Source organism: Chiloscyllium plagiosum, unplaced genomic scaffold, assembly GCF_037043375.1.
Source record: "Chiloscyllium plagiosum isolate Xiang-an unplaced genomic scaffold, Cpla_swu_hap1 HiC_scaffold_22, whole genome shotgun sequence".
Taxonomy (NCBI): Eukaryota; Metazoa; Chordata; class Chondrichthyes; order Orectolobiformes; family Hemiscylliidae; genus Chiloscyllium; species Chiloscyllium plagiosum.
In genome coordinates, this window is record NW_028270160.1 from 69677924 (window position 1) to 69750012 (window position 72089).

The 72089-nt window shown below is 42.4% G+C and overlaps 1 pseudogene; it reads left to right on the forward strand.

Moving 5' to 3' along the window:
* Nucleotides 1–659: 659 nt before the first annotated feature.
* On the forward strand, nt 660–51210 carry LOC148146038 (uncharacterized; annotated as a pseudogene).
* Nucleotides 51211–72089: the final 20879 nt, after the last annotated feature.

A 72089-nucleotide genomic window follows, 5' to 3' on the forward strand; every position in this document is an offset into this window, starting at 1 on the left:
TTTATCAGGCCAAATTAAATCAGGTTATTGTTGATCCATCGCAGGTGATATCAGGTAAGATGACAATAACTTCTGCAGTCGGGAGATTTTAAGGAGCATTTAAAACAGGAGAAGGAGCTCTTTAATCGGAAGGATTTAGAGATGGAGTCAAGAAATTGAGACCGTTCAGTAACACAGGATTGTTCACAATTTTCAAACTTACTTTTGATTCTGGAATTCTTACCTACCATTTCATTTGACTTAATTCAATGAAATCGATAATTTCGTATAACATTTCACCAGCTGGTAACATTTATATCACAGCAGAACATCTAATACTTTCAGATTGAGTTTACACCACAAGAGTCGCACCATCTGTTTTTTTTTTCGGTTTTCAGCGGCAGCAGCTTCTTGAAGGGCAGGAGCTGACACCAGGGGCCAGCCAGGAGCGGTGAGTCACTGATTGGTGCTTTTAAATTTGAAGTCAGAGAGCAGAGGTTTCTGGGAAAGGAGGGACTTCTTATTTTTATTTCCGTCCTGCTATATAAGTCAGTGTTTTCTCAACCCGAGACCCTAGCTTTGTAGGGCCTCCCACCCAACCACCTCCTCTAACCATAAAGACCAGGAACATATTAGCTAAGCATCTCTTTTTTTACTTTGTGACTAGTGGACTAGCAGGGATGGCAGTGCAGGGAGAGCAATGTTCCTCCTGCATGATGTTTGAGGTCAGGGACGCCATTAGTGTCCCATCCAAGTACATCTGCAGGAAGTGCACCCAACCCTCGCTCCTCCAAGACCATGTTAGGAAACTGGAGCGGGAGATGGATGAACTTCGGATCATTCGGGAGGCAATGATGGATAGGAGTTACAGGGAAGTGGTTACTCCTCGGCAAGAAGAAAGCTGGGTGAATCTTCGAAAGGGGGAAAACGAGTCAGTGGAGGGATCCTGTGTGGCCATTCCCCTGAGAAACATGTATACCGTTTTGGATGCTGTTGAGGGGGACGACTTACCAGGGGCAAGCAGTGGGGCCCAGTTCTCTGGAACAGAGCATGTCCCTGTTGCACATAAGGGAAGGAGGGAAAGGAGAGTGTTAGTCATTGGGGCCTCAATAGTTTGAGGCTCAGATAGAAGGTTTGTTGGGAACGAACGAGATTCACGGTTGGTGTGTTGCCTCCCAGGTACCAGGGCCCGTGATGTCTCGGATCGTATCTTTGGGGTCCTGAAGGGAGAGGGTGACCAGCCTCAAGTCGTTGTCTATGTAAATACCAACAACATAGATAGAAAGAGGGATAGGGATGTAAGGCAGGATTTCAGGGAGCTCGGGTGGAAGCTGAGAGCGAGAACAAACAGAGTTGTTATCTCTGGTTTGTTACCCGTGCCACGTGATAGCAAGGCAAGGAATAGGGAGAGATATCAGCTGAACACGTGGCTGTAAGCTTGGTGCAGAAAGGAGGGTTTCAGGATTTTGGATAATTCGGGCTCTTTCTGGGGAAGATAGGACTTGTACAAACAGGACGGTCTTCACTTGAACCAGAGGGATACTAATATCCTGGGTGGGGAATTTGCTGGTGCTATTTGGGTGGGTTTAAACTCGCTCAGCAGGGGGAATGGGAACCGAAGGTGTAGTTGCAGTGCACAGGAGGATGAGAGTAGGAAGGACAGGGACAGGATTTCAGGGTCACAGGTAGGTGAGATTGCAGCATGGATAGGTACCTGGGACTTCGATGTTGTGGCCAGTTCGGAGACATGGATAGAGGCGGGTGAGAAATGGATGTTGCAGGTTCCAGGGTTCAGATTAGATTACTTACAGTGTGGAAAGAGGCCCTTCGGCCCAACAAGTCCACACCGACCCGCCGAAGCGCAACCCACCCAGACCCATTCCCCTACATTTACCCCTGCACCTAACACTACGGGCAATTTAGCGTGGCCAATACACCTGACCTGCACATTTTTGAAGGAAACCGGAACACCTGGAGGAACCCACGCAGACACGTGCAAACTCCACACAGTCAGTCACCCGAGGCAGGAATTGAATCCGGGTCTCTGGCGCTGTGAGGCAGCAGTGCTAACCACTGTGCCACCGTGCCGCCCACTTCCATTAAAAACAGGCAAGGCGATAAAAGAGGAGGAGGCGTGGCCTTGTTAGTCAAAGATAGTATAACGGTGGCTGAGAGAATTTTTGATGAGGTCTCATCTACTGAGGTAGTGTGGGCTGAGGTTAGAAACAGGAGCGGAGAGGTCACACTGCTTGGAATTTTTTTATAGGCCTCCGCAGAATTCCAGGGAGGTGGAAGAGAGGATTGACAAAATTATTCTGAGTAGGACTGAAAGGAACAGGTGGTCATTATGGGGGACTTTAACTTCCCCAACATTGACTGGAAATGCTATAACTCTAGTAAGTCAGATGGATCAGTTTTTGTCCAATGTGTACAGGAGGGTTTCCTGACATAGTATGTCGAAGGGCCAACAAGAGGGGAGGCCACATTGGATCTGGTGCTTGGTCATGAGCCCGACCAAGTGTTTGATTTAGTTGTAGGTGAGCACTTTGGAGAGAGTGACCATTAATCAGTTAGGTTTAGTTTAGTGATGGAAAGGGATAGGTACATGCCACAGGTCAAGAGTTATCGATGGGGCAAGGGCAATTTTAATGCGATTAGGTAAGAATTAGAATGCATAGAATGGGGTAGAAAAGTGCAGGGGATGCAGACAATGGAAATGTGGAATTGGTTTAAGGAACAGATTATTGCTTGTCCTTGATAGGCATGTCCCTGTCAGGCAGGGAGGAAGTGATAAGGTCAGGGAACCGTGGTTTACTGCAGAAATTGCATCTCTTGTTGAGAAGAAGAAGGAGGCTTTTGTGTTGATGAGACAAGATGGTACAGATGAGGCGATGGAGAGTTACAGATTAGCTAGGCAGGATTTAAAGAGAGAGTTAAGAAGAGCCAAGAGAGGACATGAGCAATCTAGCAAATAGAACAAAGGAGGACTCTAAAGCTTTATGTAGGTTTGTGAGGAATAAAAAGGATGATTAGGGTAGGAATAGGGCCAGTTAAAGACAGACGTGGGAAGTTGAGTGTGGACCCTGTAGAAATCGGAGCGATGTTAAATGAGCATTTCTCATCAGTGTTCACTCAGGAAAAGGAGAATATTGTAGAGGAGAAGAATGAGATACAAGATATTAGACTAGAAAGGATCGAGGTTAGTTATGCACAGGTGTTATCAATTCAAGAAGGCGTGAAAGTAGGCAAGTCCCCTGGGCCAGATGGGATTTATCCGAGGATTCTCTGGGAAGCTAGGAGAAGAGAACAGAGCCTTTAGCTTTGATATTTGAGTCATTATTGTCTACAGGCATGGTACCAGAGCACTGGAGGATTGCCCTTGTTCAAGAAGGGCAGTAGCGATGACCCAGGAAATTATAAATCAGCGAGCCTTACTTCTGTTGGAGGAAAGGTTTGGAAAGGATTATAAGAGATAAGATTTATAATCATCTAACAAGCAACAATTTGATTTCAGATAGTCAACATGGTTTCATCAAGGGCAGGTCGTGTCTCACGAACCTCATTGAGATTTTTGAGAAAGTGACCAAACATGTAGATGAGGGTAGGGCAGTTGACGTGGTATACATTGACTTCAATAAAGCCTTTGATAAGGTTCTACATTGTAGGCTAGTGGAAAAAACGCAGAGGCATGGAATTGAGGATGATTGAGCAGTTTGGATTAGAAACTGGCTTTCTGAAAGAAGGCAACGAGTGTTGGTTGATGGAAAATTTTCAGTCTGGAGTACAGTTATTAGTGGTGCGCCACAAGGATCTGTTTTGGGACCACTGCTGTTTGTCATTTTTATAAATGACTTAGACGCAGGCATAGGTGGATGGATTAGTAAATTTGCAGACGACACTAAAATCGGTGGAGTAGTGGACAGTTTGGAAGAATGTTACAGGTTGCAGGGGGGCTTGGATAAACTGCAGATTTGGGCTGAGAGGTGGCAAATGGAGTTCAATGCAGCTAAATTTGAGATGATGCACTTTGGGAAGAATAACAGGAAGACAGAGTACTGGGCCAATGGAAAGATTCTTGGTAGTGTGGATGTGCAAAGGAATCTTGGAGTCCATGTGCATAGATCTCTGAAAGTTGTCACCGAGGTGGATAGTGCTAGTAAGAAGGCATACGGTGTGTTAGGTTTCATTGGTATGGGGATTGAGTTCAGGAACTGCAATATAATGCTGCAACTATACAAAATGCTAGCATGGCCACACTTGGAATATTGTGTACAGTTCTGGTCGCCCCATTACACAAAGGATGTGGAAGCATTGGAATACGTGCAGAGGAGATGTACCAGGATGTTGCCTGTTCTGGAGGGAAGGTCTTATGAGGAAAGGCTGAGACACTTGGGTCTGTTCTCATTGGAAAGAAGAAGGCTCAGAGGGGATTTGATAGAGTCATACAAGATGATCAGAGGATTAGATAGGGTAGACAGTGAAAGTCTTATTCCTAGGATGATGACATCTGTGTGTTCGAGGGGGTATAACTACAAATTGAGGGGTGATAGATTTAAGACAGATGTCAGAGGAAGGTTCTTTATGCAGAGAGTGGTAAGGGTGTGAAATGCCCTACATGCCAATGTAGTCAGCTCAACCACATTAGGGAGATTTAAACAATCCTTAGATTAGTACATGGATGATGATGGGATAGTGTAGGCGGACGAGCTGAGAATAGTTCACAGGTCGGCGCAACATCGAGGGTCGAAGGGCCTGTTCTGCACTGTATTGTTTTATATTCTATATTCTAATCCAAGCAGACAGATGCGAATTCAAAATCGAGAATTTGGAGGACAATATGCATGTGTCGATTATTACGTTAACTGGATGATGAGGAAATGGAATTTGTTGGGAAGCCAAACAAGGTAAAGGAAGAAATCTGGATAAAGCAAATGTGTGGAGTTCATAATTTGCTCTTAGACTGATATGGCACTGGATATGAGGGTCACGAGCTCACAATAGGATGAATGACTGATTTGCTAATTATGAACTGAGGCAGGGATGGATGTAGGAGCCATTTTACAGATGGAAACAATGACTGTTGGTGATGATGAGGACTTGTTTTTGAATTGATCTAAGGCTCCATGATGAAGCCACAAGCAAACATAGTTCATCTAGGGGCAGTTCTCATTGAGCTCGATGGACTCACTGAGAGTCACAAAACATTTCCATGAAAGCACTGAGGATATTGGTTCATCTGCCATATCCGGCGCCATTCCCGAGCATGGGATCTCATCTGTAACTGAGCTCTCTGGTTGGAGTTTGTATTCTCCACATCAACACAGCAGCTGATTTGTGGAAAGAAATGAATGACAAAGGAAGTGATATCAGCATCAGGCTGGGGGGAAATGAATGGAAACACAAGTATTGCTGAAAATACACTAAAAATCAAAAGACACAGATTTCTTTCACAGTATATTATTTAATCTTCTCGTATACGAGAAGGAAACTTCTTATATTTTTAAATTCTATCCACAAGTGTGCATCAGAGAATTCCGTGAGCAGGAGTTTACAGGAGCCTATCATTGCTGATCCCACATTGGCATGCAGTGAATTATGCTACTTTCCTTCAGATCTTTTTGTTTTGGTATTTGTTCACTGTCTGAGAAGTGATTATTTGGATTGAATTTCTTTTTTCAGGCCTATCTAATTGCCCTTTCAGTTAAGCCTTTCTTGTTCAACTTTCGATGAACTGTTGCTTATTGCTAACAGCACTTTGCTTTGCACCTGCAGTCAAAGAGTCATAGAGATGGACAGCATAGAAGCAGACTCTTCGGTCCAACCGGTCCATGCTGACCAAATATCAGAACCCAATCTAATCCCACCTGCCAGTGCCCAGCCCATATCCCTCCAAACCCTTCCTATTCATATACCCATTCAAATGCCTCTTAAATGTTGAAATTGTACCAGCCTCCACCACATCCTCTGGCAGCTCATTCCATACACGTACCACCCTCTGCGTGAAAAAGTTGCCCCTTAGGTCTCTTTTATATCTTTCCCCTCTCACCCTAGACCTATGCCCTCTAGTTCTGGACTTCCCGACCCCAGGGACAAGACTTTGCCTATTTATCCTATTGATGCCCCTCATAATTTTGTAAACCTCTATAAGGTCACCCCTCAGCCTCCGATGCTCCAGTGAAAACAACCCCAGCCTGTTCAGCCTCTCCCTGTAGCTCAGATCCTCCAACCCTGGCAATATCCTTGTAATTGTTTTCTGAACCCTTTCAAGTTTCATAACATCTTTCCAATAGGAAGGAGACCAGAATTGCGCGCAATATTCCAACAGTAGCCTCACCAATGTTCTCTAAAGCCGCAACATGACCTCCCAACTCCTGTACTCAATACTCTGACCAATAAAGGAAAGCATACCAAATGCTTCTTCACTATCCTATCGACCTGCGACTCCACTTTCAAGGAGCTATGAACCTGCACTCCAAGGTCTCTTTGTTCAGCAACACTCCCTAGGACCTTACCATTAAGAGTATAAGTCCTGCTAAGATTTGCTTTCCCAAAATGCAGCACCTCGCATTTTTCTGCATTAAACTCCATTTGCGACGTGTTAGCCCATTGGCCCATCTGTTGTAATCTGAGGTAACCCTCTTTGCTGTTCACTACACCTCCAATTTTGTGGGCATCTGCAAATCTACTAACTGTACCTCTTATACTCGTATCCAAATCATTTATGTAAATGACAAAACGTAGAGGGCCCAGAACCGATCCTTGTGGCACTCCACTGGTCACAGGCCTCCAGTCTGAAAAGCAACCCTCCACCACCACCCTCTGTCTTCTACCTTTGAGCCAGTTCTGTATCCAAATGGCTCGTTCTCCCTGTATTCCATGAGATCTAACCTTGCAAATCAGTCTCCCATGGGGAATCTTGTTGAACGCCTTACTGAAGTCCATATCGATCACATCTACTGCTTTGCGCTCATCAATCTTCTTTGTTACTTCTTCAAAAAACTCAATCAAGTTTATGAGACATGATTTTCCACGTACAAAGCCATGTTGACTATACCGAATCAGTCCTTGCCTTTCCAAATAAATGTACATCCTGTCCCTCAGGATTCCCTCCAACAATTTGCCCACCACTGTGGTCAGGCTCACTGCTCTATAGTTCCCTGGCTTGTCTTTCCCACCCTTCTTAAACAGTGGCACCACGTTTATCAACCTCCAGTCTTCCGGCACTTCACCTGTGACTATCGATGATCCAAATATCTGTTTTTTTTCCAGGACTGTGTTTGTGTTCCTGTATTGGAACATGTAATTAGTAATAATTACTGTATCAGGTCACTTAACCTTTCCAATAGTTACGTTATTCGAAATTCTGCTTTCATTTGTTCGTGTTTCAGCTGCAGTGCTTAAATACATTCTGTTTTGCTTAAAGCCAAATAATTTGACCTGTTCCATCACACCTGGAAGACCCACTTCACACCTGGAAGACCCACTTCACATCTGCCTTTAAAATTAAAACAAAAGTTAGCCTCTCGGCTACCTTTTAAAAATATTTTGAGGGGGTCTGGCCTGGTCAATAACAGTTACACTCACAGGCAAAATAGTGCTGACCCCTACCATCCTCTGGGTGTTATGTCCCCTCTAAACGTCCTGCCTTTCATATTACAAGTTATGCCCGCTTGCTCTTGTTCCTTTGGCTGAGGGAAATAACTGCATTCTGTTCACCCTGTCCATGCCCCTCATAATCTGATAAATCACGATGTCTTGTCTAAACAAAGTAACTCAAGCTGATCCAACCTCCCTCTTCACAGCTAAATCACTGCAGCGCAAGCAACATTCTACTGAATGACGTTTGCACCCCTTCCAATGCAATCACATCCTATGGTGCAGTGACGAGAACTGCGCACAATACTCCAACTGTGGGCTAAACAATGTTCCGACTGCTTGAGTTTTTGCAGTAGTGAACAAGAACATAGATAAGGGTAATGTGGTAGACGCCTTAGGTAAGCCTTTGACAATATATCACATGGTAGGTGGTTGAGTAAGGTTGAATCTCGTGGAATCCAGGGACAGCTTGCCAATAGGATGCAACATTGGAGTGACAGAAGAAGATAGGGGGCGTTGGTAGCATGTTGTCTTTCAGACTGGAAGCCTGTAATGAGGAGTGTGCCACAGGGATCAGTGCTGAGTTAATTGTTATTCTTTACCTATATAAATGATTTGTATGAGAATTTAGGAAGTACGTTTAGGAAGTTTGCACATGACACCAAGATTTGTGGTAAGGTGAAGAAGATTATCTGAGAATTCTGCAAGATTTTAATGAACCTATTATACATAACTCGACTGGTAAAGGCATGTGTCCTGAACATCTTCTTAAACGTCCTAAGAACCTGTCCTGTTGCTTCAGGGATCTGTTCAAAATCACCTCAAGCTCATTCTCTTCCTCGAAGCATCCTAGTGAATTACCATTCGTTGACCATTACCTTGTCTTGTAACTTCTTTCAAAGTGCATCACCTCACATTTATCAGGGTTACATTTTATCTGATCTGCCCCTCTGATAAACCTGTCAATATCTATCTTAACTTAAAACTATTTTCCTCACTGCCATCCATCCGGTCAATATTTGTGTCATTTGTAAACCTACTTGTCATTCAAAACCAAGCCCTGCACGCTCTCATTCCCCCACCCACAACACATAGACACACACATACACACACACACACACAGATGTGGGCACACGTGTGCACATCCACATGCACATATACACACACCATAAATACCTCACGCATCTGTAAATTATCCTTTGACTTTCTACTCAAGACCTGCCTTTGCATAGGAAAACAACTCACTCTGCACATCCGTATTTACTTCAAACATCCAACTGCGCAAACACACTAACCCATTTTGAACGGGGACGAAATGAATGGTCTCACAATTATTCACAATGGATTGAAGTTAATGCAGTTCACAGCCACCACTTAATCGGTCTGCATTCTTGATTTCTAACCAGGGCAAATTAACATGACACTCAGTAATCAATAACAAAACGTAAATATGTAGCTTGAAATTGAAACAGAAATATCAAGTTGTGGGTTCTGAATCAGAGCTAAAATGTGTTGCTGGAAAAACGCAGCAGGTCAGGCAGCATCCAAGGAGCAGGAGAATCGACATTTTGGGCATGAGCCCTTCTTCAGGAATCATCAGCCCTGAAGAAGGGCTCATGCCCGAAACGTCGATTCTCCTGCTCCTTGGATGCTGCCTGACCTGCTGCGCATTTCCAGCAACACATTTTCAGCTCTGATCTCCAACATCTGCAGTCCTCACTTTCTCCTTGTGGGTTCTGAATCAACCTGGAAGCCAGTCATTGAATTTGGTCACATTCAGATACTTCAGAACTATTACCATGGACCTGGATCAAATCCCATCATGAAAGTTGCCAGAAATTCAATTAAAGAAATATATGGAATTATTACTGTAATGTTGACCATAAAACTATTGTCAATTGCAGCAAATGCCCATCTGGGAGAACACAAAGGCATTTTACACTTATGTGAGGAATAAAAGAATGGTCAAAGAAAGAGTAGGGCTGATCAGGGATAGCATAGGGAACTTGTGTGTGGAATCTGAGTCGGTAAGGGAAGCCCTAAGTGAGTTTTGTGCTTCTGTCTTTACAAAAGAAACGAACTTTGTAGTGAATTAAAGCTTTGAAGAGCAGGTGTGCATGCTGGAATGGATAGAGATAGAGGAAGCTGATGTGCTGAAAATTTTGTCAAATATTAAGATTGACAAGTCGCCAGGGCCAGACCAGATTGGTCCTCGGCTGCTTTGGGAAGCGAGAAATGCGATTGCTTCGCCACTTTCGAAGCTCTTTGCATCCTCGCTCTCCACTGGAGTCGTACCTGAGGACTGGAGAGAGGCAAATGTAATTCCTCTCTTCAAGAAAGGAAATAGGGAAATCCCCGGCAATTACAGACCAGTAAGTCTCACATCTGTCGTCTGCAAGGTGTTAGAAAGGATTCTGAGGGATAGGATTTATGAACATCTGGAAGAGCATGGCTTGATTAACTGCAGTCAACACGGCTTTGTGAGGGGCAGGTCATGCCTCACAAACCTTATAGAGTTATTTAAGGATGTGACTAGAAAGGTTGATGAGGGTCGAGCTGTGGATGTGGTGTACATGGACTTCAGCAAGGCATTTGATAAAGTTCCCCATGGTAGGCTCATTCAGAAGGTCAGGCGGAATGGGATACAGGGGACCTCAGCTGTCTGGATACAGAATTGGCTGGCCAACAGAAGACAGCGAGTGGCAGTAGAAGGAAAATATTCTGCCTGGTAGTCAGTGGTGAGTGGTGTTCCACAGGGCTCTGTACTTGGGCCTCTACTGTTTGTAATTTTTATTAATGACTTGGATGAGGGGATTGAAGGATGGGTTAGCAAGTTTGCAGACAACACAAAGGTTTGAGGTGTCGTTGACAGTATAGAGGGCTGTTATAGGCTGCAGTGGGATATTGACATGATGCAGAGATGGGCTGAGAGGTGGCAGATGGAGTTCAACCTGGATAAATGCGAGGAGATGCATTTTGAAAGGTCGAATTTGAAAGCTGAGTACAGAATTAAGGATAGGATTCTTGGCAGTGTGGAGGAACAGAGGGATCTTGGTGTGCAGGTCCATAGATCCCTTAAAATGGCCACCCAAGTGGACTGGGTCGTTAAGAAAACATATAGTGTTTTGGCTTTCGTTAACGGGGGATTGAGTTGAAGAGTCGTGAGATCTTGTTGCAGCTCTATAAAATTTTGGTGAGACCGCACTTGGAATACTGCATCCAGTTCTGGTCGCCCTATTATACGAAAGATGTGGATGCTTTGGAGCGGGATCAGAGGAGGTTTACCAGGATGCTGCCTAGACCGAAGGGCTTATCTTATGAAGAGAGGTTGACTGAGCTCAGACGTTTTTCATTGGAGAAACGTAGGAGGAGAGGGGACCTAATTGAGGTATACAAGATGATGAGAGGCATAGACAGAATCGATAGCCAGAGACTTTTTCCCAGGGCTGAAATGCCTAACACGCGGTCATAGTTTTAAGCTGGTTGGAGGAAAGTATGGAGGGGATGTCAGAGGCGGGAACTTTACACAGAGAGTTGTGAGAGCATGGAATGTGTTGCCAGTAGCAGTTGTGGAAGCAAGGTCATTGGGGACATTTAAGAGACTGCTGGAATGCATATGGTCACAGAAATTTGAGGGTGCATACATGAGGATCAATGGTCGGCACAACATCGTGGGCTGAAGGGCCTGTTCTGTGCTGTACTGTTCTATGTTCTTTTCTAATGGCCTTTCGAGAGAGAAAATCTCTGTCCTTACCTAGTCTGAACTACATGTCACTTCAGACCCACAGAAATTGGTGTGGTTAGTAGATGTGAGCCATCTAAGCTCCAGGACTTCACGGCAGGAGTTCTACAATATTGTGCCCTCGGCATAACTATCCTCAGTGACTGTATAACTGACATTCCACCATCATTGAGTCATAATTCAGAGTGTTCACTAATAATTGTACAATGTACAATTAAAGCACACAGTGTCTATCTGCAGCAAGATCCCAGCAACGTCCAGGCCTGGGATGACAAATGGGAATTAACATTTGCTCCACACAAATGCAAAGCAATTAGTGCCTCCAATAAGAGATTGCCTACATGATGCCTCTTGACAGTCAAAGGCTTCGCCATTGCTGAATCCCCTACGATCAACAACCTGAGCTGAAATTGAACTGGATTCACAATTTAAGTTTTGTGGATACAAGAGCAAGCCAGAAGTCAAGAATACATCACAGATTCTGAAAGTGTCTCCCCTATTTGCATGGCACACATCAGACCAGCGATGGAACACAACCTCAAGAAAATGGACAGCACCCTGAAACAGGCGGAATATAAGTGGACATTTGAAAGCAGAAATTGCTGGAGAAATTCAGCAAGCCTGCCAGCACCTGGGGAGAGAAATCCCTTTTGTGTCCAGTATAACTCTTCTTTAAAACAGTTTCAAGGAGGAAAGTCAACTTTCTATTTAGAGACAAAGTAGGCTGTTTGATTGGAACCATACCTGCAAACATGTAGGCCATCCACCACTGCTGTTCAGTAGCAGTATTATGTATCACTGACAGTACACACTGCAGAAATTCACCAATGCTTACACAGCATCTCCCAAATCCAAGACCACCACCATCCTAAAGACAAAAGCATTAAATGCTGAGGAACACCACCACTTCCAAGTTCCCTTGCAAGCCACTCACCATCCCTGAATTGCATTATAACATTGTGCCATGGTCCCAGTGGGCTACAGAGCTACTCTCTCATTCACGAGACGGCTGATCGTGAGTTTAACCTGAGGGTCAACATACCTCAGAGGAGGGGCAAGGTTGAGAAGGTGGGACTTTCTTAGTAACCCCAGGCAGAATGGGAACTGAATCTACGCTACTGGTGTCATTTGACAAGACAAATCAGCCATCCAGCCACCACTGCTGCAGGGAGTCAGTAACACAATTGGCTGGATGTTTGGTGTGAGATGTGGAGAGGTGAGGTGATCCTTAGGTTAAACTTACCACCGTTGTCTCTCGATATGAGAGAACAACTCTCTGGAACAAGGGTGATTCTTTTGGTGTTCTTCTGTCAAAATCCTGGAAAATCCCTCTGCAACACCCCTCCCCTTCATACAACTAACTAATTCTTCTCACATTATCAGGACAACAGAAACACAAGAATGTAGCTACCACATCATTTCTCAAAGGAAATAAATTCTGGCCCATCCACCAAAGTTCAAGTCCCTTTAATTAATTGATGAATCACATCTGAATAAAATATTTTCACAACCAAGACTAAGAATGCCAGAAATTTCAGAAAAGAATATAAATAAAATTATTGGGTGTGCACACCTTTGTTGGATATCTCCAATGGATGCAGTGTGTGTTTGGACGGGAAGGGGTGTGATCATTGCCACTAAGGAATTAGGAAAATCTCCCAATGCTCAGTTGAATCACAATTTCACAATGATAAGCAGGGAGCAATGCTGGCTGAATTTTCTTTGAGGATTTTCGGAACAGTGAAGCATTTTCAGATAGCACGACTGGTTAGTCCATGTGGCAGATCATAAAATCTCTGCTACTAAAAGCAGGAATAACTTCTCATAGTTCTGAATAATAATCTGTTAGTTGGTCATTCCTTGTGTATCCGACATGCATATACATCTCATGATCCAAGACTGGTCAGTGTTTGTGTTGAAGAGGAATAAAACAAAGTACCCGTGCCAACAGTGCTGCAAATTGGTTACTATCGTTGCAACGAGAATGTATTTATTTGTTAAATAAATGGAAATTATGGACCTATTCTGTTCATCAAATTGACTCCCTCGAGGCTTAATTTTGGAATTAGAATTAGATTTTATTGTCACGTGTACTCAAGTATAGGATTACATCAGGAAAGTGAAAAGTGTACAGAGTTGCCATTCTGTGCCGCCATCTTGATATTGATTCAAAGTGTCTGCAAAGTATCTGCCATCCACCTGTCAGAACCTTTCAGCTCCTAAAGAAATTGCCCACTTGGATGGGGAATTGGAAACCAGTATCCAGCGAGAGACAGAGCTTTCGTATTCGATTCTTGAAACTGTTGCTCTTCCTGGTGATTCACGGTTCAGCCCAGTGTATTCGAAGATAGCAGGTGGAAGTTTCACATTAAAAAGAGAGACAGAAAGCGGAAGCATAGGCTCGTTAGCTCAACATGTCACAGGGAAACTGTTGAAAGATATTATTCAACCAGATACAGCAGGACACATTGATCAGTTCAAGTTAATTTGGGAGAGTCCACATTGTTTTCAATTGGATAAAATTTCTTTGAGGATGTAACAAGTGCGATTGATAACGGGGACTGCACTGGAGCTTAGTTTTATCTTATCAATAAAGTGATACAGAAACAGTCATGGCAGGAAGGAAAGGCTTCAGGCGGAGGGGGAATGAGTACATGGGAGCAATGTGGAAAGCAATTGGAAGCAACACCGATATTCACAATTTTTCTGGGGCTTTAAGTTAGTTGCAAAATTACTATTTTTTTTCCTTTGTCACCACCTGTCTCCTCTTCACAGTGGATGTACCATCCCTCTGCATATCCATCTGTCATCAGGATTAGTGGTCTGGAGTTTCTCTGCTTCTTCCTCAGAGACCTGAACAGTCACCATCCAGTAATATCCACTTACTCGAGGCTGAGCTGAATTGTAACTTTTTTCTTTAACTTATCTCACTTTCTCCAAGTCAAATATGTACTTCTGGCTATCTGTACAAGTCATAGTTATATCTGCCTTTTTTGGGGGGATATGTGGAATATTCCTTCGTCCAATCCTGTTTGGGAGATTAACCCACAGCTCTTTCTCCAATATATTCCTGCTCTTGCCAGAATTAGAAAAAAAACTACATTAATTTTCTTCCATCCTCCATCTTTCCCTCATAGCCACCTGATCCTTTTCTGAGACTTCTCTTCATTACCTCTCTGTTTCCAGTTCTGGAGATCGATTGCACACCAATTATCCATCAGTCCCAATGACTACCACAGTTACCTCGAATACATTTGCTCACATCCTGCTTCCTGTATGGGGGCCACTCCGTTCTCCATTCGTCTGATCTGATGATGTCACCTTCCACCCCCATGTATCCAACATGAGCTTCTTTGTTCTCAATGGAAGGTCTCCACCTCAACTCTCGTGAAGAGGGGTCCTCACTGATATACTCAATGAATCAATAAAACAGCTGACAGATGTTCAACTGAGAAGTTTAAAAAAGGTGACCGTCACACTGCTAGTAGTTTACTGTTAATGACCAAATCCTCTGAGGAAAAGAGAAGAGCAGTTTGCAAGACATTTCTGAAGGTTAAAACAATAAAGCAGTAATAGTTGGTGATTTCATCTCTCAAATATTGACTGGGATATGAACAGAATGGAAGGGACCGAGAGCACAAATTTCTTAATTATATTTAATCAACGTCTTTAGCAGACAATAGCACAATGAGAGGGTCAGCAATTCTTGATTTAAGCTTCTGGAATGAAGCTGGACTCGTGAATACATTGCAAGAGTTGGACCGTTTTTGAGCAAGTGACATTAATACATTTACATTTAGGGTAAATATTTCACAAGACAAAGATAACAAAGGTAAAACTTTCATGTTTGGTTTCGACAAATGTTCTGAATCTGAGAGATTATCTGGCAATATTGGACTGAATTTGGATATTCAGAAACAAAGTGACAAATCAGTGGTGGGATTTCAAAAGTGAGATTCTAGAGACATGGCCGAATAAAATAAACCATTATCCTTCCAGATCTAGAGTCCCCAAGCTGGCCCCAAGCATACAGGGTGAGATAGAGCAGTAAAAGAAAGATGCTGACCATGACAAAAAATCCTAAGATTATACAAGGATTGTTGGAAATCTAAATGGGTGATGTTGCATATTTTAAAAATCTCTGAAATTCCAAGGGAGCAGAGGAAAATTATTAACGGTAAAATCGACAAAAAAGTCTTACCAACAGATTAAGAGCAAAACGTAAGTATAAAAATTATCGGGCTGTCAAAGTAACACAAGATGTTTTATGTAAGCCTTTGCACATTTGCACACGAATACACACACACAAATCTTGATAGTCCAATGCAGTACTTACAGGGTCATGCAGTCATTGAGATGGACAGCACGGAAACAGACCCTTCGGTCCAACTCGTCCATGCCAATCAAATATTCTAACTTAATCTCATCTCATTTGCCAGAACTTGGTCCATATCCCTCAAAAACATTCCATATGCGCTCCATCCTTTCTTGTGAAAACGTTGCCCCTTAAGTCCCTTTCAAATCTTTCCCCTCTCACCTTAAATCTTTGCCATTTAATTCTCAGCAGTAAGGCAGCATCCTTTAGAGAGTAAAACAAAATGAGCGTTTCTGGTCGATGAACTTTCATCAGAGGAAATGACTCTGTTTTTATATAATGCTAGCCATGTCTGGAGTTTACAGCTTTTCAAATTACAAATCTCCACAATGTTTCATTGAATTTGTTGCTGTGGGTTACTACTGACTGATTAACACAGATCTTAATGTCGATGTGATTTGGAGGCTGGAATTTCTTTACAGACAAACTTGTGGGAAATGTAAATGATTCCTTTCGCTCTTGCTCCGTTTGCATGTTAGAATGAAAATATGTCACTCGAAGATGGGATCAGAGTGGGACTGAACACTGTCTCTGTCTTAGCCTGTGGGATTGATGACCCTTCTGTGTCTCTGTATCTCTGTGAATGATAACATATCGACTGTGTGTGTGTGTGAAGAAACTGCCAGAAATATGCCTGTACGTCAGCTGGAGGGTAGACAGAAGAGCAGAAGGCAATGTTTGCGATGGGGTGGAGGCCAGAAAACTTAAATGACAAAGTGACAACAATAACCAAAATGGTGCAAGGACTGGGGTGGGCGTGAGATGGGAGAAGTTGCAAAAAAATGGGGCGGCATGGTGGCTCAGTGGTTAGCACTGCTGCCTCACAACACCAGGGTTCCAGGTTCAATTCTAACCTCGGGTGACTGTCTGTATGGAGTTTGTACATTCTCCCCGTCTGCATCGATTTTCTCATGGTGCTCCGGTTTCCTCCCACAGTCCAGCAATGTGCAGGTCAGGTGAGTTGGCCATGCTAAATTGCCCGTAATGTTAGGTGCATTAGTCAAAGGGAAATGGGTCTGGGTGGGTTACTCTTCGGAGAGTCGGTGTGGACTGGTTGGGTCGAAGGGCCTGTGTACACACTGTAGGGAATCTAATCTAATCAAAAAATGACAGGATCCTCAATAAATGTCATCCAAAAACAATCAAAGCTAAAGAAAATTGTGACAGAGTTAGCAAAGTGAGGCACCTTTGGTGTCCCAGTCCCAGTTTACAGGATGCACGTATGCTGTCAGTTTCTGAATGAATGCTGTGTGGTTTCTCATCTTTAATTGGAGTATGGCCAGTTACTGTCAGTTTTAAAGTATATTGCATAAGGAAATTGACCTGTTTTCAAGCGACCCATTTGTTAATTTTACAGAAATGCTGATCCAGCCCAGTTTTTGTGGGAAGACACGGGGAAATGCCCTGTCGTTAATGGTTTGTTGGGCCCTTCCTCACAGGGGACTGCTCTAAACCGGGGCCTCTGCATTCAACAAAAACTCACTGTGTCCGTGACTGATTAACAATCTTTGTGGACATGAATGAATCTCTGACCCATCAACTGGACATTACAGATATAGTTTGTCATGGAGCGGCTTGAAGAAGATACAGAGTTCAGGAGGAGTGTAAGTGCTGTATGAGATGCCAGCAGTAGGAGATATTGGCAAGAGAGTTGGAGCTGCAGGAGATTACAGCGAGAAGATTTGAGATGCTGGAGGAGGTTACATAGATAAAGAGGTTTGTCAGTGCTGGAGGAGGTTACACAGATATGGAGGGTTGTCCATCCTGGAGAAAGTTTCAGAGGTAGGTGGTGCCAGTGCTGAAGAAGTCACCATGATAGGGACGGGTATCAGCGCAGGACAAGGTCATGTTAGGAGGGGTGTCGGTGCTAGAAGAGGTTATACAGATAGGGAGGGATGTCAGTGCTGAGGAGGTTACATCAAAAGAGAGAGTGTCGGTGATGGAGAAATTTACATAAACAGGGAGGGGTATCAGTATTTGAGCAAGCTACAGAGATAAGGAGAAGTAGTGGTACTCGAGGATGTTACAGAGATAGGGAGGGGTGTCAGTGCTGGAGGATATTACAGAGGTAGGGAGGGGTGTCAGTGCTTGAGGACCTTACAGAGGTAGGGAGTGGTGTCAGTGCTGCAGGACATAATAAAGGTAGGGAAAAGCGTCAGTGCTGGAGGATATTACAGAGGTAGTGAGGGGTGTCAGTGCTGGAGAATGTCACAGAGATAGGCAGGGGTGTAAGGCCTGTAGGAGGTTAGAGAGATGAGGAGGGGTGCCTGATAGTCGAGAATAGAAGAGAGCATAGACAGAGTGGGAAAGGTCTTGAATTATGTTGTTGTATGATCAAAGGATTGAGAAGTTGTCTGTTATTTGGACTCGTTATTGCAGTTTGTATTTTCTCATTTGTATATCCGTAAAGGATAAAATGAAATGCCTGAGATGTTACACTGACTCCAGAAAAGCAATTCTTGGAATTCTGAAATAAAATGGAAACCATGTGGAAGGTCCCTCATGACAACAAGATTCATTGGAAATTTAAGTAGCAACCATTGAGGATCTATGGCGCACAGAAGGGGATGAAGATGTGTCTGTGAAGGTTTTATTCAATTGTATAGGAAACCTGTGTTAATTGCTGTATTAATCTTGTACATAAATTGTATTTATAGCTATGTTCAGTTGTGCCATAAACATATTGTAGTCTGTGTAATAAGTTTGTGCTCAAGTGTGTAATTTTTTTTTCAAAGAAAACAATTGGAGGATTCCCAACATGAGAGCTCAGTGACACTTCAGGTTGTGCTTGACCAACCTCTGACCCAGGTTAGTGCTGGAACCATTCCCCTGTGGTTATGATAGGATCTGCAATATTGTCAAATCTGTCAGGACTGGCTTGTAGTGTGATACCAAATATCATCTGCGCAATGCGTGCCGGTCCCACTCACATCAATTATAACAGAGATTGTGACACTAATGCAGAGCCTCTCACTAACAGAATACCGTGTCACTCACAGAGACCCCATGACAAACGGAGAGTCTGTCACTAACAGAGACCCTGATATGAACAGAAGACTGTCACAGTAATGGAGACAAAGAGGCAAATATGGACAGATTATCACTAATGGAAGACCATGACACTGACGGAGACCGTGACACTAACGGAGACCATGTTAACAATGGAGACCCCAACACTAATGGAGAGACTGTCCCTAGCAGAGAGCCTGACGCTAATGGAAGACCATCACACCAAGGGAGACTGTGGGACTAACAAAGGCCACTAACAGAGGCCCTGCTTAACAAAAGTCTGAAAGAAAGAACACTTGCAAAGGAGCATTAATTAAGTAATCCCACTCTCAGCCCCAAATGGACAGTTCTTTCTTTAATGCTCCCACTTCATTGACAGTGATTCCACTTTGAACATCTCTGGCCCCTGTATCATATAGGGTGGCCGGGCAGGACTCGAATTGTCAGGATCCAATGGAGAGATTAAAAGGCCTTTCCATGTCTTTGCTATCTTCCAAGAAACATGAGTTTGTTGAGTTAAGGAAGGGAAAGGCAGGTGTGTAATCCATGCATTTCAGTCAGACATTTTAATGTTGTAATTTCTCACTCAGCTTCCTCCTGGATGGGGCACATTGCCCAGAGTGAAGATAAATTGTTGATGAGTGATAAAGAATCAGAGGTAACAACTCAGAAGAGAACGCTGAGAACCTTTTCATTTCTATATGAAAAAAAATCAAATTCATGGAAATGTATTTATTTTGCACCACATGGAAATAATAGGATTCTAGAACTGAAAGTAAAATGTTGTGAATCTCTTATTCTTAGTCATATATTAATGAATTTTGATTGGGCAACTGAATAATCACATTTACAGTGAAAGTCCCAGCCACAGAACAGTAGATTGCTCTTGGGTGTTCGAGAGAGAGTGAAGGAGACAGGAAAAGAGCGTGATACGGAGAATGAGAAAATATAAAGTCGAAGACAGAACAACAGGGAGAGAGAGAAAATCAAACAGTGAGAGACATGTAGACAGACAAACAGAGAGGGTGCAGAGACAGAGATAGAAAAACACAGAGGGATGTAGACAGACTGACAAAGAGGGATAGAAAGAAAAACAGAGAGAGAGAGAGAGAGCGAGGTAAACCTATAAGAGGAGCAGAGGCAAGAGAGAAAAACAGAGAGAGTGAGGGAGGCTGATTGACAGAGAGGCATTGGGAAAGAAAGAAACAGAGAGAGAGAGAAAGACAGTGGCAGAGATGGAAACAGAAAGTGATGTCAATAGACTTCTAGAAAGGAAGAGAACAAGAGAGAGACAGTGACAGGTAGACACAACAACAGACAGGGAGAAAATCTTGACCTCATGCAATTTAATGACTGAATTGTCACAACAAAAGGATGAACATTTACTAGTAAAATTTGCTGTGTTGTTTTCGAACAAACCATTAGATTAAACAGAATCAACATCGGCAGGATAAATCTCCCAAATTCTATTGGCCAATTAACATAAATGGAATTGTCCTGTGGAGTTTAAGCCTAAAATAATTTTAAGCCCAAAAGGGAATTGACTCACTATCATCAAGTGTTTGTTCAATACAGAGTAAGACTAAGACTGATAATGATGTAAACTGAATGTGATCACACAAGTTTTAAAAGAAAGAATCTGTGAATTCATCATCTCAGAGAACAAAAACAAGACATTGGTGACAAACTGGAAATGTTACAATAGGTGAGGGACAGAAAACTCCACAATTCCCCAAAATCTGCTGAATTCATCTTGGACAGACAAACACCAGCTATTCGACTATGGATGTGATCACAGCCACAGAATCATGCTTCAATTTTGCAACACTTTTATCTAATAAGGAGAGACTTGCAGAAGGAAATAATTTAAATAGACTGATCTTACACTTATAGGTTCACCCTAAACTCAAACCTTCACAGTACAGAATTAGGTCTTTCAACCATTCGGAGATGTGATTCTGTCCCCTTGGTTCAGTAAGAAACATACAGTGGGGTCAGTCTGTTCTTTCCAGAATCAGAGGCAGAGACACAATGTGATCGCTCTGCTCTCCCCGGGTCAGTGACAGAGACACAGTGGGGTCAATGACAGGGACACTGTGGTCAGTCTGCTCTGCCCTGGGTCACTAATAGAGACACAGTGGGTTCAGTTTGGTCTGCCTTGGTTCAGTGACAGAGACACATTGGAATCACACTGTTCTTCCTGCAAATCTGGTCCCACTCCTCTTTAACACTGCTCTCAAAATCTACTGATTTGATGTTTTTGACATGATAATTATTTGCACTTCAAAACATATTTTATTTGCAATCATCAGTCTTTTGATGAATATTTTGCTGCAGAACACCGCACATGTAGAATTACACAGAGGGATGAATGTATAGTCTTGTGTATAATTGCTTTTTCCAAGCAGTTGGCCGGGATTCGTTTCGTACTTACTGCAAATTGCAATTGTTGCAAATCTGTCCAAATGTAAACCCTGTTACTGCTGAATTGTTCTGCTCCTGAGGTACAAGTTAACCTTGCCTTCCACTTGAAATGTAACTATGTTTTTAATATGCTGCTTGTTGCTGATTATGGTAATTGTCCGTGGTATCTCGTGAGGAGATGGGACAGAATTACTGCATTTACTGAGATTCTCCGAAACTTTCCATTTCATGGTTTCCCATTTCTGATATTAACATTTATTCACAACCCCATCATTCAATATCACTTATCTTTCAAATTCAAACACGTATTGCAAACCTCATGATTATTTTATTCTTCCATTTGCTGCTCGGTTTGAAACGGCTTGAGATTGAAACAATTGAGTCAAATTTTGGAAAACATAATTAATGTATTCAGAGCTATGTTGATTCATTTAAAAAATTAACAGAATATGTCAACTGCAAACACTAAAATCATGTTGAAATTGTATTTTCATTGTGTAAGTCCGTAATAGCGGCGAATGAGAATGAAAGCAACTTGGCTTACTTCAGAAAAACAAGATGTAATCGCCAAATGGATCAGAACCCAAACTCAGATGTCTTACCCATTAGGTCATGGGACCACCAGAGCAGCAGCAATGCGTCCAAGTTTCCATTAATAGCCATTCATCTTGGAACAATACACTAACAAATTTAACAAGCTCACCATCTGCATCTGTCAGATTAATGATCAGAACAGTTTCTAAGCGAAATTCAAGTGCAGAACAAAATCCATTCAATTATTTTGTGAGTTATTGATGCGCCTCTTTAAAGTATTGTTTGCACTGCCCAAATCCTTTGACAGTTTTGTGAACTGACACACAACATTCCTAAACAGTTCGTTTTGAACGAGCTCTCAGAGAGGAAGCAACAACTTCACAACGGGTGGTGAGAGGGCAGCAGTTTATTTTAGTGAAGATTACAGTAAGTTTTAAAAGAGTGCGGAGAGTATCAAAATCCGTTCTTCCTCCCATTGGACCCAGGCTTGCAACACAGATACAAAGCTGCAGTTTCAAATCTTTAATGGACAGAGCACACATTATTAAACAAAAGAATATAAGCTTTTGCACAAATGAACACAAATATTGGTGAAACTAAAATTAACAAGTAAATTCTGAAATTTTACATGAATGAGCTTGAAATTCTTGCGAATGAACATAAACTTAATTATACAATTGAACATTGTTTATTAAACAATTTAACATAAGCTTATTGTGCAAATGTATCTGTATTGTATAAATTAAAATAAACCTATTTTACAATTGAGTGTAACTGTGCTCGAAAGTACAGTTTTAAAATAAGATAATTTTAAAAATGTAATTATTTCTTTACGATGAGCAAAACAACATCACATAGTTGTTTCACTTTTTCATCAACAGTTCACTTCTGAATGATTAACATAGATTGTTTGAACGATTTTTAAACTCATGGCTGTATTCATATCAATGTATGATTAGCCTTTCTTATTCATAGGAGGAAGTGAGAACTGCAGATACTGGAGATCACAGTCGAAGAGTCCGATGCTGGAAATGCACAGCCAGTCAGGCAGCATCCGAGAAACAGGAGAATCAATGTTTCGCCCATAAGCCTGATGAAGGGCTTATGCCATAACGTCAATTCTCCTATGTTGCCTGACTGGCTGCGCTTTTCTAGTGCCACACTCTTCGTTTCTTATTCATAGTTGGTATTGGCCTTAGTAACATTCTTTCTGAAAAAATATTTACATATGGATATCATTCATATCATAAGTTATTAAAATTTGCTATCTTCTTTAAATGTAAAAAAATCATTTTCACACGCAAGTCTAATTTTAACGTGTTACTAAAGCTGCTTGTAGACACAAACGAATTAGTCTCATTTATCTAGTCTTAACATAAACATTGCCAACGGATTCAATTCTTACCGAATTACTGACATTTCGTGTTCAGGGGCATTTCAATCGACGATAGAGCAATGACTGCACGTCTACCCATAATGCCCTGCATTCATGAATATTCTCAAACAATGAAACAGGGCCACGTTGGACCCTGGGAGAAGTGGAGATGCAATGGCTGCGCAGTGACATTACCATAACGTGGTCGCCAGCCACGAGGGTGCACTGTCAAAAAGGGAGAGGCAAGAGATGATGCAGATCAGCGAAGGGTTCCCGGGTACAGTCAGAGTGGCTCTTTGCTTCAAACTGTTGAAGATGATTGATTGAGAGTAGGGCAGTAAATGTCGTCTACATGAAGTTTACTAAAGCATTTCACCAGGTGTCTTGTGGAAAGCTGGTTGAAAAGATTCAGTCACTTGGGATCTGTGGTGAGTTGGTAAGTTGCACACAAAGTTTACTTGATTATAGAAGATGGAAGGTAATTATGGAGGAGTGTTCTTCTGAGTGGAGGCCTGCGGCTTTCTGTGAAGACCAGTGCTGGGAACTTGATTGTTTGCTCCCTCTCCCTCTAAATATGATTTGGCGGTGTGATTAATAAGTTTGCAGATGCCACAATAATTGAAGAATCATGGATAGTGAGGAGTTGATAAAATGTGGAGCTGGGAAAAAGCACAGCATGTCAAGCAGCATCAGAGGAGCAGGAGAGTTGACGTTACGGACAGGACCATTCATCATGAGTCCTGATGAGAAGTTCTGCCCCAAACATCGACTACCCTGCTCTTCTGATGCTGCTTGATCTGCTGTGCTATTTCCAGCTCTGTATTTTATCAATTCTGACTTTCCAGCATCTGCAGTCCTCACTTTCCGCGAGTGAATAGTGAGGAGGGTTGTCAGAGTAGACAGCAGAATATAATTCACCTGGAATGTTGGGTGGAGCAACAGCAGATGGAGTTTAATCTGGACAAGTATGAAGTGATGCATTTTAGGAGGTCAAATGCAAGATGAAAGTATACAATAAATTGCAGGACCCTTAGGAACATTGACATACAGGGGTATCTTGGGGTGCAAGTCTGTAGTTCTCTGTGAAGTGGCAACAGAAGTAAATAAGGTGGGGAAAAAGGCATACAGCATTCTTGCTTTCACTATTTGCAGTATAAAAGTTAGCAAGTCATGTTATAGTTGTTTAAAACTTTTTTAGTTAGAACATATTTCTAGTACTGTGTGTTATTATGGTCACCAAACTACAAGCAAGATGCGATGTTTTTGGAGTGGGTGCAAAAGAGATTTACCAGGATATCGCTGAGACTGGAGTGTATTAGATGAATGGCACTGGTGGTCAAACTTGGGTTGTTTTCATTCCAATGTTGGTGGCTGTGGGGTGATGTATAAAAGTAAATGAAATGATAAAATGGTGGATGTTTGGAGTCTTTTTCCAAGGATGGAAGTGTAAAAGACTAGGAGGCATCAGATCAAGGTGAGAGGGGAACGTTTAAAGGAGATGTGAGGTTAGCTTTTTATGCCGAGGTAGTAGGTCCATGGAACATGCTAACGGGGAAGTACTGGAAGCAGATACGATAGCAACATTTGAGCAGACACATGAACAAGCAGTGAATTGATTACTTTGGATTAACATTTAATAGCATCATAGTCAGTATAGATATGGTGTGCGGAAGTGCCTGTTCCTGTGCTATACTCTGTGTTCTTTGTTCAGTGCCTGGCAGACTTTGCAAACTACAAACAAGCACAGCCATTTGAATTAAAGATAGCACAGCATCTGGGCATGTTACTTACACTAGTCAGAATCTGTTATTAGATCTTAGAACATAAACACATTTCCAACAATGACTGTTTATTCCAGCAAAATAAAGCTGACTCCACAAATGAAATTTTCACTGGATACATGTCAGACTGTTTAAATGTAAAATGCATTAACAGAATTCAATATGCCTTGTAAACGAGACCAGTCACATTGTAATTCTAAATATAACAGCGACCTTCTTATTTTCAGCTGGTTGTAATGAACTACAAACAGAGATTGATTGCACAAGGAGATTGTACTGGTTGCAGTTATTAAAACATGCGGCAATAATTTTATACATGCAGATTATATATTAAAGATACAGTAAATGACAAATAATTCATGTATCTATAATGACACACAGAAAAGAGTAACATTACTCAACTGATGATGAGAATAGAGAGTTAACATGAGACCTGAAGTTTGAGGACATGTTTGGGTGACGACAAATGTTTTTGTAGTTCAATTCAATAATTTCAGAGTTTTATTCTTTTTAAAACTGTCTTCATATTTTACACAGTTCACTTGGAAGGCTTGTTTCTTAGCCAATGCCCTTTAAATTTTTACGTAAGGAACATTAGCAATATCAGATCCATAGGCACAAGTAGGCCTACAATTGTTCAAAACCTCTTTGCCATTTAAAAAAAAGACGGATCCTAGTCTGATCATGAACTGTTTTCTGTCACCTCCCCATAAACTTGAACATAAAAGCCAAAGAATCTGTAATAGTCACCTTGAACATGTATACTGCTATAATGTATTCTCTGGACTTCACTGGAATATATCATGCATGTGATGGAGATGCCTCTGAAAGAATATGTTCCCGACTGCTCTGTCTATCGATTGGAGCTCATTACAAAAATGATTCCCCAGTCTAGGAGCTTCTGCCACTTGAAAAATCTTAAGTTGAACATTTAAAGCTTTCCGAGAAAGTCACATGTCCAATGCTTGTTTGTTCAAAACTCCATGTTGAGAGGCTCAAGGTGTCAACGTTTTCCATTGAACGTCCTTTCTGCTATGGTGTGATCTGAAGGATACTTCCTTGTATCAAAATTGGAGATATGTTGTGTTATTCTTTTGGATAAGTTCCTGTGGTGTTTGAATACTTTGGCTGAACTTAAACCAGAGTTTTAAGGGATTAAGATGTGAGGACTTGATCTTTATTTGTGGACATGTAATGTTGGCACTGTTCAGAGAGAGAGCATGGAAGAGAGTGTGTGAAAGAGAGAGGGAGAGAGACAAATAATCTGAAAAGTGGGAACCATTACAAAATCATCTCAGATACGAACACATGAATTCTATGTCCCTGCCAGAATGGGCATCCTAATGGTGAGGATCTTGTCGAGCCGGACCCTACTCCCACAAGCGATTTAGGACTTTTTCGTGCAAAACAACACCAAGCAATTTCAGATAATGACTGTGAGTGAAGGAGTGGTGTGAGAGTAAGAAGGGGGAAAGGAGTTAGCGAGGAAGGCATGGGAGGAGGAGTGTGGATCGAGGGATAAGGAGTGTTAGTAGAGGGTGGATTGCATGTGGATTGGACTGGATGGCGGTCAGTTACTAGAGGCTCGAGGTGTACGGGCTGTGTATGTGGGCAGCTACTCCAGCCATTGGGCTGCACGGTGACCTCTGCAAAGCCAACTCCCTTTGGGAGAATTGGTTGGAGGGAGGGGAGTGAGTTGGCAGCGGGGAACCCTCACCGCTCATTCATGGCCTCCATTCTACCGTGCCACCTTAAATGTAAATAAACTTGGATGTTCTGCGGAATAGTTTATCTAATTGGAGTATTACCTTCATACTGAAAATGGTGGACTGACAGTAATGCAGATATTGCAGCTGCTCCTGAGATTCAGTTTTATTTGTAGAGTTACTTCTAGATTTCATAAAATTATTGCATTTCAGCATAGAGATAGGTTGGTTAACTAGGCGCTCACACACTTGCCTTCATTGCTTGGAATGTAGGAGTTGGGATGCCGTGTTGAGATGGTGCAGGACATTGGTGGGGCTCTTCTGTGCGGTCTGCGTCCAGTTATTGTGTCCAGTTCTGGTCGCTCAGTTATAGGAAGAATAATATCAAGCTGGAGAGGGCTCAAAAGAAATTTACAAGGATTTCATTGGAAATGGAAGGTCTGAGTTATAAGGAGAGGCTAGATAGACCAAAACGTTTTCCCTAGAGCATAGGAGGTTTCTGTGTGACCTTCCTAAAGTTTATACAAAATCATGAGGAGTATCGATAAGGAGAATGGCGGGTGTCCTTTCCCTAGAATGGGGGAATTTCAAGGATAGGGGGCATATTTTTATGGTGAAAGGAGGAAGATTTTAAAAAGGCATGAAGGCCACTGTTTGTACAGATCGAGTGGTTCGTGTGTGGATTGAACTTCCAGAGGAAGTGGTGGATGCACGTATAGTTAGAACATTTAGAAGACATTTAACCAGGTACATGAATAATATTTGGAGGGATATGGGTCAAAGTGTAGGCAGGTGGGATTGTTTAGTTTGAGGTTGTGGTTGGCATGGACTCATTGGACTGAAGGGTGTGGTTCCATTGTATGACGCTTGTTACAACATGGTGGTGAACACTTTTGTTAATTAAACCCAATACCCAGAAAAGCTCACGTCTGAGTGATAGAGAATTCCCAAATTTCACTATTTCAAGAAAATAATATCAATTTATTTTTTAACTCTAAAAGTGAACATTCAACAACAACTACGCACAACTCTAATCACCCCCCCCCTTAACTGCTTATTATCTGCCTCCATCTCTACAACAATGTGTTATTCTAATAAGACACATATTAAAATTACATCAACTTAATTTGAAAATCACACAGCGGCTGTCATCTTCGGTGCCTGTCTTCTTTCAGCTGATGATCTCCAATAGTCGTCGTCTTTCTTTTTATTGTGAGTATGTTTCATATGAAAAGGTACCTTTGATAGTGAGTGTTACCAAATTTCTTGGGTCTCTCTCGAGGGCAGTTGCTCTTTCTGCAATGTTCAAAATATCCGCATTTTTGTGTGCCAAATATCAGATCGCCTCATTGTTCCAATGTTGGCAAAACAATAAATTCAAATCGATTAGGTTTTTGTATTCTGGGGCATAATTGAAACTGATTGGTTAAGTTTGAATTGTTGTCAAAACAGCAACTAAAACTCAGTTATATATTTCACAGCCAAATTAGCAAGGATCTGTTTTAGGGCCACTGCTGTTTGTCTTTTTTATAAATGACCTGGATGAGGGTGTAGAAGGATGGATTAGCAAATTTGTGGATGACTCTAACGTCGGTGGTGTTGTAGATAGTGATGAAAGATGTTGCAGGTTACAAAGAGACATCGATAAGCCGCAGAGCTGGGTTGAGAGATGGCAAATGGAGTTTAATATGGAAAAATGTGAGATGATTCCCTTTGGAATGAGCAACAGGAATGCGGAGTTCTTGGTGAATGGTAAGATTCTTGATAGTATAGATAAGCAGAGAGATCTCATTGTCCATGTACACAGATCCTTGAAAGTTGCCACCCACTTTGAAAGGGTTGTAAAGAAGGAATACAGTATGCCAGCTGTTATCGATAGAGGGATTGAGTTTCAAAGCTATGAGGTAACTCTGCATTTATACAAAACTCTGGTGCGGCCACACTTAGAATATTGTGTACAATTCTGGTCACCACGTTGTAAGAAGGATGTGTAAGCGTTGGAAAGCGTTCAGAAGACATTTCCGAGGATGCTGCCTGGTATGGAAGGAAGGTCTTGAGGAAAGGTCTTTGTACAAGACATTGGTTCGGCTGCATTTAGAATACTGTGTAGAGTTCTGGGCACCACATTACCAAAGGATGTGGACGCTTTGGAGAGGGTGCAGAGAACGTTTACAAGGATGTTGCGTGGTGTGGAAGGTGATAGCTTTGAAGAGAGGTTCAGTAAGTTAGGTTTAGTTTCAAGAGAAAAAAGGAGATTGAGGGGGGAACCTGATTTGAGGTTTACAAAATCATGAAGGGTATAGGCAGGGTGCATAGAGACAAGTTTTTTCCCAGGGTGAAGAATTCAATAACAAGAGGTCATGCGTTAAAAGTGAGAGGTGGAAAGTCTAAGGGTATAACTTCACACAGAGGGTGGTGGGTGTTTGAAACGTGTTGCCAGCAGAGGTGGTAGAGGCAGGCACGGTAGATTCAGTTAAGATGTGACAGATGCATGAGTAGGTGGGGAGCAGAGGGATATAGATTCTTAGGAATTGACCGACAAGTTTAGACAGTACATTTGGATCTTCTCAGGCTTGGAGGGCCGAAGGGCCTGTTCTTGGGCTGTAAATTTTCTTAGTTCCTTGAAAGGCTGAACGACTCAGAGAGAAGAATGTTGAGAGGTGACTTAATTGAGACATATAAGATAATCAGAGGGTTAGATCATTGGACTGTGACAGCCTTTTTCCTTTGATGTTGATGGCTAGCACGGGGTACATAGCTTTCAATTGAGGGCTGATAGATATAGGACAGATGTTAAAGGTAGTTTCTTTACTCAGAGAGTAGTAGGGGCATGCAACACCCAGCCTGCAACAGTATTACACTGACCAGCTTTAAGGGCATTTAAATAGTCATTGGATAGACATATGGAATGAAAGTGACATGTATTTTCAAACTGATCAAATTCATTTTCGCTTTAAGTTTTCCGTTTGGTCAATGTAAAACTCTCAACAGGCAATTGGCAGCAATTCAACACAGGCCACCTGCTTAGAAGGCAGCTACACTCAATAGGATACCACCATCACTGCACACTTTAACACAACATCATTCCAAACTGTGGAAAAGGATATAAAAGCTAGAGAGCTTGGAGAAGTGTGTAGAGATATCTTGAAAAAAAGTTTCCATATTCCAGAGAGGAGGTGCTGGCATCTTAAAATGTATAAGGATGGATAAATCCGCGGGTCCTGATCAGGTATATCGCAGAACTTTGCAGGAAGTTAGGGAATTGCTGGGCCTCTTACTGAGATATTTATATCATCAATAACCACGGGTCAGGTACCGGAAGACTAGAGGGTGGCTAATGTTGTGCAATTATTTACGGAAGATGGTAACGAAAATGTAGGGGACTATTGATCAATGAGCCTGACATCTGTGGTGGATAAGTTGTCAGAGGGGTTTCTGCCAGACAGGATTTATACATATTTGGAAAGACAAGGATTGATTAGGGATAGTCAATATGGTTTTGTGCATAGGAAGTCATGTCTCAGTAACTTGATTGAGTCTTTTGAAGAAGTCACAAAGAAGATTTATAAAGGAATAGAAGTTTAAATTGTACATATTGGCATTCAGCAAAGTGTTCGACATGGTCATCTGGAAAGCTAGGTTAGTTTACATGAAATACAAGAAGAGCTAGCCATTTGGATTCTTAGTTGTTTTGAAGATAGGAGACAGAAGGTTGAGGATTTTTCTTTGGACTGAAGGCCTGTGACTAGCAGTGTGCCACAAGGATAAATGCTGGGTCATTGCTTTTTGTCATTTATTGAAATGATTTGGATGTGAATTTAGGAGGTATGGTCAGTGAGTTTGCAGATGACACCAAGTAAGTAGTGCATGGATAGTGAACAAGGTTATCTCAGTCCAATTGGACATTGATCAGATGGGCCATGGAATGGAAGATGGGAGCTTAATGAAGATAAATGTGGGCTTTACATTTTTGCAAGGTAAATCAGGGCATGGATTACACAGAATGATACGATCCTGGAAAGCATTGCCAAACAAAGAGACCTTTGAGTACATATTCATAGCTCCCTGAAAGTGGAGTTGCAGGTAGACAAGGAACTCAAGAAGGTGTTTGGTATGCTTGCCTTTTTTGGTCAGTGCATTGAAGATAGGAGTTGGGATGTCATGTTCAGGACATTGGAGATGCCACTTTTGGAATACTTCCTTATCAATTCATTTTGTGATATGTGGGCAACACTGGCTGGCCAGCATTTTTTGTCTGTCTCTAGATACTCCTTGAGAAGGTGGTGATGAGCTGCCGTCTTGAACCGTTTCAATTCTCCTGCTGTGTGTTAGCCCACAATGCTATTAAGGAGGGAATTCTAGGATTTTCACTCAGCGTGTAAAATTACAGCAATATATTTCCAAGTTAGGATTGTGAGTGGCTTCATGTTCCCATTATCTGCTGCCCTTGTCCTTCCAGATGGAAGTGGTCATGGGTTTGGAAAGCACTCTCTGCAGAACTTGGCTTAATTCCTGCAGTTCATCTTGTGGATAGTACATACTGCTGTTTCTGAGTGTCTGGTGGCGGAGGGAGTGAGTGCCCATGGATGTGGTGCCAATCAAGGAGGCTGCTTTGGCAAGGATGGTGTCAAGCTTCTTGACTGTTGGAGCTGCATCCATCTGGGTAAGTGGAGAATATTCCATTACACTCCTGACTAGTGCTTTGTGGATGGTGGATAGGCTTTTGGGAACCAGGAGGTGAGTTACTCGTCTTGCCTTTGCCCTGCTATTGCAACCACTGCATTTATGTGATGAGTCCAGTTGAGTTTCTGATCAATGCTAACCCTCAGGCTATTGGGAGTGGACGACTCTGTGTTGGTAACACCATTGAATGTCAAGGGATGGTTCTTCGTCTGTCTCTTATTCTTGATGACCATAGCCTGGTATTTGTGTAGTATGATTGTTACTTGCCACTTGTCAGCCCAAGCCTTGATATTGTCCAGCTCTTGTTGAATTTGGAGACAGAGAGCATAGAACAATAGAGTGCATACAGGCCCTTCGGGCCTTGATGTTGGATCGATCTTTGAAATTGATCTGAAGCCATTACTCCATTATCATCTGTATATTTATCCAATGATCACTGAAATGCCCTCAAGGTTGATGAGTCTACTACTCTTCCAAGCAGGGTATTCCACACCCTGACTACTGTCTGAGTAAATAACCGACTCCTCACATTTGTCCTTTATCTATCACCTCTCTGTTTAAAGCTATGTACCCTCATGCTTGCCATCACCAAAGGAAAAAGGCTCTCACTCTGCACCCTATCGAATCCTCTGATCATCTTGTTTGCATCTGTTAATTCACCTTTTAACCTACTTCTCTCGAGCCTCAAGTCTCTCATTCTCTTCTCATAAGACCTTCCCTCCATACCAGGCAACATCCTAGTCAATCTCTGTACCCTTACCAAAGCTTCCACATTCTTCTTGTAATGCGATGACCAGAACTGTACGCAATCTCCAAGTGCGTTAAACCAATGTTTTGTACAGCTGCAACATGACCTCATGGCTCCAAAACTCAATCCCTCTACCAATGAAAGCAACCACACCGTATGCATTCTTAACAATCCTACCAACCTGGGTGGCAACTTTCAGGGATCTGTATACATGGACACCGAGACCTCTCTGTTCATCCATACTACCAAGAATCTTATAATTAGCTCAGTACTCTGTATTTCTTTTGCTCCTTCCAAAGTGAATCACCTCACACTTTTCCACATTAAACTCCATTTGCCACCTCTCAGCCCAGCTCTGCAGCTTAACTTTTTCTCACTGTAACCTGCAACATCTTTCCGCAATGTCCACGACTCCACTACCTTTGTGTCATCCACAAATTTCGGAACCCATCTTTCTATGCCCTCATCCATGTCATTTATAAAAATGACAAACAGCAGTGACCTCAAAACAGATCCTTGTGATACACCACTAGCAATTGAATCCCAGGATGAACATTTCCCATCAAACACAACCCTCTGTCTTCTTACAGCTAGCCAATTTCTGATCTAAACCGCTTACTCATCCTCAATCCCATGCCTAAGTACTTTCTGGAGTAGCCTACCAAGGGGAACTTTATCAAATACTTCACTGAAATCCATACACACTTCAACCGCTTTACCCTCATCCACACACGTCGTCACCTTTTCAATGAACTCAGTAAGATTTCTGAGGCACAATCTACCCTTCACAAAACTGTGTTGGTGATCTTCAATCAAATTATTCCTTTCTAGATGATTATATATGTTATCTCTTATAATCCTTACCCACAACCAAAGTAAGGCTCATTGGTCTATAACTCTCAGGGTTGACTCTACTCCCCTTATTGAACAAGGGGACAACATTTGCTATCATCCAGTCTTCTGGATCTATTCCTGCAGAGAATTGTGACAAAAAGTTCAAAGCCAAAGGCTCTGAAATCTTCTGCATAGCTTCCCAGAGAATCCCATCTGGCCCAGGGGACTTACCTATTTTCACAATTTCCAGAATCCCTAACACCACCTTCTGAACCTCAATCCAATCTCGTCTAAGAGCCTGTATCTCAGTATTCTCCTTGACGACATGTCTTTTTCCTGTGTGAATACTGATGAAAATTATTAATTTAGTGCCTCTCCTGTCTCTTTGGACCCCACACTCAACTTCCCAGTGTTGGCCTTGAACCCTGGTCTCTGGCGCTATGAGGCAGCAGTGCTAACTGCTGTGCCACCGTGATCCTACCTCCCAAAGACTTCTCATGTCCCCACCTTATTCTTCTGAGCTCCCACTTTAGGTTCTTCCTGGCTAACTTTTACCTCTCAATCACCCTAACTGAGCTTTCACGTCTCTTCTTTTCATAAGCCTCCTCCTTCCCTTGAAAACAGATTCAACTTCTTTAGTAAACCACAGTTGCCTCGCTTGACAACCTCTTCCCTGCCTGACAGGTACATACTTATCAAAGACACACAGTAGCTCTCCCTTGAACAAGCTCGACTTTCAATTGTGCTCATCCCCTTAATTTCCTTTCCCATCCTATGGATTCTAACTGTTGCCTAATCGCAACATAAAAACCTTTGCCCCAGTTGTAACTCTTTCCCCGTGGTGTATACCTGTCCCTATCTATTGCTAAAGTAAACATAACCAAATTGCGGTCACTATCACCAAAGTGCTCACCTCCCTCCAAAACTAACACCTGGCTTGGTTCATTACCCAGTACCAAATCAATGTGGCATCGCCTCTTTGTTGGCCTGTTTACATATTGTGTCAGGAAACCCTCCTGCACACATTGGACAAAACTGATCCATCGAAGTTTCTCAAACGACAGCATTTTGAAGTGATATTCGGAATGTTAAAGCCCCCTTAACAAATACCCTGTGATTTTCACTCCTAACCAGAATCATCTTTGCAATCCTTTCCTCTACATCTCTGTAAATATTTGGAGGCATACAGAAAACACCCAACAGGATGACTTCTTCTTCCCTGTAACTAATCTCAGTCCATACTACCTTAGTAGATGAGTCCTCATCAAACGTCCTTTCTGCCACTGTAACACTGCCCTTAACTAAAAATGCCACGCCTCCCTCTCGTTTATAACCTTCCCTGTTCTTACTGAAATATCTAAACCCCAAAATCTGCAACAACCATTTCTGTCCCTACTCCATCCATGTCTCCAAAATAGCCACAAAATCAAAGTCCCAGGTACCAATCCATGCTGCAAGTTCACCCACCTCTTTCTGGATGATCCTGGTGTTGAAGTAGACACATTTCAAAGCACCTTCTTGCCTGCCGCTACACTCCTAAAACCTTATTTATGACCTCACTACTCTCAACCTCCTGGACACTGGAGCTACAATTCTAGTTCCAATTCCCCTGATGAATTAGTTTAAATCCTGCCAAAGAGCATTAATAAAAAAACCCTCGGATATTGTTACTGTCCTGGTTCAGGTGTAGACCATTCTGTTTGTAGAGGTCCCACCTACCGCAGAATGAGCCCCAATTATTCAGATATTTGAATCCCTCCCTCCTGCACCATCCTGTCGCCATGTGTTCAACTCCTCTCTCTCTCGCCTTGCGAACATGCGGCACGAGTAACAAAGGTTTAATGACCCCGCACGGACTCCGGACTACGTTCAGTTACTGACCCCGCATGGACTCCGGACTACGTTCAGACCCTCAGGTCATCTCCTCTGCCCAGAAGCTCTTCAGCCACGTTCTCAAACAGACTCGCTACAGCCATATCTCCTTCCTCAGCACCTGCCTACGGAACCGACTGGCCCCGCACGGACTCTGGACTACGTTCAGACCATCTCATATTCCCAATTCCTTCGTCTCCGCTGCATCTGCTCCCAGGAGGACCACTTCCAATACCGAACAACCCAGATGGCCTCCTTCTTCAAAGACTGCAATTTCCCCCCAGACGTGATCGACTTTGCTCTCCACTGCATATCCTCCGCCCTTGAGCCCCGCCCCTCCAATCGCCACCAGGACAGAACCCCACTGGTCCTCACCTACCACCCCACCAACCTCCATGTACATCATATCATCTGTCGTCATTTCCGCCACCTCCAAACGGACCCGACCACTAGGGATACATTTCCCTCTCCTCCCCTATCAGCGTTCCAAGAAGACCACACCCTCCATGACTCCCTCATCAGATCCACACCCCCCACCAACCCAACCTTCACTCCCGGGACCTTACCCTGCAACCGCAAGAAATGCAAAATCTGCGACCACACCTCCCCCCTTACTTCCCTCCAAGGCCCCAATCCGCCGCAAATTCACCTGCACCTCCACACACATCAGTTACTGTATCCGCTGCACCCAATGTGGCCTCCTCTATATTGGGGAGACAGGCCGCCTACTTGCGGAACGTTTCAGAGAACACCTCTGGGACACCCGGACCAACCAACCAAACCACCCTGTGGCTCAACACTTCAACTCCCGCTCCCACTCCACCAAGGACATGCAGGTCCTTGGAATCCTCCATCGCCAGACCATAGCAACACAACGGCTGGAGGAAGAGCGCCACATCGTCCACCTCGGAACCCTCCAACCACAAGGGATGAACTCAGTATTCTCCCGTTTCCTCATTTCCCCTCCCCCCATCTTGTCTCAGTCCCAACCCTCGAACTCAGCACCACCTTCCTAACGTGCAATCTTCTTCCTGACCTCTCCGCCCCCACCCGCACTCCGGCCTATCACACTCACCTTAACCTCCTTCCACCTATTGCATTTCCAACGCCCTTCCCCCAAGTCCCTCCTCCCTACCTTTTATTCTAGCCTGCTGGACACACTTTCCTCATTCCTGAATGAGGCTCATGCCCGAAACGTCAATTCTCCTGCTTCTTGGATGCTGCCTGACCTGCTGCACTTTTCCAGCAACACATTTTCAGCACGAGTAACAAACCAGAGAAAACAACTCTGTTTGTTCTAGCTCTCAGATTCCACACTAACTTCTTGAATTTCTACCTTATATCCCCATTTTGTTTCTCACTAATGTTGTTGGTGCCTACATGTGCCACGACTTGGAGCTGCTCCACATCCACCCCCCTGTTAAGGATCCCAAAACCATGATACTGTACATCACAAACACTGGCACCTGGGAGGCATCACATCAAACATGAGTCTCTCTCGTTCCCACAGAACATCCTATCTGTTCCCCCTAATGATGGAGTCTCCAATGATTGGTGTTCTGCTCCTCTTCCCCCTTCGTTTCTGAGCAACAGGGACAGACTCTGTGCCAGAGACCTGTGTCCCATGGCTTACACGTGCAAATTCATTCCTCCTCAACAGTATCTAAAACAGTATACTTGTTATTGAAGGAACCAGCCACAGGGGATCACTTCACTGTCTACCTGTTCCCTTTCCATCCCCTGCCTGTAACCCATCTACCTTTTTCCTGTATCTGAGATGTGACTACCTCCCCTGTAACTCCTCTCAATAACCCCCTCAGCCTCCCAAATGATGTGAATTTCATCTAGCTCAAGCTTCAGTTCCCTAACGGGGCGGCACAGTGGCACAGTTGTTTCCTCCCACAGTCCAAAGATGTGCAGGTCAGGTGAATTGGCAGTCATGTTAGGTGAAGTGGTAAATGTAGTGGTATGGATGGGTTGTGAATTGGTGTGGACTTGTTGGGCCGAAGGGCCTGTTTTCACACTGTTAGCAATCTAATCTGAGATACTTCACACATAGTAAAATGATTCCAAATATTAATCGGTAAAAGCCACGTTATCATGCAAATATCATGGTCAGGTTCTGTAGGTGGCACGGTGGCACAGTGGTTAGCACTGCCTGCCTCACAGTGCCAGAGACCCGGGTTCAATTCCTGCCTCAGGTGACTGACTATGTGAAGTTTGCACATCCTCCTGCGTGGTTTTCCTCCGGGTGCTCCGGTTTCCTCTCACAGGCCAAAAATGTGCAGGTGAGGTGAATTGGCCATGCTAAATTGCCTGTAGTATTAGATGTCGGGGAATGGGTCGGTGTGGACTTGTTGGGCTGAAGGGCCTGTTTCCACACTGTATGTCATCTAATCTAACGCGGTTTCCGAAAAGCTGGAGTTGGGTGCACTACCTGTTGATGCAGTCAGCAGGGATACTCATGGTGTTCCTTATCTCTCACATTCTGGAGGGGGAGCATTCAGCTGCCCTGAACTCCATTCCCATCATTCTAAATTCCCAAAGAGACTATTGAAAAATAAAACTAATAACCTTACCAAATCGGTGCACAATACTTTTTCTGTTTTGAGGAGGAGGAGGAGGAAGATGGGAGTCAAGTACTGGAGTTGAGAGGTCATGTTGCGGCTGTACAGGACATTAGTTAGGCCACTGTTGGAATATTGCGTGCAATTCTGGTCTCTTCCCTATAGGAAAGATGTTGTGAAACTTGAAAGAGTTCAGAAAAGATTTACAAGGATGGTGCCAGGGTTGGAGAATTTGAGCTATAGTAAGAGGCTGAACAAGCTGGAGATGTTTTCTCTGGAGTGTCGGAGGCTGAGGGGAGACCATGTAGCGGTTTACAAAATTATGAGGGGCACGGATAGGGTAAATAGGCAAAGTCTTTTCCCTGGGGCCGGGGAGTCCAGACCTAGAGGGCATAGTTTTAGGGTGAAAGGGGAAAAGATATAAAAGAGACCTAAGGGACAACGTTTTTGCGCAGATAGTGGTACGTGTATGAAATGAGCTGCCAGAGGAAGTGGTGGAGGCTGGTACAATTGCAACATTTAAGAGGCATTTGGATGCTTATATGAATAGGAAGGGTTTGGAGGGACATGGGCCGGGTGCTGGCAGGTGGGACGAGATTGGATCGGGATATCTGGTCTGCATGGACGAGTTGGACCGAAGGGTCTGTTTCCATGCTGTCCATCTCTATGACTATGACTCTATGTTTCTAGTTAAGCAACCACCCAAGTGTATAATCTCACTTATTGAGCCATCCCATTTTCCTCCTGTTCAGCATAAACTCTACCTGTTCATGAGGTAAGTTTTTACAGAATTTATGTAATGCCCATGTTTGAACCAAGGCTGTAATGAGTTCAGAAGCTCAATGGCTCCAGCAGCACCCAAACAGAATGTCACTGAGCAGGTTATTGATAAGCAGGTGCTGCTTGATAGTTAATGACAAATGTATTCAATTCTGGTCTCCCTGCTATGGAAAAGATGCGTGACTTGAAAGTGTTCAGAAAATATTGATAAGGAATTTCCACGTTTGGATAGTTTGAGCTATAGGGAGAAGCTGAATGGGCTGGGCTAATTTTCGCTGGAATGTCTGAGTTGTGACTGTATGGAGGTTTATAAGATCATGTGGGACATGGATTTGGTAAATCCTGTAGACCTTCGTCCAGCGCAGGGGATTCTAAAACAAGAGGACATAAGTTTAAGGTGAGGGAGACAATATTTAAAAGGGAACAAAGGGCAACTTTTGCACCCTGAGGGCGATGCAAGTTTGGAATGAAATGCCAGAGCAAGTGGCGGAGTAGGTGCAATTACAATATTTATAAAACATCCAGAAAGGTACATAAACAGGACAATTTCAGAGTGATAAGTGCCAAATGCTGGCATATGGGACTAGGGTTAATAGAATATATCTGATTGACATGGATGAGTCATACTGTAAGGGTTATTTCCATTCTATACAACTCTATACATTCTATACAACATACGTAAAAGGACCTTTTATCATGCCAAATTCAATAGAGTTAATGTTGATCCATTGGTGAGAGGGAAATATAGAAAAGAGACCTGGGGGCAACTTTTTCACACAGAGGATGATACGTGTATGGAATGAGCTGCCAGAGGAAGTGATGGAGGCTGGTACAATTGCAACATTTAAGAGGCATTTGGATGAATATATGAATAGGAAGAGTTTGGAAGGATATGGGCTGGGTGCTGGCAGGTGGGACGAGATTGGGTTGGGATATCTGGACGGCATGGATGGGTTGGACAAGCGGTCTGTTCTCATGCTATACATCTATGTCTCTATGACTCTAATTCTGGTCTCTCTGCTATAGAAATGATGTTGTGTGACTTGAAAATGTTCAGAAAATTTGGATGAAGAATTTGCCACAGTTCGACAGTTTGAGCTATAGGGAGAGGCTGAATAGGCTGAGCTGATTTTGCCTGGAGTGTTGTTAGCTGAGTTGTGACTGCATGGAGGTTTAGAAGATCATGAGGGACATGGACAGGGTGAAGAGTGAACATTTTCACCCAGGGTAGGAGAGTCTTAAACTAGAGGACATAAGTTTAAAGTGAAGGGCAAAATATTTAAAAGAGAACAAAGGGGCAGCTTTGTCACACACAGAATGGTGCAAGTTTGGAATTAAATGTCAGAGCAAGTGGTGGAGTTGGTGCAATTACAATATTTAAAAAGCTTCCGGAAAGGTGCATAAACAGGACAATTTTAGAGGGATAAGTGCCAAATGCTGGCATATGGGACTATATTAATGATAGATATCTGATTGGCGTAGATGAGTCACACTGAAGGGGCTATTTCCATTCTGGATCAGTGGTGCTGGAAGAGCACAGCAAATCAGGCAGCATCCGACGAGCAGCAAAATCGACGTTTCCGGCAAAAGCCCTTTACAATTCTATCACTGCATAAACATATTTAAAAGACCTTTTTATCATGCCAAACTAAATAGAGTTAATGTTGATCCATAGCAGGTGATAGTCCGTCAGATGACAATAGCTTGTGCATAAGGAAGATATTAAGGAGCATTTTAAAAAGAAGGAGCTCTTTAATCGTAAGGAGTAGAGATGGAGTCCAGACGTTGAGACAGTTCAGTAACACAGGATTGTTCCTAATTGTCAAATGTACTTTTGTTTCTGGAATGCTTACCTTCTATTTAATTTGACTTAATTCAATATAATCGGTAATTTCGTCTAACATTTCACCAGCTGGTAACATTTATATCACAGCTGAATATCTAACACTTTCAGATCGAGTTTATAACACGAGTCACACCAATCCAAGCAAGACAGATGAGAATTCAACATTGATAATTTGGAGGACAATATGCCTGCGTCGGTTATTACGTTAACTGGATGATGAGGAAATAGAATTTGTTGTGAAAGCAAATCAGAATAGAGGAAGAAATCTGGATTAATCAAATGTGTGGAGTTAATAATCTGCTTTCAGAGCGAAATGGTGCTGGATATGAGGGTCCCGAGGTCACAAATGGAATGAATGACTGATTTTCCAAATAAGAGCTGAGGCAAGGATGGATGTAGGAGCCATTTCACAGATGGAAACAATGACTCTTGGTGACGATGCGGACACGTGTTTGAATTGATCTCAGGCTCAATTCTGAAGCCACAGGCAAACACAAATCAGAGAAGTTCTCATTGACTCCATCGAGCTCGCTGAGAGCCACAAAACATCTCCATGGAAGCACTAAGGGTGTTGGCTCGTCCACGATATACGAGCCCATTCCCGAGCAAGGGATCTCATCTGTCACTACGCTTTCTGATTGGAGCTTGTATTCTCCCGATCAACACAGCAGCTGATTCGTGGAAAGAAATGAATGCCAAAAGGAAGTGATATCAGCATCAGGCTGGGTGGAACTCAATGGAAACACACAGTATTGCTGAAATAACGCTTATAATCAAAGTACACAGATTTCTTTCACAGTATGTTATTTAATATTTAACATAGGAAACTTCTCAATTTTAAATTGTGTCCAGATGTGTGTATCGGAGAATTCCATGAGCAGGGGTTCACAGGAGCCTATCGTTGCTGTTCCCACATTAGCATGCAGTGAATGATGAGACTTTCCTTCAGATTTTTGTTTGGTATTGGTTCACTGTCTGAGAAGAAATTATTTGGAATGAATTTATTTTCTCAGGCTCATCAAATTTCTCTTTCGGTTGTTTTTTTTGTTCAACTTTCTTCGAACTGTTGCTCATTGCTAACAGCACTTTACTTTGACTCAGTCTTTTTCTTGTTGCATCTTAGGGTCATTCCTTGCCCACTCAAAAAGGAGTGTTATCATGTTGCCTATCCTTTTCCTCTTTTCGGTCCCTTCCTCACGTTGACTCCTTGCTCCATTATCGGTTGTCAGTTACTTGGATTCATTCATCAATTGAATTATTTTTATCACTGGATAATTCATGACATACTTTAATTGCTCTCTGAAGTTTTTCTGTGTCATCACATAAATACATGCATTTGTGCAGCAGCTTAAGCTCCGCAGCATATATGCAAATTGTTCAAAGAGATAAAAATCATCCCAATTCAAGGAAAAACCAGCATTAAATGTATATGTAACATTCACTGACCAGAGAAGGATAAAACTGGCGGATATAGCAAAGAGTAAAAAGACAGAATTGCGTCTGTTGTCTACCTCTGGTTCATTCTCTGTTTTTCTTTGACCCCTCAGTTCCTTACGTACTTTAATGGCCTCAAGGATATGTCTGACAGTCAGCATGTTAATAAAAAGAATAAAAGTGAATGGGAAAAATGGTGTTAAAAAATATTCAAAATATTTAAAACTTGCCCACCGAGGGTCGTGATAATAACTATAGCTGGAATAACAATACCATGGAACATTGTTGATGATTGTTAGAGGTTCATATCGAAAATAGTTGGGAATGTTCTTCAAAGAAAAGAAAATGCACATTGTTACTAGAACTCTCGTTGCAGTTTTCTCTGTGCAATACGTAGTTTTCATCTGATGAAAACAAATGGCGACACATCGATCAAAAGAAAAAGCAACAGTGAACCAGACAGAACAATCAGTTGCTATGAAGTTCAGGACATAGGTAACACGGCAAACAGGAACGATGTCCAGGAAACATTGTGGATAATAATAGTAGCGAAACCAACGAATTATGATTTCAAAGAAAATGAACAGTAGGTCAGACGCTGCCATGGCTACCAGATAGCAAGTGCTGCATTTAGAAAGACCACACTTGTCCCGACACAAGAATATAATCACCACTAGACTAACTGTTAGGGAGATAAAGGAAACAATAGAGACTTGAAGTTACTGATCAAATATTCTTTGGTTGAGTACAGACTGTAAGGAATGGTTTTCACACAATGATAATTGTTGTTCCATGCCACATCAAGATAAAGAGTTATAACCATAACATCAAAGCTTCTGAAAATGAATCAAATGCACTTACAAAATAGATAGGGAAGAACATTTACAACAATAAACCTCTGAATGACGGATTTCAGATAAAAGGAAAATTGATAGAGATTAGGTTTATCCTTTGTGTTAGAGAAGATTAAGAGCTGACCTTACAGAGGAGTTCATAATTCTGAATAATTTTGACAGGGTAAACAATGATATTTCAATCATTGGTGTGTAAATAACTATGGGTTACATCTTCAGGATTATCAGCAAGAGAGATGGTAGTAAGATTAGGAGAAAGTTCTTTACCCAAAGAGTTGATAGGAATTGGAATGTCCTGCCTGGGAGAGTGACGGAGTTGGATTCCATTGGAGCTTTCAAAAAGGAGCAGAATATATTTGTGAAAGTGATGAAATTGGATTGCTACAGAGATACAGATGGATAATGGGACGTGCAGGGGAGCTCATTAGGTAGTCAGTATAGACAAGGTGGGTAATGTGGCCTCCTACAATTCTATGATTCTTTACCATGAGCAGCAGAACAATCCCAGAAACACGGTCATGTACTGGAGGTTTTATTGGAATCAGCAGTGGCTGATTTCATCCACTATGAGGTGACTCAGAATGGCAGGAGATTCCCTTTACACCACCATCCACACAAAAACACTTGGATCTGTAAAATAAAGAAAGGGTGACACCTTATGCAGATATTTACTGCGAAATGTCTGCATTCAGTTTTGGAGCCTCCACAGCTCAGATTGCCTCCAGAATTGTACACCTGCACTGTAGGAACGAAAAGCATGGGCCATTGAAACACACTGCAGTGCCCAGAAATGCAAGGCCTCTGCAATACGAAGAAACAAATGACGAGACATTGAGTTCTTCCTTCAGAATATCCTGACAATCTGAACTACAACTATTCAGCAGTGAATACCACCATCATAGCCCAGATTGGATACCCAGCACAATGAGAAGAGCTTCAATATTTGCTATGGCCTTCCCTCGACACCCCCCCCCCCACCCCTCCCACACGTCGAAGACTGTACACCGTAGCCCTCGTTCAAATAAAATATGATTTTATGTAGTATTGGTCATTGTAAATTCCCAGTCTAGAAATCACATTCTATGTCTGAGATTAAGCAAAGCTTTCTGCCTGATGTCCAATCTCACACGCCAAAGCTCCTCTCCTAGGCGTCACCTTGTGAATGGACATCCCCCTCCCAGATTTAGAGCACATAACAGGGCTAAGAACCAAAAGATTTAACCAGCATTTTCAATGGAAATCACCAGAATTGGACCATAGCTTTTTCCAAGAAACTTCATTGTATCATTGCTTGGCATCAGGATCTCCTTACATGGATTCAGGCCAATTCTGCAAATTAGGGGAAACCGTGATTGACTGGTCTTATCAAGAGACTATAAATTCAGAGATCTAATGTTCCAATGACAAATGGTGTAAATTGAATTGATAAGAATATGGACTTGTTAAACCGGTTCAGAGATACTCTTGTGCAGATATGAAAATAGTGATTATTTATAAAATGTGATCACGTCATGGCCTATAATCTGGCCAAATGTTCATTATCCAGCTCTATTTGCCTTTCTGTGGGTGCTCGAGATCTACCTTTTTGAACGTCTGCATTGCATCCTTGGTGCAGGACAACCCACAGTGTTCTTGGAGGGAGTTGTAGAATTTTTGCCCAGCAAAGGTGATGGAACAACGATATGTTCTGAATTCAGAATGACAGCTAACTGGCATGCGATGGCTGTTCTATGCTACACTTGTTTGACTAGGTACTGGAGATTATACATTTGTGAGTTGAGACTTAATATCTAAATATTTTGAATTTTGTAGGTGGTATTCAATGTTGGCCATGGTGTCATTGGTGAAGACAGTGACTACTGAATGTGGTGATTGACATGCCAATGAATCGACTGTTTGTCCTACACAGTCTGGTACTTTTCGTGAATGTTGCACCCATTGTTACAATTGAGCTGCTGTCAGCCAGATACATGGACAGCATTTCATTCCACCACTGAGCTACGCATTCTGGGTGGCAGACATGGATTGGAGAGACAGGTAGGGAGCTTATCGCCAATGTAATTAGAGTATCTAACTTACTTCTGTTACCACAGCTCTTGTATTGGTCATCATGCATTCAGAGATAATAATCCAATTGGAGATTGGTAGATTCTCACTGTTTGCAGACAATCATTGCCTACCGCTTGTGGGATGTGATTGTTACTGTCTATTATCAGATCTTATCTCACTGTATATGAACAAATTCAAACGTCAAACAACATCGGGTTATCGTAGAACAGGCTGTCACAAGTTTTCAGAGCACTACTCCTTCATCACGTGAAGCGGAGTAGCTTTCTTCCACTTCTTCTGAAAAAGGAGCAACTCTCGAAATTCTTGGGATTGCAAATAAACCTGTTGAACAATAACCTTGTATTGTGGGACTTCAGTTTGTCCATCCCAGTCCAACATCGGCACCTTCACAACACTGTATATGGACAGAGACCTCTTCATTATCTAAGAAAGTAAATGATGCTGAGCATTGTGCAATTATGAGCAAACATCTCCACTTTGGAAATGACAATGCGGGGAAGGGCACTGGTGAGGCATCTGCAGATTTTAGGGCCTAGGACATGACTCTGAAGAATTCCAATGGAGATGTACAATGGCTGAGGTGATGGCACTCTAACAGACTGAACCATCTTCATTTGCAGTCCGTATGAAAACAATGAAATCTCATTGACTCGTTTTTGAAAGTTCATTATTGTGAATGTGTTCATTTTAAGAGCTGAATATTTTTCCAGTCATTAAAATGTAATTGTAAAAGTAGGTGCATCTGGTTGAGGAACGGATCAATGTTTCTGTGAATGCAATCAAACAATCCTGAGATTGGGGCACGACAGAGTTAACATGTCATTATGTTGGAAAGTCAGAGGCTCCAGTACAATAAAAATAGCAACGAGAGACAGAATATTGATTTCTTTGGAGAGAAGAGAATGTTTGTCATTATCACAAAGAGAACTGGTCACAATTCTGGAAATGAACATTGTGAGCTGAGTTATTGACACAGAGAATACAGATTGCAGGCTGAATCGAATATTTATGATGAAGGTAAAATAATTCATTCACGATTTTCTATATTTCGTTTGCCACATTCAAAAGTTGTGTGAGAGTATAAACATACACACACATCTCGAATTTTGCTGAGAGAAATTTGAATACTATACTAAAGTTGGGTATGAAATGTCAAAGGATTTTCGGATGCAAAACATGGAAATGTTACTTCCATGAATGAGAGAGACCATACTGGCGCCATTAATGTGGAATGCTCATTCAGGATTCAAAAATGTGGCAATAGAAGAGGCTTGGTTGATAGATTAATATTTAAAACTTACAGAATTCTGGACTGTTAATCCTATGTAATGCTCTCCAACTCAATTATTAATCATAGTCATAAGATTACAGGAACTGAAGTTAGGTATTTGTTGAAACAATTTTATTTGACTTATTATTAGTATTTCATTTTGATACATTGCCTTAAAACTGTTTGGCGCACATTTCTCATTGAAACATCTTCCTCCAATGAAGGATATATATCATAAAACAAAGAGCAGAACTCACAGAAATTTTAGGTGTGGAAAGATTGTGAATTATCGATTGAGAAATTGTTTATCAAAACCTAATTAGGATCAGACTTGAAATAGTGTGAACACGTCCAGCTCTACATCCATCCTTACTAATGTCAAGCCAATAAATTAGAGATACTAGGTCCCACAGCTTGCCCTAATCTTGCTTGAAGAGTAATCAGTCCCAACTATTTGGACAATAGTTAACATGTCTATGGGACATTTCACTGAATTAACATTGCTGCTCTGCCATTTTCCCTTTCTGAAATTAATCACATCAGTTTATCTCCATTTTGGAAACTTTTATGAAACATAGGGGAAGAATTTCCCATTTGTACTCCACGATGTTTCTGTGTTCTGGACCAGACCACAATTTCTCAAACCATATCAGGAAATAACCGAGACTCTAATTTTTATCTCTTTTAAAGGCACATATAAGGCATTGTATTCCAGATGTGACTTGATTGGTCAAACACTCGGCTTTAAGCAAAAGCTCAAATTATTCATCCACCATAGTTAAAGTAGAAACCAAAAAAAGAATTATTGATACAACTTTAACTGTCGAAATTCTTTACAAATTGTTATGTTATTTAATTATGACTCTTCAATTGTACCACAACAGCAGCATTCCCACAAACATAGTTGGTGAAGGCAAATTCATCAAAATAGATTTCCCTCATTTCCGATCTCCTCCAATCTCAGAAGCAACGCTAATGGAATGAATCTAGCAGCAGAGAGAGTGACTGCAAGCTTTTTGCAGCAACAGCAGTGGAGTGAAAGCTGTGTCCAGCAGTTTCAATCCAAAGCTCAAACTTCAATAATTGTCAGCCCTGGGTTTGTGAGAGTCCCATTCCACCCATTCATTCTTCTTTTGCCTACTTGAAAAAAAAACATTCATTTACTGTTTTCCATGGAGAAGTCACCTTGGCACCAAATTTCCGAACACTTCTTCAAAAGAAAACGGACAGAACAAATATCTATTAAAGGCAGATGTCATGAAAATTGTCAGCTCCATCAGTGGACACAACAGAATTATCAGTTGGACAACATAAAAGGACAACAGCATCAAAGGGCAAAGTGAGAAACATTCTGTTTGTGAAAGTTAATTGATTCTCTTTGGGCCAGCTACTGACACAGCGCTCCAGATCTCAGCGTTTGTACTTTTAAAGTCTGCACCACAGTATTGTGCATTTTTTGACAAATGGTGCAGTTTACATGATTTTTTGACAATCATATAATTTCCAAAAAACACATCACAGCTGGAACTCTGCACTCAGTACCGCTCTGAGTGAACTGTTCTTACAAATATCACAGCACCTCACATCTACTGACTGCTGCAAACTCACAAGATCATTGAAACTATCCGTGCTGATCTTCGCTTATTACTCCATAACTTGCTGAACCCTGTTGTATCTGAGCTCCGACTTGGAGCGAGCTGCCTGAGCAAGATCCACCAACACAATCCCTTTCCATCAAGGAATGGAAAACACCAGATGTCACTAGGAAGTGGGTTGTTACAAAACAATCTGACCGATAACAGGCATTAAACTAACACAGAGAGAGCGTGGTCTTGCTAAACACTTTCTCGAGCACAGCAATTCAGGCAGCATCCGAGGACAGGCAAAATCGACGTTTCGGGCAAAAGCCCTTCATCCTTTATTCCTGATGAAGGGCTTTTACCCGAAATGTCGATTTTGCCTGTCCTCGGATGCTGCCTGAATTGCTGTGCTCTTCCAGCACCACTGATCCAGAATCTGGTTTCCAGCATCTGCAGTCATTGTTTTTACCTCACTTTCTCGAGCAGTCAGGTCTGAAGCTCAGCAAAACTCTATCAATGTGGCATCAATATAAACCCATTCTGCTCAGTACAGAGAAACACACAACACTGCACATTACTGAGGAGCCTCCTAAACAGCAAATGTTCACTTTAAACTCCGTGAACGAGGGAAATATCATCTGTCATTGAGATTTGCCTTGCTAAATGGAAATAAAATAATTATCAATCGTACAGTGGAAATCAGCATGGTTTAGTCCAGTGATTCATACAATTGAAGTTGTTCCAGGACTTACCAGGAATGCCAACAATGGCAAGAATGGTGTAGTATATTTTTTCAATTACTTGTCTAACAGGATACATTTTGTACTTTGTGAAACAACCTTCCTCTCCCGCTGCTGGCAAACTGTTGGAATCAGAAATTTATTGAGCAAGTGGACTTTACATTGCGTGGTATCTCCGAAGGGAAACTTTGAGTACATCTGGTTATGAGAACAGGTTTATTTTAATGACATGATGTCATTGAGATTTATGTCTGTGATTGAATACTCCAAAGACTGGATCCTATGAGGTCTAAAACATTAATTGCAAATTTGTCTTCAAACGACAATACTTGCATCATTTCATGTGCTATCAGCTCAATGAATATCTAATTTATTTGATATTCTTTTCAATGATGACCTTCATTTTGCTGAGGCTATTCAGCCACTCAACACCTCATGGTGTAGAACTCCTTGAGAATTGTTGTACTGTTATAGCATTGCTTTCCTCGTTAATTCAGTTTTACAACTCATTTGTGAAATTCTATGTGTGAATAAGTACTCTGATACAGAGCCTGAAGCTGATACTGACCACACCAATAACTGGAGTGAACACCGGGTCACATTTCCTCAAAACGAAGATAAAAAAAAATTCAGAAGCTTAATCTCAGAATCATAGAATGATTGTATCATACAGAACACAGTTGGCCCATAGATCCACTCAGCTTGTAAAATTACACAAAAAAGCTACAACAAATCTCACTTCCCAACATTTTGTCTTGAATTTTCAGTGTTCATCCAAGTGCGTCTTAAAGGTTTTGAGTTTTCCCACCTTAGTTACTGTTATCACGCTGTCACCTTTTTTGAGAAGAGAGGTCATAAAGGCAGAGGTTCTGAAGAGGTTTAGTTTAACAATGGAAGGGGAGTGGCCAGGTTTCTCAGTTCAGTAATTTTCTAGTTTTAAATTAACTGTAGCAGTCACAAGATGTGTGATTCCAGGAGAGTGGCATGTTTCAGTAAAACAATCCTCTGACTTACCCTGAAACCACTTTCTGGATGGTATTCCCTCCTTCCTGTTCGAATCTGTGTTTGAACTAACCTTTATGTCCCCCGGAGTGTATTTATGTGATGTTCCTGTATTGGAACAGGTAAATAGTAATAGTTACTGTATCAGGTCACTTAAGCTTTCCAATAGTTATGTTTTCGAAATTCTGCTTTCATTTGTTCCTGTCTCAGCTGCACTGTTTAAATACATTCTGTTTTGCTAAAGCCAAATAATTTGACCAATGACATCACACCTGGAACACCCACTTCACATCTGCCTTTAAAATTAAAACAAAAGTTAGGTTCTAGGCTACCTTCTCAAGATATTTTGAAGAGGTCTGGCATGGTCCGTAACAGTTACCCTACCAGGCAAAATAGTGCTGATCCCTACCATCCTCTGGGTGTTATGTCCCCTCGAAACTTCCAGCCTTTGATATTACAATTTATGCCTGCTTGCTCTTGGCCCTTTGACGAAGGAAAATAACTGGTTTCTGTTCACCCTGTCCATGCCTCTCATAGTTTGATATATCCTGGTGTCTGCTCTAAACAAAGTAACTCAAGCTGATCCAGCCTCTTGTGCACAGCTAAATCACTGTAGTCCAAGCAACATTCTGGTGAATGCCCTTTACACTCCTTCCAATGCAATCACATCCTATGGCACAATGACCAGAACTGCGCACAGTACTCCAACTGTGGGCTAAACAATATCCTGATTGATTGCGTTTTTGAAGTAGCGAACAAGAGCGTAAATAAGGGCAGTGTGGTATACGCCATCTACAGCAAAGCCTTTGACAATGTATCACGTGGTAGGTTGTTGCGTATGGTCGTATCTCATGAAATCCAGGAGCAGCTAGCCAATTGGATATAACATTGGCCTGACGGGAGAACATAGAGGGTGCTTGTAGTGTATTGTCTTTCAGACTGGAAGCTTGTAACGAGCTGTGTGCCACAGGGATCAGTGCTGGGTTCATGATTATTCGTTACTTGTATAAATGATTTGCATGAGAATTTAGGAAGTACGGTGAAGAAGTTTGCACATGACACCAAGATTTGTGGCATGGTGAAGAATGTTATCTGAGAATCCTGCAAGATCTTAACCAACTGGGAATGGATTTTAATTTGATAAAAGCAAAATGTTGTATTTTGGTGGGTCAAACCAGCGTAGAACTTAGACAGTCAATTGTAGGGTACTGGGGAGCATTGCAGAAGAGAGAGTTCTGCACTTTCTTTCATTGGTCAGAGCATTGAGTCTAGGAGTTGGGATAACTCTCTGCAGCTGTTCAAGACGATGGTGAAGATACAATTGGGTACTACACGCAGTTCTGGTCACCATGCGAGAGAAAGGATATTAGAAAACTAGAAAAAATGCAGGAATGATTTACGAGGATGCTACTGGACTGGGAGGTTTGAGTTATGGGGAGAAGATGAACGTGCTGGGACTTACTTCGGGAGCAAAGGAGACTGAGGGGTCGTCTTTACAAAGGTCCATAAAAATATGAGAGTCTAGACAAAGTAAATAGCCAACAGATATTCCCCCACAGTGGGTGAATAAAAAACAAGAGGGTATAGGTTCAAGGGAAGAGATACAATGCGGCTATTATTTTTCACACAAGAGGATGGTGAATGTCTGGAATGGGAAGCCAGAGGTAGTGGTGGAAGCAAATAAAATTTTGACAGGTACATGGATATGGTGGACGTCGAAGTATATGGACCAAACACAGGCAAGTGGGAGTAGTTTTATTGTTAAAACGGGGTTACATGGGCAAGTTGGACCAAAGGGCCTATTTCCATGCCATAGACCTTTATGACTCGATAACTCCTGTACAGCTCCAATAGGACCTTCTTGCTCATGTATAACATAACTCGACTGGTAAAGACATGTATCCTGAATGTCTTCATAAATGTCCTAAAAACCTGTCCTGCCTGTTGTCTTCAGGTATCTCTTAAAAATCACCTCGAGATCCAAGATGGTGGCGACTCAGCACGTCCGAGTCTATAGTGCTCCACCAAAGACCTATGCAAAGTGGGTCACCCTCCCCACCACACTCACCAAGTCAAATAAAAATAGTTTTTACTTAATGCAATTGGTGGTTTCGTACTAAATTTATATAGTTCAGTCTCCTGTAAAAATGACTAGGGGGAAAGGAGCCCGCAGTTCTCAGCGGGCAGGAGCTCCTCCCACACCCTCCCCAGCTGCAGCAGAGGCGACCGCAGCCGCACCGGGGGACTTCCTACGGTGGCGAGCCTTGCGGAAATAATTTCCAAACTCGATGCAAAGATCGATACGTTCATAGAAGAGTCCTGAATCGGAGGAATTCACTCTCGGCCGTGCTACAAATGTACGGCCGAGACATCCCAGAAATTGAATGCCGAGTTGGAGGGCGGAGCTAAAGGCTACGACCTCCGAGGCCTTTGCAGAATCAGCCGTGGATCGGGTCCGGACTCTCGAGCAGCGAATCCGGACCTTAGAGAATCACATTGACGACCTCAAGAATCGAGGTCGTCGAAAAAATATTCATTTGCTGGCCCTTCCCGAACGGGAAGTAGGCGGCCAGCTTACAGGGTTCGTTGAACAGTGGCTTCCGCAGTTGTTGAATCTGGAGGCTGGATCAGGCCAGGTTCGGGTAGAATGGGCCTACCGGGTTGCAATACGTGGGCCCGGCTCGAACCAGCGCCCCCGCCCGGTCCTGTTCCAGCTGCAGAGCTGTAAGATGAGGCAGATGCTCTTGGAAGCCTCCAGAAATCTTGGGAAAGATTCCCAAGCCATGACTTATAAAGGATCCAAGATTATGTTATTTCAGGACTTTTCCCCAGTTTGGTCCAAAAGAGGAAGGTGTTTGATGAAGCAAAGAAGCGTTTAAGGGATTTAAACATTCAATACTCCTTGCGCAAGCCAGCTATACTACACTTTAGCCATGAAGGGTCCATGTATAACTTCGGATCACCGGAGTAGGCCAAGGAACTTTTGGACTCTCTGAGACAAATTATAAGAGTTAATTGATGTTGTATTGCCCTATCCCCCACCCGGTTTACACACCCTTTTTTTTCCTTTCATTATTGTACTGTTAACATTATCTCTGGGGGGTGGGAAGAGGGATTTATTTATTCATCCTTTACTTAGTGATTTCCTTTCCCCCCTTTTTTATATCTATGCCAGGGGGTCTAGTTAATCTTATTTTACCTTTGTCCTTGGGAGTGGGGTTGTTTTCCCTTGTTATTTTGTATTAATATATTTAATTATTATTTGCTGAGACTGTAATTTTAGTCAGATGTTCATATATGGTATTAACATTACCTAATATATCCAGGTGTTGGTGTGGGTCGGGGGGGTTGGGGGATAGGGTACTCACTAGTTCAGGAGTATACTTGAATTTTCTTTATCCTATCGTGGGGTGCCTGGGTCAAGGGTGGGGCATTGGTTGGGAGAGGTCATGATGTTTTTTGGAAAGGAAGTGATGCCCCCTGGGAATAAGGGGGAAGATCTCCATTTCAATACGTTTTATACTTTTTTTCCTATTTAGAAATATATTCTTTTATTATATTGATCCGAATTACTAAAGAGCTTTTTTACTTTTATGAATTTTATATGCTCTATGCTCGGGATGTTTTGGATAAATGCGAGTTTTGTTGTGATCTGATGTTAACACATTCCGAGCATGTATATCACTGCTCAATTTGTGTTATCCGTTGGATTTTTTTTTTCTCTTGAATAATGTAAGAATTTTAATGATGCACTCTGGTTAGTTGTAAATTAGATTAGATTACTTACAGTGTGGAAACAGGCCCTTCGGCCCAACAAGTCCACACCAAACCGCCGAAGCGCAACCCACCCATACCCCCACATTTACCCCTTAACTAACACTACGGGCAATTTAGCATGGCCAATTCACCTGACCTGCACATCTTTGGACTGTGGGAGAAAACCGGAGCACCTGGAGGAAACCCACGCAGACACGGGGAGAACGTGCAAACTCCACACAGTCAGTCGCCTGAGGCAGGAATTGAACCCAGGTCTCTGGCGCTGTGAGTCAGCAGGGCTAACCACTGTGCCACCGTGCCGCCTTAGATGAGTAGTTAGTTGAGTTTTGTCTTTTTTTTCTCTTGGTATATCTTTTTTCTTGTTTGATAGATTTTGGTTAAGATTTAACTGTATATCAATGTTTATACTTGGGACTTTTTTTAGTTTTCTTTTGCAAATTTGTTAAAACATGTTAAAATTTTCAATAAAAATAAAAATCACCTCAAGCTTTTTGTTCCTCGAAGCATCCTAATGTATTACCATTCATTGACCATTGCCTTGTCTTGTAATTTCTTTCAAAGTGCATCACCTCACATTCAACAGGGTTACATTTTATCTGCCACTGATCTGCCCTTCCGAGAAACCTGACAATATCTATGTTTAACCTAAAACTATTTTCCTCACTGCTATCCACCCAATCAACATTTGTGTCATGCACCTACTTGTCTTTTAAAATCAACCAATGCACCCTGCCATAACTTACCCACAACACACAAACACACACAAAAAGATGTGTACACACACACATACACACCATAAAGACTTCATGCATATGGAAATTATTCTTCTACTTTCTACTCAGTAACTTCCTTTGCATAGGAAAACAATTCAGTCTGCTCATCCATAATTTATTTCAAACATCTAACTGAGCAAATAAATGAACCTAACCACTGTGCCACCGTGCTGCCCAATTATGACTCCAGACCCACAGAAATTGGTGCGGTTTTTAGAGGTGAGCCATCTAAGCTTCAGGACTTTACAGTAGGAGTTCTTCAATATTGTGCCCAAGGAATAACTATCCTAAGTGACTGTTTAACTGGCAGTCCCTCATCACAGGCGACTGACTGTGTGGAGTTTGCACATTCTCCCCATGTCTGCGTGGTACTCCGGTTTCCTCCCACAGTCCAAAAATGTGCAGGTCAGGTGATTGGCCATGCTAAATTTCCCGTAGTGTTAGGTGCAGGGGTAAATGAAGGGGAATGGGTTTGGGTGGGATGCGCTTCGGCGGGTCGGTGTGGACTTGTTGGGCCGAAGGGCCTGTTTCCACACTGTAAGTAATCTAATCTAATCTAATCTAATCTAATCTAATTGTGTCATAAATCAGAGTATTCACTAATAATTGTACAAGGTTTCGCAGCATTCTTAACTCTTAAGACACTAAAACACACCGTGTCGATCTGCAGCAAGATCCCAGCAACATCCAGGCCTGAGATGACAAATGGGAATTAACTTTTGCTCCATACAAATGCAAAGCAATTAGTGCCTCCAATAAGAGACTGCCTAAATGATACCTCTTGGCCATCAACGGCTTCACCATTGCTGAATCCCCTATGATTAATAACTTGAGCTAGAAATGAGTTGGATTCACAATAAAAGTACTATGGATACAAGAGCAGGTCAGAGGACAAGAATACATCACAGATTTTGAAAACCTCTCCACTATTTGCAAGGCACACATCAGTACTGTGATAGAACACAAACTCGAGGAAATGGATAGCACCTTGAAAAAGTAGGAATGTAAAAGTACAATGCTGCAAACATTTGAAATCAGAGATGAAAGCAGAAAGTGCTGGAGAAATTCAGCAAGTCTGGCAGCATCTGTGGAGAGAAATCCCTTTTGCATCCAGTATAACTCTTCTACAAAACAGTTCAGAAGAGTAAAATTAACTTTCTATTTAATGGCAAAGTAGCCTATTTGATTGGCACCATACCTACAAATATGCAGTACATCCAACACTGCTGTTCAACATTATGTATCACTGACAGTACGCACTGCAGAAATTTGCCAATGCATCTTCCAAATCCAAGACCATCACCATCCTAAAGGCAAAAACAGTAGATGTTTCGGAACACCACCACTTGCACTTTCCCTTCTAAGCCACTCACCATCCTGAGTTGCATTATGGCACTGTGCTATAGTCCCAGTGGACCATAAAGCCGCTCTCTCATTAGCGAGACATGGATGGTTTGGAGTTTAACCTGGGGGTCAACTTGCCTCAGGGGAAGGGCAAGGTTGCAAAGGTGGGACCCTCTTGGTAATCTCAGGCAGTATGGGAACTGATTTCCAGCATCTATAGTTCATTCGGTTTTTGTTTTGTCTCATAATGTTAATTCTGTTTCTTGCTCTCCAGATGGTGCCAGACCTGATGAATATCTGCAGCAATTTCTACTTTGGTTTCTGAGATCTCCTTGTGCTGGGAGTTGATATTTTTGCGATGACTAATGGAGTCCCTCGCTTCTATTTTCAGAACTGGGACTGTGTGCAGCACTCAACATCCTCAGTACCAGACATTCATTGAGCACCTCGTGTAATATTATGTATAACTTCATGAACAACAAACTCTCAGATCTAAGCTGTGAAAAGAAGATTGATCACCGCTAAAAAGGGTGTATCGTAACTCCATATAAATTAGAACACACCTTACGACTGGAGATTGAACACAATAAACCTGCTGTCAGATTTTTACTTACCATAAAAAACATTACAATCTACTTCTGTGAAATGCAGAAGAAAACGATGAAACATATCACACTGTGCCAACTGTTTGAAAATATTTCAAATTGTAACACTTTTTCACTTTGCCACTAATTAAATAACAAACCACAATGAACATTGAGAAAAGATTCCTTATATACTCGAACCAACAATTTCAATGAAGAATTTTCTCCGCCCTCTCTTAGTGAGAGAAAGTATAGTTCTGCAGTGACAGCTCGTTTCAGTACTGCATGTTCTTCAAAAACGTGCCAATACTGTACTGCGCTGTGAAGCAACACGTTACTCCTGTGAGGATCTTAGCTTGATATTTTGTAGAACTCTTGGTTTACAAAAAGGATCATATTTTCAACTGAATCAATAAAACAAACGCTCTCAAAGATGGAATTCTGGAAATTTCACTCAACCTGAGCAAGTGTTCACCATAGAGTAAATTCTTTGTCAATTTAAATCAAGACTTTTACGAACAACTCAGTGTATTTAGCCACGTACCTGAAACACCAACCACAGGGAGAATCGTATAGATTATTTTTAGGATATGCTGAATTGGTCGATGTACTTTGTCAGTGAATTACTGTTCCCCTTTGTGCTGTTAGCTCTCTTTCTGCAAAAAAATTGGACTGTTTCATTGTCAGAGCCTTTAAGTTATCCAATGCAGAATTCCACAGTGTGATTCAGTTTGAAACATTTGGTAAACTTGGTATTTTAGGTAATTGACAAACTGATTGCAAAAGCCCAATTCGTACTTGCTGAGGTATTGCATTTACTTCTGAGGTTGAACTGAGCAACCCAAAGCAGTGAACAATGCTCCTTGCAGTAAGCAACTAGTGCTTTCTGAATCTGAATGCTTATGATCCATTATATATCACTAGACTTTCAGTTAGGTAGAGTCATAGATTCAGAGAGATGTACAGCATGGAAAAAGACCCTTTGGTTCAACCCGAACATGCTGACCAGATATCCCAACCCAATAGAGTCCCAGCTGCCAGCAACCGGCTCATATCCCTCAAACCCTTCCTATTCGTAAACCCATCCAAATGCCTCTTAAATGTTGCAATTGTACCAGCCTCCACCACTTCCTCTGGCAGCTCATTCCATACACGTACCACCCTCTGTGTGAAAAAGTTGCCCCTTTGGTCTCATTTATATCTTTCCCCTTTCACCCTAAACCCATGCCCTCTAGTTCTGGACTCCCCGAAACCAGGGGAAAAAAAAAACTTTGTCTATTTATCCTATCCACGCCCGTCATAAATTTTGTAAACCTGTATAAGGTCACCTCTCAGCCTCCATCGCTCCAGGGAAAACATCCTCAGACTGATCAGCCTCTCCCTTGGCAACATCCTTGTAAATTTTTTCTGAATCCTTGAAGTTTCACAACATCTTTCCAATAGGAAGTAGACCAAAATTGCGCACAATATTCCAACAGTGGCCTAACCAATGTCCTGTACAGCCACAACATAACCTCCCAACTTTTAGACTCAATACTCTGACCAAAAAAAGAAAGCATATAAACACCTTCTTAATTATCCTATCTATATATCCTATTCAGATATCTCAGCAAGAGGCCCAGCAATTACTTCCCTTACTTCTCAGAGAGTTCTAGGGTATACTTGACCAGGTCCTGGGGATTTATCCATCTTTATGCGTTTTAAGACATCCAGCTTCTCTTCCTCTGTAATATGGAAATTTTTTTAAGATATCGAAGTCTATTTTCCCACATTCAATATGTTCCATGTCCTTCTGCACAGTAAACACTGATGCAACATAGTTCTTCAACATTTGCCCTCATCGCCTGCAGGTGCACACAAAGGTTGCTTTTGTCATCGTTGAGGGGCCCTATTTTCTCCCTGGTTACTCTTTTGTCTTTGATGCATTTGTAGAATTTATTTGGATTCTCCCTAACCCTATTTGCCAGAGCCCTCTCACGTCCCCTTTTTGCCCTCCTGATTTCCCTTTTAGGTATATTTGGGAATCTGAAACACAAGGATAGAACATCAGAGGTAGGGGCAGATTATTTGGGACAGATGAGCAGACAGCACTTCATTCTGATGTCAGTGAGACTTTAATATTGTCAATCCCTGAGGATACTCATCTGAATCCACTTCTCCGGTATCCTCACATTGTCCAAAGATGTGCAGATTAGATACCTCGGCCATACTAAATTACCCATAATATTCAGGGATGTGAAGGTAAAATGGCTCATACATGGGAAATGCAGGATTACAGGGTAAGGGGGTGAATCTAGGCGGGATGCTGTTCGAAGAATCAGTGTGGACTTGTTGGGCGGAATCAAGTTTCCACATCAATTCTATGCTGCTTCACCTCTGCCTTTGAGGTAGACTATCACCTGACCCAGTATCCCCTTCAATGGGTCATAGAGCCAGAGAGATGTACAGCAGGGAAACAGACCTTTGGTAACTCGTCCATGCCTACCAGACATCCTAAGTTAATTAGCCAGCAGTTTGGCCAATATCTTTTTAAATCCTCCCAATCCATTTACCTATCCAGATGCCTTTTAAATGTTGCAATTGTACCAGCCTTCACCACTTCCTCTGGCAGCTCATTTCATACACACATCACCCTCTGCATGAAAAGGTTGCCGATAAGTTCCCTTTTAAACTTTTTCCCTCTCTTCTTAACCCTATAACCTCTAGTTCTGAATCCCCCAATCCAAGAAAAATATTCACCCTAATAATGCCCTTCACGATTTTATAAACTTCTAAAGCCACCCCTCAGTCCCAACCTATTAAGCTTCTCCATATGGCTCAAACCCTCCAACCCTGGCAACATCCTGGTAAATCTTTTCTGAAACTTTTCAAGTTTTACAGTATCCTTTTGACAGGGAGACTGGAATTGCACACAATATTCAAAAAGTGGCCTAACCAATGTCCTGTACAGCTGCAACATGTCTTTGCAACTCCTATACTCAATGCATTATCAGGTCTATTTGAAGGAAAGAACTGTCCATATTGGAGATTTCAAAACTAATACAGAAAATGTTGGTGAAATTCAGCAGGTTTGGCATCTGTGGGGAGAAAGCAGAGTCAAACTCTTGGGTGTAATGATTCTTTTTCAGAACTGAAGATTTCTGATGCTAATGATGGCTGGCCTGTTGAGTTTCGCCAGAAATTTGTGTTTTTATTTTCGTCACGTTCAATTACTTATGATCACGGTCTTGTTTAATGCGTTTGAGAATTTAGAGCCATTCAGTCGCACAGCGTTGGTGGTATAGTGGGAAGTATAGCTCCCTTCCAAGCAGTTAACGCGCTTTTGATTCCCAGACATCACACGGTTGTGCTTTCAAAGCCATTTTGCACAGAAGAACTTGAAGATGAACTGGCATTGTCACCTTACTTTCTCTGAAATTACATGAATGTTTTACTCTGTGAGAAAACAAAACCATCCAGATTGCTCCTCGCTTGTCATGACGATGGTTTCTATGAATTGCAACGTGGAAGTGGGCAACAAAACTCAGCAGCTCTGAAGTTTACCCCTCTGCAGCTTCCCAATTCTTATTGAAATGTTAATTGCAGCACAGCAATTTTTTTCGAAAAGTGAGACACTGCTCCTGTTGCGAACCTCAAATAATCACACAAGCTGCTGGAAACATTGAACAGTTCCAACAGCGTCTATTGAGAAGGGGAGGGAGGATTAATGTGTCCGATCTATTCAAGGTTAAAATAAACTCAAACCTCAAATCAGAGATCCTGAATTTTACCTTTTTACATAAATTAACACTTTCTTTATTCCAACCCTTTCACACTATTGCTCTTTCTTTACGAAGAAATCAATGCATTCGTTAAGAATCCCGTCCAATTAAAATACAACCTCTGAGCTGCGTGAGAGAGGAAAATATAAAATAAAATCAGTAAAGGCCGCCCGACCCTGCTTACCGGCAAGATGACATGTTCAGGGAAAGGAGTGGGGCCAAAGCGGAATCTCTTTGCATCTCCTATTGTTACTTTCCCTTTTATAATACTAGTCCAATAAAACCTCTGATTAAGATTTATCAAAATCCAAATTTCAAAACCATGCAGCTGTCGAATCTTCCATTTCTATCTTCCTCTGTAGATTTTCTTCTTCTTAGAATTTCTCTTTCACAGGTCCTTGATAGATAAATGTACCTTTAAGAGACCTATTGTGTGGGAGTCTGCATTTATTGCTGGCTTGGCAGTTCTCTCTCAACTGTTCACGTTTTCCTGGTTTTATATCCCCAAGCACCAGATTTTGTCATCGGCTTTTAATATTGTCAATATACTAGATTCAAACTTGATTGGAGTTTGTTTTTTTTGGTGTATAATTTAAACTGATTGGCCTAATTCACATTCGTTTTTTGTCTCCAACATACTATTCTAGCTGCTGGACTAAAGGTTTCATTGTATCTTGTTCAGAACACTTGGTGCTGTCAAATACTTTCCTAAAGATACAGGACACTTTTACACCTTCATAACAAAGGCACAGCTCTTCATTTGAAATTATGCACACATTTCCAGTAAACTCTCACATTCCAAAAAATCTACTGATTTCTCATTTAGTTTTTGGAATGAGGAATTTTATTGGTGGCTTCACTGTTGCTGTCCTTGACAATATCTGAGTCTGAATGTGTATGCCCGTGTGTGTTTGTTTCTGTATGTACTTGCTGTGTGTCTGCAAGTATGTGTGTGTGTTTCTGTGTCAATCTGTGTAGGTTTCTATCTCTGTATCTGTGTGTGTGTCTGTGCATCTGTGTGAATGACTGTGTGTGTCTGAAGGTATCTGTGTGTGTGTTCGTGTATGTATTACAGTACTTTTTTGATTACGTGTATCTGTGTCTGTCTTTGTACCTATCTATGTGTTTGTGTCTCGTGTGTGTTCATGTTACTGCAGGAATCTATGTTTATGTGTATCTCTGCAATGGGGTCTCTGTTGTTTTCGGGATGAAGCCATTAACATGGGATCAAACACCTCTCTCTCTCTCTCTGTCCCTTTTGTATTTAAGATATTACAATGTTGATGATAATGTTGACATAAGTGTGTGTGTGTGTCTGTCCGTCTCTGCCTGCAATGGTACTCACTTTGTCCTGATGGAATTTTGGATGAATGAATTAAAATATGGTGAATCAAAGGCATGAGTCTCTGTCTTTCTCTCTGTCTGCCCATCTTGTGTCTAAAGTGATACAATGCCACCCTCTAGTGAACTCTCCATAAGAATCAAATTTATTTTTGGAGGAAACATTTCAGTCTGTGAATCTCTCATATTGCGCATTTGTTTTGTTCTTCAAAGAATACCTTTGGAGACACAGAACAGTTTTGCTGGATGACTTGTGATACTGTCCTTGAAATATGAGGAGAAGGAGATGAACATGCCCAGTGCTGGTCTCACTGCTACCATTTTTGAATCCTTTCTCGCTTAGAATTTGTGAGAGTACTTCAGAAAACACTGTAAGCAGCAGAAAGTATAATAAAATTCACACTGTCTCCTCACAAATAGGTTCACATGGAGTTGCCTGGATATAATTGCACTAGAAACACTCTGTTTTGAATAATGTCAGGAATACTACTCAAAGATAAATCATTACCACATTGCAGGGGGTGCACAACATTTCTCCACATGAGCATCTTCACCGAGGGACGTCAGTTCAATTGCAACAATTTCCACACCGCAATGGTGTGCATTTGCATGTATGCGTGTGTATGTGTGTACCTGTGCATGTGTGTGTGTGTGTGTGTGTGTGTATCTGAGCATGTGTTTGTGTGTGCTGTCAGTTGGATAGTGCTGTGAGCTGTTGCCCTCCCTCTCTAACCCTTGATTGAATCCTTGAGGTTTTTCAGTCTCCATACCTGTCTGATGCTGAAAAGTCGGAAGCCAGATATTTGTTCGGTGGGTGGGAACTCATAATGTCATACCATACCTGCCACACTTTCTTGCATTGAAACAGCACATAGTTGGCTGTTTTTGCCATTAGTATGGGGTCTGTTGAATGGTCAAACATTTTCTGAAGAATTATTCTATGAAATTGTATCAGAACCCTCTGAATTATTTGAATTTGATGGAGGTGAATAGATGATTCCAAGCTGATAGGAATTACCCAATAGGAAATTTAACTTTCCCAGACAGTTCCTTTGGATTATGCAATGATGAGAAATCTGCAGGTTTGCAGCTTGACTCTCTTCCTGCACTGGGGTAAGGATTCTTATCAGGATGTCAAAGAATACTCCCCACTTGCCTGGATGGGTGTTGCTCCAATAAACACTCAAGAAGCTTGACACCATCCAGGACGAAAAAAGTCCGCTTGATTGGTATCACATCCACAAATATTCACTCTTGCCTCCACCGATGCTCAGTAGGCCAGTGTGTAGCATCTACAAGATGCACTACAGCAATTCACATCCCTGTACAATTCCTTCCAAACCCACAACCACTTCAACCTGGAAGGAGAAGGTCAGCAGATACATGGGAACACCAGCACCTCCATGTTTAACTTTAAGCTACTCATCATCCTGACTTGGAAATATGTCACCACTCCTTCAGTGTTGCAGCATTAAAATCCAAGAACTCCTTCCCTAACAACATTGTAGATGAACCAAAGCACATGGACTGCAGCGATTCAAGAAGGAAGGAGACCACCACCTTTTCAAAGGACAACTAGGGACAGGGAGTAAATACTGACCCAGCCAGTGATGTCCACCTTGCACAAATTAATGAAACAAAAATCATTCAAGCCCAGGAACAACAAGTTCCTCCTATGTGCTTTATTTCTTTATAACACAAAGAATTTATGTAACCAGGTATTTAGCTGTGTTACTGAACTTTGCTCTGAACCGAGACAAAGCTGCTGCATAACTAAATGGGTTTGTGCAACAACTTAGAGTCTGCAGCATATAACCAACCTTATTGAGGTGAAGTTGAAAAGGCGGGTATTCGTCAATATTTATTCCTTGAATTACATAATACAAGAAATCCACAGCATTGATTAACCACAGGAGGATGAAGCTCCCCGATATGGAGAAGAGCAAAATCACAGACTTCCTTCTGCTCTCCATCTCTGGTTCTCTGCAGTTGTCTCCTTTGCTCTCACCCTTCAGCCTCTTTCGGACTTGACTGGTCACTAAAATGTGTCTGACTGTCAGAACATTGAGCAACAGAATTAAAGCAAATGGCAGTATAGGGGTTAAAACCATATCAAGCCAATCCAATGCCACCCACCAAGTCTCAGTGTAGTAACTTGATTTTATTTTACAGTAGAATGGCACATTGTTGATCATCGTCCAAGATTCATATTGAAAATAGAAAGGGATGTTTTTCAGACAGAACAGGATGCAGGTTGTTGCTAGAACCACTGTCGCAGTTTTCTCAGTGCAATATTTTGTTCTCAGCTTCTGACAACAAATCGGTCAAAGGAGAAAGTGTCGGTGAACCAGACAGAGCAGTCCATGGCTGCACAAAACATAGCCCCAATAACACTACACACAGGGGTGATGTCCAGAAAAGACTGTGGGTAATAAAAGTAGGGAATTCTCCTCAGCATAATATCATTGAAAATAACCATCAGATCGGCAGCTGCCATAACCACCAGGTAACGAGTCGTGCAAGAGGAAACACCACACTTACCCTGGGAAAGAATGCAAATTGCCATGAAATTAAGTGAGGAAGGCAAATGGGAAAATAAATAGCGAATTACTGAACAGAAGTTCCCCCTGCCTGTTCCAGAGAGCAACAATAAGATTTTACCACCAATGACCTGCCCATTGTGTCTGTAGAATTGTTTTGGATTAAGTGAGTTTGAATTTTAAGATTATCCTCCAGACCATTCACTCCAGAGATTATCATTAGATTAGGTTAGATTATATTACTTACAGTGTGGAAACAGGCCCTTCGGCCCAACAAGTCCACACCGACCCGCCGAAGCGTAACCCACCCATACCCCTACATTTACCCCTTACCTAACACTACGGGCAATTTAGCATGGCCAATTCACCTGACCTGCACATCTTTAGACTGTGGGAGGAAACCGGAGCACCCGGAGGTAACCCACGTAGACACGGGGAGAATGTGCAAACTCCACACAGTCAGTCGCCTGAGGCGGGAATTGAACCCAGGTCTCTGGGGCTGCGAGGCAGCAGTCCTAACCACTGTACCACCGTGCCGCCCACACGGAGCTAGGATGGGGTCTGGTTTCACAGTCCTCCTCAGGGAGCAAAAAGAAATCTCTGATTTTGTTTGGTTACAAGATAACTATTTGAATAACTGTAAAAGATTCTTAAAGGTATCAGCTCCAACTCTGCTGGAGGCAGCACCCCATTGGAAACCTTGCTCCTAACATAGTCATAGGATTGTAGATTGGACTGTCAATAAAACAAGCTCTCCCCTTTCCCTTGGGTCAGGTTATCCCTCGCTCTTGGCATTGGACAAAATCCTGATTGGAGCCATGACAGGACAAGAAAACAGGTCATCAGAACTTATGTAAGATTTCAACCAAGCTACTCCATGTATCTTGCACTTACAGAGAATGCAAGGCTCCCTTAGTGACAATGTGTGAGTGTTGGAACTGCTGTGATATTCACACTGTAATTCTACACATCTGTGCTTGACAAATGCCTCGACGTGCAGGGATCAGGAGGGCAATCTGTTAATATTTGAATTTCCTGAACAGAGGCAGTGGGGAGGAGAGAATTTCCAAAAAGGATGATAGATTAAGCTTCACAAATCAAAACAGCTGCATTATCCTCAAATTCTTTGCTTAACAAACCAAAAAACTGTTGCAGATTTAAATTTAACAAATCATTCAGTATCCACTGCTGTGTGTGGAAGAGATGTCTAATCCCCTCCCACTCTTTTTATGTGGAAGTGATTCCGAACATCTCTCCTGAACGCACTGGAATTTAATAGATTACCTACAGTGTGGAAACAGGCCCATTGGCACAACAAGTCCACACCGACCCTCCGAACAGTAACCTACCTAGACCTATTTCCCTCTGACTAATGCAACTAACACTACAGGCAATTTAGCGTGGCACATCTTTGGACAGTGGGAGAAAGCCCAGGCAGACACAGGGAGAATGTGCAGACTCCCAGGAATCAAACCTGGGACTTTGGGGTAGCAGGGCTAACCACTGAGCGACTGTGCCATCCCAGATTGTGCTCCCTCATAGAACATAGAACAATACAGCACAGAACAGGCCCTTCGGCCCACGATGTTGTGCCGAACATATGTCCTAGCTTAAGTACCTATCCATGTACCTATCCAATTGCCGCATAAAGGTCAGCAATGATTCTGACTCTGCCACTCCCACAGCCAGCGCATCCCATGCCCCCACCACTCTCTGGGTAAAGAACTTACCACGGGCATCCCTCCTATACATTCCATCCTTCACCTTAAATTTATGTCCCCTTGTAACACTCTGTTGTACCTGGGGGAAAAGTATCTGACTGTCTACTCGATCTATTCCCCTGATCATCTTATAAGCCTCTATCAAGTCACCCCTCATCCTTCGCTGTTCCAATGAGAAAAGGCCTAGCACTCTCAACCTATTCCCCATTCCAGGCAACATCCTGGTTAATCTCCTCTGCACCCTCTCCAAAGCTTCCACATCTTTCCTAAAATGAGGCGACCAGAACTGCACACAGTACTCCAAATGTGGCCTTACCAAGGTCCTATACAGCTGCAACATCACCTCACGACTCTTGAATTCAATCCCTCTGCTAATGAAAGCTAATACATCATAGGCCTTCTTACAAGCTATATCCACCTGAGTGGCAACTTTCAAAGATCTATGAACATAGACCCCAAGATCCCTCTGCTCGTCCACCTTACTAAAAACCCTACCGTCAATCCTGTATTCCGCATTCTTATTTGTCCTTCCAAAATGGACAACCTCACACTTGACAGGGTTGAACTCCATCTGCCACTCCTCAGCCCAGCTCTGCATCATATCTATGTCCCTTTGCAGCCGACAACAGCCCTCCTCACGATCCACAACTCCACCAATCTTCGTATCATCTGCAAACTTACTGACCCACCCTGATCCCTGTGGAACTCCACTTGTAACTGGGCTCCAGGCTGAATATTTACCATCTACCACCACTCTCTGACTTCGACCAGTTAGCCAGTTCTCTATCCAACTGGCCAACCTTCCCACTATCCCTTGCCTCCTGACTTTCCGCATGAGCCTACCATACCTTATCAAATGCCTTACTAAAATCCATGTACACTACATCCACTGCTCTACCCTCATCCACATGCTTGGTCAACTCCTCAAATAATTCATTAAGACTTGTAAGGCAAGACCTACCCCTCATAAATCCGTGCTGGCTGTTCATAATCAAGCAGTGTCTTTCCAGATACTCATAAATCCTAACCCTCAGTACCCTTTCCATTACTTTGCCTACGGCCGACGTAAGACCAACTGGCCTGTAATTCCCGGGGTTATTTCTATTCCCTTTTTTGAACAGGTGCACAACTTTTTGCCACTCTCCAGTCCCCTGGTACCACCCCCGTTGACAGTGAAGACGAAATGATCATTGCCAACGGTTCTGCAATTTCCTCTCTTGCTTCCCACATAATCTTAGGATATATCCTGTCAGGCCCGGGGGACTTGTCTATCCTCAAGTTTTTCAAAATGCCCAACACATCTTCCTTTCTCACAAGTATCTCCTCTAGCTAACCAGTCCGTTTCATACTCTCCTCTTCAACAATACGGTCCCTCTCGTTTGTAAATACTGAAGAAAAGTACTCATTCAAGACCTCTCCTACCTCTTCCGACTCAATACACAGTCTCCCACTACTGTCCTTGATCGGACCTACCCTCGTTCTCGTCATTCTCATGTTTCTCACATACGCATAAAAGGCCTTGGGGCTATCCTTGATCCTACCCGCCAAAGATTTTTCATGCCTTCTCTTAGCTCTCCTAATCCGTTTCTTCTGGTTCTTCCTGGCTATCCTGTATCCCTCCAATGCTCTGTCTGAACCTTGTTTCCTCAACCTTATGGAAGCCTCCTTCTTCCTCCTTCCAAGATATTCAACCTCCCTCGTCAACCAAGGTTCCCTCAAACGACCACCTCTTTCCTGCCTGACAGGTACATACACATCAAGGGCACGTTTTATCTGTTCCTTGAAAAAGTTCCCCATTTCAACGACATCCTTCCCTCACAGCCTGTGCTCCCAATTTATGCTCCTCAGATCCTGTCTTGCAGCATCGTTTTTACCCTGCCCGCAATTGTAAAACCTACCCTGTTGCACGCACCTCTCTCCGTAACCAAGGTGAAAGTCACAGAATTGTGTCACCATCACCAAAATGCTCACACACTAACAAGCCCATCACTTGTCCCGGTTCGTTACCAAGTACCAAATTCAATATGGCCTCCCCTCTTGTCAGACAGTCAGACATACTGAGTTAGAAAAGCTTCCTGGACACACTGCACAAACACCGCCCTGTCCAATCTACTTGATCTAAAGAGCTTCCAATCAGTATTTGGGAAGTTGAAATCGCCCATGACTACTACCCTGTGGCTTCTGCATCTTCCCAAAATCTGTTTCCAAATCTGTTTCTCCACATCTCTGCTGCTATTGGTGGTGGTGGTGGTGGTGGGGGGGGGGGGGGGGGGGGGGGGGGGGGGGCTATAGTAAACACCCAACAGGGTGACTGCTCCTTTCCTATTTCTGACTTCAGCCCATACTACCCCCAAAGGCAAATCCCCCTTGAACTGCCTTTCTGCAGCCGTTATACCATTTCTAATTTGCAACGCCAACCCCCCGTCCTTTTTTATCACCCTCCCTAATTTTACTAAAACATCTGTAACCAGGAACCTCCAACAACTATTCCTATCCCTCTTCTATCCACGTTTCCGTGATGGCCACAACATCGTAGTCAAAAGTACCGTTCCACGCCTTAAGTTCACTCACCTTATTTCTGATACTCCTTACGTTGAAGTATACACACTTGAGCCCATCTCTGTGGCAAGTATTCCCTGCCAGTGCTACCTTCTCCACAGCCTCTCTACATTCTTGGACATCCTGAAAAACAGCTAATCGACTTGCTGGACTACAAGTCCGGATCCCAACCCCCTGCCAAATGAGTTTAAACCCCCCCGAAGAGTGCTAGCAAACCTACCCCCCAGGATATTGGTGCCCTTCTGGTTCAGGTGCAACCCGTCCTGTTTGTACAGGTCCCACCTTCCCCAGAATGCAGTCCAATTGTCCAAATATCTGAAGCCCTCCCTCCTACACCATCCTTGCAGCCATGTATTCAACTGCACTCTCTCCCTATTCCTTGCCTCACTGTCACGTGGCACCGGCAACAACCCAGAGATGACGACTCTGTCCATCCTAGCTTTTAGCTTCCAGCCTAGCTCTCTGAGCTCCTGAATGACCTCCCCAACCCTCTTCCTACCTATGTCGTTGGTGCCAATGTGCACCACGACTTCTGGCTGCACACCCTCCCCCTTAGGGATTCTGAAGACACGGTCCGAGACATCTCGGACCCTGGCCACCCGGGAGGCAACAAACCATCCGAGAGTCTTGCCCATGTCCACAGAACCGCCTGTCTGTCTCTCTAACGATAGAGTCTCCTATAACTAGCGCTATTCACACTCCCCCTTTCCCTTCTGGGCCTCAGAGCCGGACGTCATGCTAGAGACCCGGTCACTGCAGCTTACCCCGGCTAGGCCGTTCCCCCAACAGTATCCAAAGCGGTATACTTATTGTTGAGAGGAACGACCACAGGGGATCCCTGCACTGCCTGCTTCCTCCTTTTCCCAACTCTAACTGTTACCCAGCTACCTCTGTTCTTTGGCGTACCTATGTCCCTGTAGCTTCGATCTATCACCCTCTCAGCCTCTTGAATAATCCTCAGTTCATCCAACTCCAGTTCCCTAATGCGGTCTGTGAGGAGCTGGAGCTGGCTGCACTTCCTGCAGGTGAAGTCGGCAGGAGCATCGGTGGTCACCCCTACCTCAAACATCATACAGGAGGAACATTCCACTGCCTGCGCTGCCATAACTCTACACTTAGTCTCCAAAACAAGAACACTAAGTAGCTTACCTGTTCACCGGATCTAGAATCATCAATCTAGAATCGCCAACCAATGTGAATAGTTTGTCTGTCCCTTTTAATGTCTTTGGGACTTTGCTCAGATCAGCCCCAAACTTTATAAATTTTAGCGAAAATAGGCCTCATGTATAAATCAAAAACAGAATTTTCTCAGCAGTACTGACAGAATATGTGGGAGAGAAAGCAGAATTAACATTTCAGGTCTACTCCTTCAGAACTAGCTTAAACGATCTCTCCCCCTACCTTCAAACTGTATAAAACCGGAACAGATGGCAGAACACAGAGATCAGAAAATGCTGCAGCTCCAGTGAAGTTGGGAGTCTCTGTCAGAGAGGCATTGTACTGAAATTTCAGCTCAGTGAATTATTATCACTGTTCCGTTTTTGGGGTAAGGCTTACCAGTCAGTGACCTGGAGATATTGTTCGAAAGGTAAATCCAGAGAACAGATCAGCAGCAGATTAAAACAAGTTCAATTGTCATAATGCCATACCAGGGATGCCAGTAAAAGCAAGGATGGTAAAGAACGCCTTTTGCACCTGATTATTTGGAAGATGCATTTTTCCCGGTGAGGTAATCTGTCCTTCAGTCAGCTGACAAGCTTTTTGTTTGAAACTGAGTTGATGCATTCCTGAGACCTTTCCTTATACTGTGTGGAAACTCCTTAGGAAGATCGAGATTACAGCATTGCTGAGCTTTGGGTTTGTTTTTTTAAGAGCAGTCCGCTTTAAACAAGAACATTGCACTTACTGATTGAAATGTAATTCTCCTCACACACCGATGTGTGTCCATTGTTGCCGAGGTCAACAATTATTCCCCATCCCCCATTTCCCAGGACCAAGTGAGCAGAATTATATTGCATTTCCTGAGGGAAGGGGGCTTAGTGAGCAAGATATGCTTTCACCTTTGGATACATCACTGACCCCCCTCTTATTGTCACTCTCTATCCTTCTCAAGGGGCAACTAAGGATGGGCAATAAATGCTGACGAGCTAATGATGCCCACATCCCGCAAATGAATAGGAATAAAGTGATAACCATGGGAGTTTGATCCAACTTTACCCCTTGTGTGTGTGTCCAGGCATTATTCATTGTGAGCATGAAGATCTACGACCTCTCAAGAGGGCCCTCTTGGTTCGAGATCGGTCTAAACAATCAACAAATGTGGTCTATTCAAAAAGCAAGCGTCACTAGTTTATTGAATTAAGGTACCTTGATGCAATTCTATCCAGCAACACAGAGATTGAAGCTTCTGTGTTCTGTAGTGAAGTTGCGCAATTACATTTGAAATTACACATTATTTATATTTTTTAGTAATAGTACAAGAAATACCAATTACATATAATAAGGGGAATGAAGGGCAGCCAATGATGTTTCCTAATCATGATTTAAGCAAAGAAGAAGCAGTCGCAGGTAGATAGGATAGTGAAAAAGGCGTTTGGTATGCTTTCCATTATTGGTCAGAGTATTGAGCACAGGAATTGGGAGGTCATGTTGCGGCTGTACAGGACATTGGTTAGGCCACTGTTGGAATGTTGTGTGCAATTCTGGTCTCCTTCCTATCGGAAGGATGTTGTGAAACTTGAAAGGGTTCAGAAAAAAATTACAAGGATGTTGCCAGGGTTGAAGGATTTGAGCTACAGGGAGAGGCTGAACAGGCTGGGGCTGTTTTCGCTGGAGCGTCGAAGGCTGAGGGGTGACCTTATAGAAGTTTACAAAATTATGAGGGGCATGGATAGGGTAAATAGGCAAAGTCTTTTCCCTGGGATCCGGGAGTCCAGAACTAGAAGGCATAGTTTTAGGGTGCGAGGGAAAAGATATAAAAGAGACCTAAGGGGCAACTTTTTCATGCAGAGGGTGGTATGGGTATCGAATGAGCTGCCAGAGGAAGTGGTGGAGGCTGGTACAATTGCAACATTTAAGAGGCATTTGAATAAGTATACGAATAGGAAGGGTTTGGAGGGATATGGGCCGGGTGCTGGCAGGTGGGACTATATTAGGTTGGGATATCTGGTCTGCATGGACGGGTTGGACTGAAGGGTCTGTTTCCATGTTGTACATCTCTATGACTGTAAGTTAATATTTATCAATAATACGCTTAAGTATCACAATACCAACAGAAAGACCAATTAAAACAATAGCACCATACAAAGACATATTAATTAATCAGTTTTACCATGAGCCAAAACCCCAATCTTCGCATCCCGCACCTTCATTCATTTGGTTGACAAAAGTGTGAATATTATCAATATGTCTAGTAACGTTTTCAAATATGTCCAGTGACCCTCATAATGCATTTTCCTTTAACTATAGTGCAAAATCCACATGCCTTCCCAAGTATGTAATCGGTTTTGTTGGGCAAATTGGCGGAATTCTGAAAGCATGTCCCTAGTTTCTATTAAGGCAGCAGTTGTCTCATTTCTCAAAATTGTGAGTCCACAAATGAGATAATTATGGTTTTGATGACTAATAATAGTTAAGGACTTTCATAATGAAACAACACTAAGAGCTGCATATGTCAATGAGTGTGGTTTACTTCTTGATATGGTCTTTGGATTCTTCCATTCAGCACAGAAGTCAGGAGAAACTGTATGTTTAAAAGGGGAATTATGATTTCATTGCCAGGTAATTGGACAGGGAACAGGAGTTGGAAATAGTGTTCCTACAGCTCCGGCATGTGGACTATTTGCTCTATTCAGGACAAGGTCAGGGAGTCTCTTACTGAAGTAAGGGTGTAACAAATTACTTCATCCTCTCCAAAAATCTTATTATGAGTTTCTAGAAACACTCCCCTTTGTCTCTTTTACTACGTGATTTATCTGAAAGGGGATTAGGCTCATTAGGGATGCTCATAGCACAAATGTAATCTGCCTTATTATAACTGAACAAAAAATCCGGTTTAGCATAGGCAATATAGGGACCTTCCCAGTAAGACGCAGGCCTATCTTTGTGACTTCCTGGGGTATGTGGATAATCCATGATTACATAATTTGGCCTTGGGTGCGGAGTTTGAAAATCATCCAGTACTAATGAGGTGAGTTTCTAGATAAGAAACATGGTCAACATTCCAAAATGGTTCTTCCCCTCCAATAACTGGGAAAATATTAGTGCTGTTAGGGGCATCGTCATGAAGGTGGGTATTGTTACCCTCTCCACATAGAGTTTGAATTCCAGTGATAATAGGGATACATTTTTCTTTAAGGCATACACATGAGATGCATAGTTCTTCAGAAAAGCATTGGCGACTAATACGTTTACTCATAGAAAAAAAAAGTGGGCACTCTTACATAAGCGCACCCCCATTCCTTACCTTTGTAGTAACTTGGATAGGATATTGCGGATTTATTGGAGGAAGTCCATAAAGAAGTAGCAGGTGGAGATAGATAATAACTAAAATGATATTATGTCTTGTAAATACTTAGTACTATTCCATACCCCCATGTTAGAATTTGGAAGGATAAAAAGGGGTCAGGGAGTCTCTTATTGAAGTAAGGGTGGAACAAATTACTTCATCCTCTCCAAAAATCTTATTATGAGTTTCTAGAAACACTCCCCTTTGTCTCTTTTACTACGTGATCGATCTGAAAGGGGATTAGGCTCATCAGGGATGCTCATAGCACAAATGTAATCAAACTGGCACACAATGCCTTTACATGGTAAAGGCCATTTAGACTTGTTCTGTAAATGAACTGTTAATTTTTTATGCAGCTGACCACAGCAAAAGTCATTCTTG